Source organism: Oryctolagus cuniculus, chromosome 17 (assembly GCF_051225735.1).
Source record: "Oryctolagus cuniculus isolate XC-2025 breed Fujian yellow rabbit chromosome 17, ASM5122573v1, whole genome shotgun sequence".
Classification (NCBI taxonomy): Eukaryota; Metazoa; Chordata; class Mammalia; order Lagomorpha; family Leporidae; genus Oryctolagus; species Oryctolagus cuniculus.
The window spans coordinates 20,032,747-20,093,694 of NC_142883.1; the positions used below are offsets into that span (position 1 = coordinate 20,032,747).

Sequence of the window (60,948 nt, forward strand, 5' to 3'; positions counted from 1 at the left end):
CTCCTAGACCTAGTGCTGGTGCTGCATTTCTTCACATCAGCCTCTGTGCACATCTGTCCCTGTGTCCAGATGGCACCTTTTAAAAGTTTGGGACCCATTCTGATAACCTCAGTAATCTGATCACCTGCAAAGCACCCCCCCACCCAATTTCGGGGGTTAGGACTTCATCGTCTTTGAAGAGGATACAGCAGAACCTGAAAATCTGAAAAGATCTTATTTATGTGCTTACTGTCAAATCGTCTCCTCTAGGCTATAAAACATTAAGTCGTTCACTGATGTGGCCCCCGACCTGGAACAGCAGCTGACACGGAGCAGGTCTGCTGCATCTGCTGGAGCAGTGAGTTAAGACGTGCTGTGGATTATCCGCACTCCTCCACCGTCACGTGCTCCCCGGGTGTGCCAGCGTCCGCTCTGTGCAGCACGAGGATTAGCCGACTTCACCAGCACACTGCTAGAGCTGATATACACATATACACTCTCCCGCTCTGCTCTCATTCTGTGAAAGAGAAAACAAGGCACTGAGCGGTTGTATAACTTGGGCAAGGCCATGGGTGGTGAATGGCAAAGATCTGTTTAAAACCCAAGCAGTCTAGATTCGCAGACCCTGGACCCGCTACAAGCACCGCCTCTCTGGGAGCCCATTACCTCGCTGTGCCTTTCTGAGGCGGCAAGCGGGAAGAATGGGAGACCACCAAGAGGCCTAGGTGAGAACTCTCCGGGCGTGATTCCACTCACCTCCTCTAGAGGGAGTCTCAGGCCGCAGGATCCAAGAGGAAGGCGCTCTCTAACAAGCAGTACCAGGAGATGGATCTGGTTCCACGCACGTAAGGGGATCACATACATCCCAGACAACAGGATGGGTAGGCATTTGGTGTGGCAGTTAAGACGCTGCTCGGGACACCCCCATCCCTATCAGAGTACCCGAGTCAAGTCCTGGGGACTCTGGGCTTCCAATCCAGCTTTCCACCAGTGCACACCCTGAGAGGCGGCAGGTGACGGCTCAAGTACTTGGGTCCCTGCCACCCACATGGGAGACCTGGGTTGAGTTCTGAGTCCCTGACTTCGGCCTGGTCCAGGCCTGGCTGTTGTGAGCATTTGGGGAACAAACCAGGACGTGGAAGATCTCTCTCTGTCATTCTAAATATATAAATAAATAAGCGAACATTTCAGGGCCTGGCATTGTGGCACAGTGGGTTAAGCCACTGCTTGCTACACTCATCCCACATCGGAGTGCAAGCTTGAATCCTGGCTGCCCTCCTGATTCAGCTTCCTGCTAATGCACCCAGGGAGCAGCAGATGATGGCCGAGTGCTTGGGCCTGTACAGGAGCCCCAGAAGGAGCTGCAGCATCCTGGCACTGCTCTGGCTCAGCCCTGGCTTTTGCAGCTATTTGAGAAGGAAACGATATGTGAAAGACCTCTCTCTGTCCCTCCCACCCTCCCCTCGTCTCTCTTTCAAATAAATAAATCTTTAAAAAACATACAATATTGGGGCCGGCACTGTGGCATAGTGGGTAAAGCTGCTGCCTGCGGTGCCAGCATCCCATATGGGCACCAGTTCGAGTCCCAGCTGCTCCACTTCTGATCCAACTCTGTGCTATGGCCTGGGAAAGCAGTAGAGGATGGCCCAAGTCCTTGGGCCCCTGCACCCGTGTGGGAGACCTGGAAGAAGCTCCTGGTTCCTGGCTTTGGAGCGGCATAGCTCCAGCCATTGCAGCCAATTGGGGAATGAACCAGAGGATGGAAGACCTCTCTCTGCCTCTCCTTCTCTCTGTGTAACTCTGACTTTCAAATAAATAAATCTTTTTTTAAAAAAAAAAGATAAAATAATGGGCCAGTGTTGTGGTGCCGTGGGTTAAGCCACACCTGTGATGCCGGCATCCCCTATAGGCACCAGTTCAAGCACAGACGACTCCACTTCCAATCCAGTTCCCCTTCCCCCTCCCCATTCCCCTCCCCCTCCCCCTGAATTTACCAGAGAAAGCTTTGGAAGGTGGCTCAAGTGCTTGGGCCCCTCCCACCCACAGGGGAGACCCAGGAGGAGTTCCAGGCTCTCTGCTTCAGCCTGGCCATTGTGGCCATTTGGGGAGTGAACCAGAAAACGGAAGCTCTCTTTCTCGTTCTCTGTAACTCTGCCTTTCCCAAAACAAATCATTAAAATAAAAATGATATGATAAGTGAAAGAAGCCAGACACAAAATACTGCCTATTGTATGATTTCATTGCAATGAATGTTTGGAAAAGGCAAATTTATCGAGACAGTAAATTAGTAGAGGCCCCCTTTCGGGGCTGGAAATGAGAACTAACCATAGAGAGGTGCATGCGTGACAGAAAATGTTCTAAAAGTTATGTTGACTGCAAAACCAAAAGTCATAGAACTGCACACTTAAAAGGGGTGAATCTCCTGGTATACAGATTATACTTCAATAAAGTTGTGAAATGCCTCTGCTGGGGCCGGCGTGTGGCGCAGCGGCTTACGCCTCAGGCTGCAAGGCCGGCACCCTCACTGTCCCGACATTGGGGACTGCCCTTCAGCACACGCGGCCAGGCCGCCTGCCGTTCCCCGCTCAGCCGCTGGGGGGCCGCACACCGCAGCCCACGGACCAGGACTGGCGGCGGTTGTCGTGACGTCACGTCCGGTCACGGGCGGAAGTCCTCCGCCGGCGGACCGGGAAGTAGCTAAAGTTTGGGCGATGGCGATTCTGGAGGCCTCGTTCCGAGGCCGACCGGAGGATACGGTGCCCCCGCGATAGACCGAACCTGAGTGGCCGGCTCTAGGGCCCCGAGGTGAAGAGCGTTGGGGACTGAACTGGTACCTTACAAGGGGACCTTGGAACCGTGATGGTCCCTGTTACAGCCCCTTCCCTGACCCTGGGTTCTAACTGGCTTTGCCTGGGCTGCCCCGGAAGCAGGTCCGCCTGGTATCGTACCGCTCCTAGAGGGCTCGGAGCGGACCAGAGTTTTCCCCCGTCACCACCACCAAGGCAGGTAGTAGCCCCGGGCCGGAGGTTAGGGGTGCCGGTTCTGCCTAACGTCGCCTCGTCTCCACCGCCGCAGGGATGGAGGGGTCCAAGACGCCCAGCAGCACCATGCAGGTGAGCTTCGTGTGCCAGCGCTGCAGCCAGCCCCTCAAGCTGGACACGAGCTTCAAGATCCTGGACCGGGTCACCATCCAGGAGCTCACAGGTCAGCGAGATCCCTGCAAAGAGGGTGGCCAAGAACGTGGCAAGTGGGCAGCTTGGAAGCTGTAGGTCTTGTGGTGGCTGTCGGTGGGATCTGTCAGGCTCGCCAGGTGAACCTGGGAAGCTCGCTGCATTTCTCCCGCTCCCTGTTTGCTCGCTGCGAACGTCAAGGAATTCTGACATTGTGCTTCGCAGAGCTTTCTGTAGCAAAGCCAATTTCTATTTTTCTGCTCCTGCTGTGTGGAAGGAAGGGGATGAGCACACACACACGTGCATATGTGTGTGTGCGTGTGTGTGTTACAATAAGCAGCATTTGTTGACTGTCCAAGTGCCTTCCCCCTCCCTATACAGTCCTAGCATCATCACATCATTTTACAGATGAGAATCGAGACTCAGAGAGGTTAAGTAACTTACCCGAGGCCCCGCAGCTGAGTGGAGGAGCAGAGTTTGAGTCCCAGGAAGTGGGGTGAGGTTCAAGAAGAAGACAGAAGGGCAGCTTGAGTAAGCTTTGGGTCTGGAGTCAGCCTGTTTGAGTTTGAGTTTTTGTTTTTGTGTTTTCTTTTTTTTTTTAAGATTTTATTATATGTATTTGGAAGGCAGAGTTACACAGAGAGATATCTTCCATCCATTGGTTCACTCCACAGATGGCCCCTAGGAACGCCAGGCTGACGCCGGGAACTCCATCCCAGTTTCCCTAGTGGGTGGCAGGGGATCACTGGGGCCATTTTCTGCTGCTTTCCCAGGTGCGTCAGCAGGGAGCGGGATTGTGAGCAGAGCAGCTGGGACCCGAGCCAGCACCCATATGGGATGGCAGCATCACACTTAACTTGGTGCGTCACCCGCGGGCCCCAGCCTGCTTGAGTTTCAATTCTGGCTGTCATTTACGTGAACAACTGTATGCAAAGGGCTTGCCCTCTCTGAGCCTTGGTTTCTCGGCTTCTCTATCTGTAAAAAGTAAAGGTGCTTCATAAGGTAGTTGTCAGGGTCAGTATGACAGAACATGTAACCAGGAGGAAGCTTGCAGGCAGCGCGCAGTAAGCGTTCACTGTTTTATTGCTTGCGTCCTCTTTTTTGAGGGGCATTAACTGTTTACTACAGATTTTCAGCTTTTTATGATGGAAGATTTCCAAACACGCTTTATGCAGTCAGGAGAACAGCGGTGCTCTCTGTTGTATCCATCACCTGGCTTCAGCAATTAGCCATACCTGCCCTTCTTATGTTTTCTATTCCTGCCTCATTTCACATCCCCCTCTCAATTACGGTTATCACACTTTTTTTTTTTTTCCCTGAAGATTTATTTATTTATTTGAAAGTCAGAGTTACACAGAGAGAGGAGTGGGGGGGGGGGGGTCTTCCATCAGATGGTTCACTCCCCAATTGGCCACAATGGCTGGAGCTGTGCTGATCTGGATCCGAAGCCAGGAGCTTCCTCTGGGTCTCCCACGCGAGTGCAGGGGTCCAAGGACTTGGGCCATCTTCTACTGCTTTCCCAGGCAGAGAGCTGGATCAGAAGTGGAGCAGCCGGGTCTCGAACTGGCACCCATATCGGACACCAGTGTCATAGGTAGAAGCTGTTGTCACAGCCAGTGTCACAGGAGGTTACGCTACAATGCTGGGTCTCGAACCGGCACCCATATGGGATGCCAGCACCTCAGGGCATTAACCCGCTGCACCACAGAACCGGCCCCCACACTTTTTTTTTCTTTAAGATTTATATATTTGTTTGAAAATCAGAGTTACAGAGAGAGAGAGACCTTCCATCTGCTGGTTCACTCCCCAGATGGCTACAACAGCCAAAACAGGACCAGGCTAGGGCCAGTAGCTTCATCTAGGTCTCCCATGTGAATGCAGGGGCCCAAGCACTTGGGCCATCTTCCACTGCTTTTCCCAGGCCTTTAACAGGGAGTTTGATCAGAAGTGGAGCAGCCAGACCTCAAACCGGCACCCATATGGGATGCCAGTGTCACAGGTAGAAGCTATTGTCACAGCCAGTGTCACAGGAGGCTACACCACGATGCCAGCCCCCAACTTGTTTTAAGGTAAGTTGTCATGCACTGAAATTCACAAATCGGGGCTAGCTCTGTAGCATAGCGGGTAAAGCCACCAGCTGCAGTGCTGGCATCCCATATGGGTGATGATTGCTCCACTTCCAATCCAGCTCTCTGCTGTGGCCTGGGGAAGCAGTGGAAAATGGCCCCCAAGTCCTTGGGCCTCTGTACTTGTGTGGGAGACCCAGAAGGAGCTCCTGGCTTCAGATCGGCTCTGCTCCGGCTGTTATGGCCACTTGGGAAGTGAACCAGTGGGTGGGAGACGTCTGTCTGTGTCTCTGCCTCTCTGTAATTCTGCCTTTCATATAAAATAAAATCTTAAGAAAAGCACAAGTCTCAGTGACACTTTTCTGGTGAATGGCTGTATTCATGTAATTTGACTCATGAAGATGTAAAAAAGCTTCACTTTTCCAGGAAGTTCCCTGATGTTCTTTTCCAGGTTTCCTAGGGGGAAGGGGATATTACTTTTTTTTTTTTTTTTTTTTTGAAAGATTTATTTGAAAGGCAGAGTGACAGGGGGAGAGACAGAGAGAAAGAGATCTTCTATCTGCTGGTTCACTCCCAAAACGAATCAAATGGCTGAAGCTGGGCCAGGCCAATTCAAGGAGCCAAGAACTTCATTTGGTTTTCCCACATGGGTGCTGGGGCCCAAGCACTTGGGCCATCTTCTGCTGCTTTCCCAGGTGTGTTAGTAGGGAGCTAGATCAGAAGTGGAGCAGCCAGGACTCAAACCAGCGTTCTGATATTGGACGCCAGTGTGGAAAGAGACAGCTTAACCCTGGCATCCAGCTTAATGCTGGTCCCTGAGGTTGTTAACTTGTATAAAAAATATGTATGGATCTCCATGTACTCATTACCTGGTTTCAGCAGTTATCAACCTGTATTTATTCGTGTTTCATCTATAGCTCTATCCATTTCCCCCACCCTGAAGCACATCCCAGACATATAACAATGGTAAATATTTTTGAATGATAAGGAGTCTTTAAAATAATCATGATACCATTAACATGTCCTTATTCTGATTTTATGGGAGTTGCAGGAACAACAGCTTCTTCATTGTGTAAATAGTGCTTTAAGAAAACATTGGAGGGGGGGCGGCACTGTGGCGGAGTGGGTAAAGCTGCCACCTGTGGTGCTGGCATCCCATGTGGGCACTGGTTCAAGTCTCTGAGTCACAGCTGCTCCACTTCCAATCCAGCTCTCTTCTTATGGCCTGCAAAAATAGCAGAAGATGGCTGAAGTCCTTGGACCCCTGCACCCATGGAGACCCGGAGGAAGCTCCTGGCTCCTGGCTTTGGATCAGCCCCAGCTACGGCCATTGCAGCCATTTGGGGAGTGAACCAGCGGATGGGAGATATCTCTCTGCCTCTGTAACTCTGCCTTTCAAATAAATCTTTTTTTTTATTTTTTTAAGATTTTATTTATTTGAGAGGTAGAGTTATAGACGGTGAGAGGGAGAGATGGAGAGAAAGGTCTTCCATCTGCTGTTTCACTCCCTAAATGTCTGCAGTGGCCAGAGCTGGGCTGATCTGTGCCAGAGCCAGGAACCTCTTCTGGGTCTCCCATGCAAGTGTAGTGGCCCAAGCACATGGGCCATCTTCCACTACTTTCCCAGGCCATAAGCAGAGAACTGGATCAGAAGAACAGCCAAGACTCGACTGGCACCCATATGGGATGCTGGCACCACAGGTGAAGGATTGACCTACTGTGCCACAGTGCTAGCCCCCTAAATAAATCTTAAAAAAAAAAAAAAAAAAAGAAAGAAAGAAAGAAAGAAAGAAACCACTGGGGACCAGCATTGTGACACAGCGAGTTAAGCTGCTGCCTGCAATGTTGACCTCCCATATGGGTCCTAGTTCAAGTCCTGGCTGCTCCACTTCCAATCCAACTCTCTGCTAAAGTGCTTGGGAAAGCAACAGAGAACGGCTCAAGTACTTGGGCCCTGCCACCCACGTGGGAGACCTAGTTGGACTTCTGGGCTCCTGGTTTCGGCCTGGCCCAGCTGCCATTTGGGAAATGAACCAGCCGATGGAAGATCTCTTTCTCTCTCTGCCTCTCCCTCTCCCTGTAACTCTGCCTTTCAAATAAATGAACAAATCCTAACTTTAAAAAAAAAAATGGAGGTGAGGTAGTGACAAAGATACTTCAAATTCTTTTCTCCTACTTTCCTGAGCCTTAATAAGACTGTTTCTGACTTTGTATGTTCCTTGCCCTCAGCTCCATTACTTGCCACAGCCCAGGTCAAACCAGGAGACCCCCAGGAGGAAGAGGCTAACTCAGGAGAGGTAATAGAAGTGTCCTGTCCTGTGTAATAAACACTGCAGGTGGGAGATGGGGTGTGAACACAGGAGTGCGGGCTGGGCTGCTGCAGTGTACTTGGTGTTCTTAGAGCCCCAGGTTTTGGGGGCCGCTGGTTAACAGGAGACCTTCTGTGCGATCAGGCTGCTCTGGGTTGTCAGCACTTCACAAGTACTCCTGAGCCCGCAGGTGTCCAGTGTAAGTGTGGGAGAGGGGCTCATCTTTGTTTGAAGTAGAATTATAAACATTAAAGGCAGAGATGGGATGACGTATGTGTCCACTGCATTCCACCTGCTGTTCCAGCCGAATACCAATATCCATTCTTCTCCCTTCTCAAACGTGTCTTGGTTTGGACAGTGCATTGTGTGATTACCTAGATCAGGAGTGGGCAGCCGTTTTTCCTCCAAGGGCCATTGGATATTTATAGCATCGCTTGTGAGCCACACAGAATTACCAAATAAAGGCTAGTCTGCTCTGGAGTTAGTTATTGAATTTTGAGCCCCTCCTGCAGTTGCCTTGGCAGGGCCAGAGCAAAGATTTTTTGGGCCTTTCATGGCCCATGACCCGAACGTTCCACACGCGTGCCCTAGACAGGAAGATTGGCAGTGCGATAGAGCATGTCATTTTTAAACTATGATGATGTCAGTGGATGTTACAAGATTTTTTTAAAAAGATTTATTTTATTTATTTGAAAGACAGTTACAGAGAGAGGTAGACAGAGAGGTCTTCCATCCGTTGGTTCACTTCCCCAGATGACCACAACAGCTGGAGCTGTGCCGATCTGAAACCAGGAGCCAGGAGCTTCTTCCAGGTCTCCCACACGGGTGCAGGAACCCAAGCACTTGGGCCATCTTCTACTGCTTTCCCAGGCCATAGCAGAGAGCTGGATCAGAAGAGGAGCAGCCGGGACTAGAACCGGCGCCCATATGGGATGCTGTGCTTCAGGCCAGGGCTTTAACGCACTGTGCTACAGCGCCGGCCCCAAGATTTTTTTTTTTTTAAATACACATTTTATTTGGGAGGGGACCACAGGAAACTCCAGTAGGAAACAAGGATGTGAGATGGGAAAGGGAAGGAAGCAAAAGAAGGGGCGGGGCCAAGCCGGTGACACCTGTGGGTGCTTAGAGCACCTGTGGGCCACACCCGGTGAGATGGCTCTGAATGTTCACCTGAGATTTAACCGACTCACGGAGCTGGGGGGGCGTATCCACTCACTGCTGTCAGTCATTGGGCTGGACACCCCAGCAATCAGCCCAGGAGCCAGCAAGAGCCTTCAGCAAAGAGGCATTGGGGCTGGCAGTGGAAGTCAGTAGATGTTGTAAGTTTTTCATCACATACAAGTCGTTTGAAAATACTGAAAACATAAATGATCCACTTTGTGCTGTGGAAAACTTCATTGCAGTCTGATCTGGCTTTTCCCTTGCGCCATGATTTAGGGTAGTCTCCCCTACCCCTGACTGGAAAGTGTTAGAAAATGCCAATTTAACCATAAGTAGAATGTCACATAGTTAGGAGATGCTGTTCCCCACCAAAAAAAAAAAAAAAAAAAAATGGGATTTGGGGTTTGTCTGAACCCTGGCTCCTTCCTTAGTCATATACAGGGATTGGCCCAATGATACCCATTTCTTAAGTCTCAGTCGTTTATCAGTCTGATGGTTACCGATCGAGGGTGAAGCCAAATACTTCTGAAATGGGAACTACTCTTCCTCTGAGCTTCTGAGTCCTAATGCTCTCTTTCTTTCTTTCCCAGGAAGCATTTATTGAAACGCGCCAGGATGGTGTCTCTCGCAGATTCATCCCCCCAGCCAGGTGCCTACAACTCCTCAGCCCCCTGTTCCTGGCCAAAGGCCAGTAGAATTTTGATTGAACCCAGGAATTGAGACCTGGAGCCAGGTGATGGAGGTGAATCATCACCTACCTTTTTGGCTCTTTTGGAAAAGATCCATTCCCTTACTGGCCCCTCACCTGTGCCTCTGCCTGAGCTCCTATAGCCACTCGGCCGAGGGTAGGAACAGTCACTGTAAGGGTGAAGACTAGAAGAGTTGAGGAGGTGGGTTCTAGAAGTTTCGGAGCAGCTAATATTAGGCTTTCAGGTCCTTAGTGTTCACTGGTGCAGTAAAGGTTGCTGCCAGCATGGTCTTTGCTGCCTCTCCTTCTCTCTACTGCAGACACACATGCTGACTTTAGATGCCCCTCTCCCTCCTTAGTCATCCAGGCCAACCTTCGAGCTGAGTGTCCCTGTGGAAGACCAGCATGGCCTTCCCTTGGGAGTCAGTCGGGCTAGGAGTGGGGATGCGCCTTGAGGCCCCTCAGCTGATCTTGAGAGTCTGCACCGCAGTGGGTGGAGGAGGCCTCTCTGCCCTCTCACCTGGCCCGTGGGCGGGGTCTGTCTGCAGGATGATGTCTACAGAAAGTGCCAACAGCTTCACTCTGATCGGGGAGGCGTCTGATGGCGGCACCATGGAGAACCTCAGCCGAAGACTGAAGGCAAGTTGGCCTCACTCCAGTGTCGGCACTGGCCTGGGGCGGCTGGGCAGCTCACCCAGGCAGGCCTTACCCCGACGCTCCTGCACTTCCAGGTCACCGGGGACCTTTTTGACATCATGTCGGGCCAGACAGACGTGGATCACCCACTGTGTGAGGAATGCACGGATACTCTCTTAGACCAGCTGGACACTCAGCTCCATGTCACCGAAAATGAGTGTCAGAACTACAAGTGAGTGTCTCCAGAGCCGGGGCCCAAGAACTGAGGTCTGGACCGTAGGGCTGCCCCTGCCGTGCGACTGCTCGGCCCCACCCCAGAGGGCCCGCGCACCACTCCAGCAAATGGAGTGACGGGGCCCTGCGCTCAGTGCACTCCACTCCGTCCTTGGCAGGCGCTGTTTGGAGATCTTGGAGCAGATGAACGAGGATGACAGTGAGCAGCTGCAGAAGGAGCTGAGGGAGCTGGCCCTCGAGGAGGAAAGGCTGGTCCAGGAACTGGAAGACGTGGAAAAGAACCGCAGAACGGTGGCAGAAAGCCTGGAGAAGGTCCAGGCTGAGGCTGAGCGGCTGGATCAGGAGGAAGCTCAGTGAGTAACCTGCTCCCCGCCCCGGTTCTCCAGGCTCAGGAGAGGAAGTGGCTCCCAGCTGAGCACGCCTGATTAGTTTGGTAACTGTCATCAACTGGCATCCAGTGCCGTATCTGCTCTGCACCCTGCATTCTGTGTGTCGTGAGAGTTACGTAGGGAGAGTCAGCATGAGTAAGTGAAGAGAGATTAGCTAGAGAGTTCAGAAACCGGCGCTCTGGTCTTTGCTGTGTCCTGTAGGGAATGGGCTCTCGTCTCCATTTGGAAAATAAGCATATTAGCATGCACTTGTTCCCTACCTTTGTCAGTTTACTTTATTTCCTTGAGAGAAAGAAAGAGATCACCTGCCCAATGGTTCGCTCCCCCTGAATGCCTGCTATAGCCAGGGCAGGACCAGGCTGAAACCAGGAGCCAGGAACTCCATCTGGGTCTCCCATACATGTGACGGGGACTCAACTACCTGAACTGTCACCTGCTGCTCCCCAGGGTGCGCATTAACAGGAAGCTGGAATCAAGAACGGGGTCGGGGCTTGAACCCTGGCTCTGTGATACAGGTACAGGGTACAGGGATCCCAAGCAACATCCCAACTGCTGCACCAAGTGCCCACCCCTGCTGAGGGCTGTGGGTAACCTGAGAACCCTCCGGCCAGTGGAGGAGACAGTGTCCGCACCAAAGTCCAAGAAGTCAAAAGCAGGAAAAAGTCAGTTTCTCACAGAGTGGTATAACACACTTCACAAAGAACAATATACACAAGTTAAGTTCTAGAGATTGATTCTGCCAGTTTATGGACGAAGCCACTCCTAACCCATTCACCTCACTTCTGAAAAAGATCAGAAATGTAGGAGATGTTTTGCCCTGGTTTGGGGGAGTTCTTTCCCTCCACTGTCTGCAGATGGCAGCTCAAATTTGCGCCATTTTTATGCCTCCCAGGCTAAACAGCGTGGTGGTCTGGGAGTGGTATCTCTGCCAAGTACAGAAGCTGCTGTCACTGGGGGACTGGAGTCGGTAGTGGGAGCTTTCAGAGGTGCGATGCCCGAGAGGCTGTAACCCCCAGCTATTGGCTGCTCACAGGTATCAGAGAGAATACAGTGAATTTAAACGACAACAGCTGGAGCTGGACGACGAGTTGAAAAGTGTGGAAAACCAGATGCGTTATGCCCAGATGCAGCTGGACAAGCTGAAGAAGACCAACGTCTTCAACGCGACCTTCCATATCTGGTAATGTGGGCTGGAGTGGGAGGAGCGTCTGGGGTATTCTGTGTGTCTGACCCTTAGCTGTTGACCGCTAAGCCAGGGGCCCCCCTCCCGCCAAGGAGGCCATCTTCCCACTGGCCACATTTCTGTCATTTCCGTGATGGGCTAAGGTGTTGGATTTCTGGAGCTTAGTGACATCCACCTTTGCACGAAAAAGGAAAGAACTCTAGCTGAGCCCTCTCCTGCAACCCCAGGAGAGCCCGGACAGCTGCCCGGTACTGACTTCTTGTCCCCACGGTCGTCCTTGTATGCATCCATTTAACTGGAAGCCGTCTGTGTGGTCGGCACGGTGCTGAGTGCCGGGAGGGCAGCTGGAGCACTGTGCGGTCCCTCCCACAGCTCAGGACGTGGTGACAGGACAGGTCTGTCCCAGCGGTCGTGGCCCAGGGCAGCGAGGTCGCCCCGGCTGCTGTGGGAACTCATAAGGGCACTTCCCCCAACTCAGGGGGGCTGCACGGCAAGTTCTGCCCCGAGGAGGGTGGTATTTAAGCTGAGAGGGGAAGCAGAAGTCTGCAGAGGCGGTGTAGTTCCCACCCGAGAGGGCGTCGGAGGCACAGGAAGGGGGAAGAAGGAGTGGTGAATTCCGAGCTGGAAGGAGCTTGTGACTGAGGGTGGAGCGTAGCAGTGAGTGGCGACGCAGAACTGGAGAGGCGGCGCTTCCTGCAGGGTCCTGTCGGCTCCTCGTGGGCTGTGCGCTTGACCCAGAAGGCGTGGGAGCCCCTGAAGCCTGGCAGGCAGAGAAGTGCCGTAGTTAGATTTGTGACTGATAGCCGTACCGGCTGTGTGTGCGAAGTGCCTTGTGGGTAGGGATCGACACAGGAAAGAGGAGTAGCAGAGTTGCAGAAGTGGACAGATTCAGGCAGTTTGGGCGGTAGAAGCAGTGGAGAGTCGGGGAGAGGAAGCTGAGAGCGTTCAAGGATGACACCCAGCTTTCTTTGCCGTCTGAGCGGCACGGGGAACGGCGATGACTCAAGTTGTAAGCATGTGTTCAGAATGCCGGGTGGAGCTTGGATCTGTGCGTCCGAAGATAAGGGGAGAGATTTATGCTAGGTTTTGGGTGAGTGGGAAGTGGGGTTCTAAGTAAGCCCTGTATTTTTCCCCTGCCCTCTGCCTGCCTCTGTAGGCACAGTGGACAGTTTGGCACAATCAATAACTTCAGGCTGGGCCGCCTGCCCAGTGTTCCTGTGGAATGGAATGAGATTAATGCTGCTTGGGGCCAGACAGTGTTGCTGCTTCATGCCCTGGCCAATAAGATGGGTCTGAAATTTCAGAGGTAAGAAATTCGGCCCCTTCTTGGGGTGTGATGACTTTGATCTCATCCGTGTCTCCAGCCTCGTGCTGCTCCCCGTGGTGGCCAAGCCCTCGCTGCCAGTGGTAGGAGCTCCTCTGGGCGGAGGCTGTCTGCTCTGGTTTTCCCCTCAGCACAGGCTCTTTCCGCTGAGCACTGTCACCGGGCTGCAGGACGATGCCACGGTGTCCAGAACCTTCGCGTTCCTCAAGATAGTTTCAGTTTTTGTTTTTCATATCTGAACCAAAGCATAAATTTGTCCATGAAAGACTGCCAGACAGTCACATAATAAATGTAGTTTGTTCATTAGACCCAGTCTCTGAAACATGGGTCCCGTGGGGATGGAGAGAGAGGGTTGGCATTAATGAAAGAAGCCCTCGGGCAGACTGAAGGTTGGGAAGCACTGGGTCGTGAGCCCCGGGATGGCTTTGGGAGCGCCCTGTGTGCATCTCTGCGTGCTCTCCACCGTAGGTATCGACTGGTGCCCTATGGAAATCACTCGTATCTGGAGTCTCTGACAGACAAATCTAAGGTACTCTGGGAAGGTACAGGGTCTTATACCGTCTGACAACATGGTTTTTTTTTTTTTTTCTTTAAAGATTGATTGATTGATTGATTGATCTGAAAGAGTTACGGGTGGAGCAGGGGAATGGACAGAGAGAGCGAGCTTCCATCTGTTGGTTCACTACCCGCATGGCCACAACAGCCAGGGCTGGGCCAGGCTGAAGCCAGAAGCCTGGAGCTTCATCCAGGTCTCCCACATGGGTGGCAGGGGCCCAAACGCTTGGGCCGTCTTCTACTTTCTCAGACCATTAGCAGGGAGCTGGATTGGAAGAGGAGCAGCCGGGACACGAACTGGCACCCACATATGATACCTGCGCTGCAGGCACAGGCTTAGCCTACAGTGCCTCAGTGCTGGCCCCTGATTTTTTTTTAAAAAAAAAAGATTCATTCGTTTGAGAGGCAGAGTTACAGAGAGAGAGAGGGAGAGACAGAGAGAGAGGTCTTTCATCCACTAGTTCACTCTGATGGCCATAATGTACAAAGTTGGGCCGATCAGGAGCTAGGAGCTTCTTCCGGGTCTCCCACGTGGGTGCAGCAGCCCAAGCACTTGGGCCTCCTACATGCTTTCCCAGGCCATCAGCAGGGAGCTGGATTGGAAATGAAGCAGCTGGAACTCAAACTGGTGCCCATATGAGATGCTGACACTGCAGGCAGAAGCTTAACCTGCTGTGCCACAGTTGTGACCCCAAATGTTTGTTTGTTTGTTTGTTTTTAAAATTTATTTATTTATTGCAGAGGCAGAGAGAGAGAAAGCAAAGGTCTTTCATCCACTGGGTCACTCCCCAATTAGCTGCAACAGCTGGAGCTGAGCCGATTCAAAGCCAGGAGCCAGGAGCTTCTTCCGGGTCTTCCACATGGGTGCAGGGGCCCACGGACTTGGGCCATCTTCTACTGCTTTCCCAGGCCAGAGCAGAGAGCTGGATCAGAAATGGAACAGCCAGGACTCAAACCAATGCCCATATGGGATGCTGGCACTGCAGGCAGCGGCTTTACCCACTATGCCACGGCGCCGGCCCCCGGATGTTTGGTTTTAATATTGGCATTATTCAGTTTCTTAGATTGAAATACCTCGTGGAGAGCCAGTGTCTCATTCAGGTTTAGCTCCTTGGGGCTTGCAGAGAATTCCTACAGCTGGTTGAGAAGGATGTATGTGCTAGGCTGGGGAAGCAGTCACCGTGAAGAAGAGGGTAGTGTGTCTCCATGCAAGGTGAAACAGAGGTGTGTTGTTATTTGCCCGTGGTGGTTGGGATTGTTCAAGGTTATGGAACACGATGGAGGCTAGCCACAACAGTAGTTTCCAACGCATACAGACAGAACATGCCTTGAGAGACTGATAGGATGGGGAAGGATCTCTGGTAGCCTTTCTTTGTGCCACAAACATTAGTCAGTTCTCTCTTTTTGGACAGGAGCTGCCATTATACTGTTCTGGGGGGTTGCGGTTTTTCTGGGACAACAAGTTTGACCATGCAATGGTGGCTTTCCTGGACTGCGTGCAGCAATTTAAAGAAGAGGTTGAAAAGGGCGAGACACGTTTTTGTCTTCCGTACAGGTCAGTATCCCCCAGTGCTGAGTGAACCTGTAGTGGGACCACATTGACCAGAACGGAAGGCACAGTAAGAACTGAGGCCTAACAGTTTAAGTGGTGGGAAAGCCAAAGATGGCGCCGTCACGTGACACTGATGGGCAGGACAGAATGTGAGCACCGCGTCTCTGGGTCAGGGAATGTTGTCTTAGGTGGTTTTGTGGACTTTCTTGGCACAGAGCTCAGACCTGGTCTCCAGTTTCAGGAAGGTTTTTCCCTGCAACCCTTGGAAATATATAGGAATGCTGCTTTTGGTCACATTTTGTAGAAGCCCATGGGTGGCTGGAAACCCTAGGCCAGGAGAGTAGGGCCGAGCCGCTCCTAGCACCCTCAAATGGCATTTCTTTTCCTGCTTCTCTTTCCCCCTCCCGAGTTCGGAGATGCCAGGAAAACAGTGGGAAGTACTGTAGCCTACACTCATCCCCTGCTCCAGGCCTCTCCTCAGTTTGGGTGTGTGTCCTGTCCCTGTACTCGGTGGTGACAATAAGGCTCTTGTGACAGCCGCCTTGATTTTTGGCTTTCAAGCAAATCCAAAATACACTACGGTTCCTTGCCAAGAGTTCTTTAATAGATACAGTGACGTGAATGGTCCCATGATCATATCCTCGCCCGTCTGCCTGGAATGACTTCACTGGATCTCGGTTACTAATGAGCTCTGCTGTGTCCATCTGCAGGATGGATGTGGAGAAAGGCAAGATTGAAGACACAGGAGGCAGTGGCGGCTCCTATTCCATCAAAACCCAGTTCAATTCTGAGGAACAGTGGACAAAAGCTCTCAAGTTCATGCTGACAAACCTCAAGTGGGGTCTTGCTTGGGTATCCTCACAATTTTATAACAAATGACTTTTTCCTTAGGGGATGTTTGCCTTATAGGCTTTAAAATTTGTTTTGTTTGCAGAAAGTTTAAATTTGGGTAACATTAAACAACATATGTTTACAATACCAAAAAAGAAAATCCACAAAAGCCACTTTATTTTCAAGTATCAGATGACAGTCTCCAGAGCTACCACATGCCATGTACAGCACCGACCCTTGTCACAGTTTTGACTCTCATCCCATGCCTGCCTTCCCTCTCCCCTGAAAACAACTAATTTAATTTTGTGTTTTTTTTTTTTTTTTTAACTGAGTTGAACTGAGATTGACGTGTTCTCACTGGACTTTAGCTCTCTCGACTTCCTGCACTTAAAATACGAAATAGAAACTTCTGTCTCCACTGAGAGACACGTTGGAGGCACACAGTTGGATAACGTGGGAAATGACACCTAAGCTTTGTCTGGTCACCGTGTGATGTGCTCAGACGCTGAAACTGAACACTTCTCCCTCAGTTCTAGTCCTGAATGTCTACTCTGCTCCGTGTTAGCGATATGAAGTGGTGTTTGATACTGTTTGAGACATTATTGAGAGATTTAATTATTTGTAATAAAAGATTTGCTACAGGCTGATAACTGCTCAGAGGTGAACTGTTGGGTTTTTCTTTAAAATAGAGTGCTTTGTATTCTGGGAGAAAAGACTTCAAGTGCAGGTACATGGAAATTGAAACCTGCTTGAGATGGGTTCCTTTTCTTTCTTCCTTTAAAAAAAAAAAAAAAAAAAAAAAAAAAAAAACTTCTGAATATAGAGAGCTGTAGCACTCAATAACAAAACAATGTTAAATTAACTTTAAGATGCTCAGGTAAGGTTACTTGGATGGTCTATATTTGAGCCAGTAAATACTGAACATGTCTGATGTTTCCCTCTTAATGAAATTAGGTTAAGGAAATAGCTTGTTAAGCAAAAATAAAAATAGGCACAGAATTGGAATACAAAATAGAGTGCAAAAGAGACACTTGGAACCCTTGTGCCCTCGTGTGAAAGTACCCAGCGGCAGGGATGGCTGCGCTGACGGAGGCTGTTTGTGTGGTGGGTCAGCCTGCCTCATGTGTTGGAGGAAGCAGCAGCCCTCAGAACGCGGGCTGCCGGGTGGGGAGGAACAGGCTGCTGCCGCCCTGGCGTGCTGGCTCCCACGCTGTGAGTCAGGATTGCGTAAGAGAACTCCGCGATGCTCTCCGAGGCGATGCCAGTGATACTCTGCAGATGCCCCACAACCTTCAGAAAGAGAGACAGGTTTCTGATTACTAAGTAATCTCAACATGTGTTAGTTCACAAACACACATGGCCTGGGATGTGCTCACACATTGCTTCATTTCTCTGGACCTACAGGGAAGATTAAATCCAGATTCCCATGTTTGCCAATGGCCAAAGTAGGATCCCTGGCCCTGACACTGCTAGCTAAACGTTTCCCTCCGCTGAAGGTAAACTTTGTGAAATATCATGGGGCTGTTTGGGGGAATGTTCTTACTGGACTCGACCACAGCAGTGGGCATCGCCCTGAAGGGAACTGAATAAGCCCACTGTGGGCCTCTGTGTCTAACTGCATCACTTTCAGTCCCATCCTAGTGTTTTCCCTGCACAGCCTACGCTCACATCCTAGCCGGGGGGCTTGGCACTTGTCTTCTGCGGGCTGGTGAGGGGATGCTCTCTGGCCCTGGATCCTGCCGGTGCCGGTCCTGCGCAGTGGTGCTTACCTGGCTCCAACACTCGCGGGTTTGGATGAAAGCACTTGCTGCGATGATTCCTGCTGCCAACAGCATGAAGTCTTCCTTCACTGAAATGAACTTTTCCCTGAGTGATTAAAACCATATTAATTTTGGAGCTAGAATGAAACTTGATCTTTCAAGTCTTATGTTGGTCATCTTGGAGTGTTTTGATTTGGAGAGAAACGGCCCCTCGTGCCTGCCCTGTTCATCTGGGATGAAAACATGAGCCTCAGGTCTGACCGACTTCCTAACAGATGTAACCGTGAGGCTTTCGACCGCTCTGACTCCACAGTAATCAGACACTTTGTCCAAGCTGCAGCCCTGTGACTGGCTTTTTGTTCCCCTCAGTGACTCTGAAAGCAGTCTAAGAATCTCAGGTTATAAGCAGAACTAGGAAAGAAAAATATGTTAATTACTTGAGGTAATTTAAACCTAAGAGTAAAAGCCTTTAGGGTTTTCCCGATCGGGCTCAGTCATCTGCATCCAAACAACATCTTGGTAGTTAATGAAAACCAGGTCACCTGTGCAGGGTACCCGTGAAGCGGAGGCCTGGCGAGGCTCCTTCTGCTCCCCCCGGTTCCTGTGGTCTGTGCTCCGCCCTCTGTTCTTGGAAGGAACCACGCCTGTAGGAGTTGCCTTACCCTTGGAGCTGACTGGGCGTGGAGTTCTCGATGGCAGCCCTAAGCAGGCTGTCATAAATGGGCTCATGCAGCAGGTAGACCAGGTCGAGCAGGGTCAAGCAGGTTGGATGCAGCTGTGTGGCTGGCACCAAGCAGCCGTTGTAGCCTGCACGGAGTACGGGCAAGGGAGGAAGCATTAAGTGCATCTCTGATCACAGCCACAGGTGTCTTGTGACATAAAGCTGTTAAGCTGTTCGTGCTTCCTGGTCGCTCTGTTCTATAAAAAGTCTGTTTAGCAGGTCAGTTATGAAGGACAAAGGGAGAGGCAGAGAAACCTCCATCTACTGTGTACATACAATAAAGTATATTTGTTCTCTCTTATCTTACTCCTCTCCTCCTCTCTATGAAGTCAACTCTTTGATCCTGCAGTTGGAGCATGCCTGGCGGGTCCACATAGAAACCAGCCGCCGGGACCTCTGGGCTGCTTTCCCTGACAGTGCCAGAGGAACGCCAGAGGAACGCCTCAGGCTTCCTCCTCTTCCTCACCGGCGGGCTCTGCCCACCGCTCCCGGTCCCTGGGCTGCGGGGAAGCCTGCAGCCCTCCTTCCCTGTCGCACTTAGTGGAGTACCTAACACCTCCAGGAGCATCTCCACGTGGGCCAGGGGCGTGGGCAGGTTGATCTGGAAGTTCAGAGACTTCAGGACGTCAAGCTCTGACTCCAGCAGTTCTTCTTTAGTGTACAGATACCCCAGAGCCTGGAGGAAATTCAAGACGGTAACGTTGCTGATTATCTGGGCAAACGGAAACAAGACGGAGAGGGTGTGAGGATAAAGGTCGCAGAGCCCGGCGGAGCACACCGAGCGCCTCACCTTCCTCACCAGTCTTCTCCCAGGAATCCCCCTCTGCTCTGCCCGTGAGCTCTGCCTCCCTTAGCTGCTGCACACGCTGCTTCCAGGACCTGGGTCTCCCTCCCACGCCCCTGCCCTTTTAATGGCACTTCCTGGACTGTCCGAGGCTGACGGACGCGCGGAGCGCTTTGGCACACTATCTGCACGTGTGTCTTTTCCCATTAGGTGATAAATTCCTTGAGAGCACAGCCGTGTTTTCCCTGTCGCTGCCATGACACCATAGAAACTCGAGCTTTTGTTGAATGACAGGTCTTCCTGTACAGGTGCGGGGTAGTGATGTGGGAACATTTTATCCTTTACAAATGTAGTGGGTTGCCTTTAATGCTGATAGGTATGTTGGCAATTCAGGCACTTTATGTAAACTGTCCTTGAGTCCAAGGGGAGGAAAGGTGACCCGTGTGAATGATGGCACCTGCCCAGCAATTCTACCTTGGGAACAGAACTGCAGGCTATTTAGTAACTGCCTCTGTGTGGCTGTGTGTGCATGCAGAGGTATGCTTAGGAAGCCTAATCCTCTGGCATCGCCACAGAGGGAAGGTGCCGGGGCAGCCCAGCTGCTTACTTTGTAGTGGAAGGAGAGTTTGCTGGCCAGCTGAACGCATGACACGAGCCGGAGGACAAACTTGCTGAAAAGCTGCTCTCTGAGGACTCTCCAGGTCGGGGACTCTGTCTTCCCATTGCTGCTCAGCTGCACCGCGGCCTGCCTGCAGATCTTCTCTGCCTGCTTCACCATAAACCTGGGCGGGAGGGAGGGCGGGGTGGGCGATCCACACTCATACACAGCCAAGGGAGTCTGCACGGCAAAGCAGGCTACGTGTACTCCTCGCTGGTTTCAACTGGCCAAGCAGTCCACACTGGTAAACAAGAGGGGCAAAGCGGTGCTTCTGGGAGTCAGTCACCGCAGCCGTTCTGAGGTGCCACTCACACGGCCTGCTGCTCGAGCTTTACCTTTCTAGGATTTCGACAGCCTGGTAGCTCACGGATTTCTCCAGACACCATTGTTCAGACAGGAGAAAAACAAACTCTGCCAAAACAGGAAAGAAGAACGTAATTCACGAGGTGCAACCAAAACCGCCCTGTGAACTCTTGGCGCTGTATAAAAGCCGCGATCCGGCCGAGGGAAGAGGGTCAGGAGGTGAGGAAGATGAGACTGAAACAACCGGCCGAGCCGCTTGCTTTGCTGCCAGCAGGCAGATCAGAGGCACGAAGGGGAGGCCGAGTGGCTGCCAACGACAGGCCTACCAGGCCCCCTCCGGCCCTGCGTCCCGTGGGTCTCAGCTGCTAGAAGGCTTGGCCGGGAACACATAAACAGACCCGCTGCTCTAACTGGCCTCTGCAGCATGCTGGGAACTCCCAGTTTCAAGGGCGATTTTTGGACGGATAAAAACCTTCACCCCCTCTTCTGTGTTCAATGGAATGTTGGCAGGAACAGAAAGGTGCCTGCTGGAGCTTCGATACTCTTTATGACACTGTTTGCTTAGTAACCACCCTCCGAGAGTCCCCACTGCTTCACAAACACAGTTCACCTGACAGCTGGACACTGTCTCTCCACCACCAGCTTGTTGGGTAAACCTGCGCTGGCCGGGCCTCTCCCTTTGTGACTGTGGAGTGACATATTTTGCAGAAACAGCCCCTACATCACGGAACTCAGCCCAGTCTGGGGGGTCACTGGGAGGCGGGGAGACACCTGGGCGAGATGTCTGCCTCTGGGTCCCTTGGAAGAACAGCACTAGCTAGAATCCTCTTTAGCTTGCAGTCTCATCAGAGGGTGGGAGGAGGGCAGACGTCAGTTCTCCACAAAGGAAGCTCCTGCAGACCTAGGAACTCAGCATTGCTCAGCGGTTACACATCCACTTAGATCTTCAGAGAAAATCTGACTTTCTTAGGGAAAAGGAGTCATGTGAAAAGACCAAGTTAGGCCGGCGCCGCGGCTCACTAGGCTAATCCTCCGCCTTGTGGCGCCAGCACACCGGGTTCTAGCCCCGGTTGGGGCGCCGGATTCTGTCCCGGTTGCCCCTCTTCCAGGCCAGCCCTCTGCTGTGGCCAAGGGAGTGCAGTGGACGATGGCCCGAGTACTTGGGCCCTGCACCCACATGGGAGACCAGGAAAAGCACCTGGCTCCTGCCATGGGATCAGCGCGGTGCGCTGGCTGTGGCGGCCATTGGAGGGTGAACCAACGGCAAAAGGAAGACCTTTCTCTCTGTCTCTCTCTCACTGTCCACTCTGCCTGTCAAAAAAAAAAAAAAAAAAAAAAAAAAAAAAAAAACAAGCTAGCGCACAAGGGTTTAACCTAATCTGCGCGACACTGCACACACACGCCTGAAACCTTGTCGTCAGAGACCCCACTCTGCTAGCAGTGTCCACTCGCAGAACAGATGACTTGAGGCCATTCAGCAAAGTCCCCCAGAACACCTAACTGTGTGATCAGCCGGGCCTGCTGTCTGCTGGGCTGTGGGCTGCATTTCTTAGTTGTGTGTGTGGAGGGATGAGTGGTTTTCTCTTGGCTTCCACCTGAGTTACCTGCGCATTTGTTTCTATTTTCCATCTTAGTTTACCAGGAATATTGAGCTTGGCTTAAGTGAGATGGCTGAGGGGCACACCTCCCCCGCTCACATACTCAGGTCTTCCCAGCTTATCACAAAGCTCAGTGAATATTCCTGAATTGCTAAGTAGCACGGCCTTAGGAAGTCCTGCTGAAGCCTGAGCGGTGCTGGCCACCACCCTGCTTCAGACCCTCCTCTGGCTTCCCTCTCCCTGTCTCCCCAGCCTGCCCTTCTTTCCCTCACGGCTCTTCGTCCCACTCCAGTTCTCCAGAACACGACGTGCTGCGCAGGGAACCTCAGTGGGCCGGCTTCTCTTTATCTTCCCCAAACAAAAGTTGTTTCCTCCTGTTGTCTTTTTTTTTTTTTTTTTTTTTTTTTTGCGGGGGGGTGTCTTAGGGCACAGCCACACTTCGGTCTCCTAGGCCCAACTCTAGAACTCTTGATTCCTTCATTTCTTGAATTGACCCACAGTAGAACCTAAGACTTTGTCTCAGCGCTATTTTTAAAAAAAAATTTTTTTTGACAGGCAGAGTTAGACAGTGAGAGAGAGAGAGACAGAGAGAAAGGTCTTCGCCTTTCCATTGGTTCACCCTCCAAGTGGCCGCTGCAACCGGCACACCACGCTGATCTGAAGCCAGAAGCCAGGTGCTTCTTCCCGGTCTCCCATGGGGTGCAGGGCCCAAGGACTGGGCCATCCTTCACTGCACTCCCGGGCCACAGCAGAGAGCTGGACTGGAAGAGGGGCAACCAGGACAGAATCTGGCGCCCTAACCAGGACTAGAACCCGGTGTGCCGGCGCCACAGGTGGAGGATTAGCCTAGTGAGCCGCGGCGCCGGCTGGCACTGTTTTTGATCCACCTCTTTTGTCCTCCCCCAGACTACTGAGACGCCCCTGGCCTGCCTGGCTCCCATCTCTCTCTGGTCAGATCCATCCCTTACATCACCTCCAAAATAACCGGTACTAAGGCAAAGGCCCCAGTCGTATCATTCCCTTGTTTAAAAACCTTCCCTCGGGGCTGGCGCTGTGACCCCATGTGGGCGCCGGTTCTAGTCCTGGCTGCTCCTCTTCCTATCCAGCTCTCTGCTATGGCCTGGGAAAGCAGTTGAAGATGGCCCAAGTCCTAGGGCCTGTGCACTCGCATGGGAGACCCGGAAGAAGCTCCTGGCTCCTGGTTTCAGATCGGCGCAGTTCCAGTCGTTGCGGCCAATTGGGGAGTGAACCAGGGGATGGAAGACCTCTCTCTCTGCCTCTCCTCCCTCTGTGTAACTCTGACTCTCAAGCAAAAAATAAATAAATCTTAAAAACAAACAAACAAAAAACACAACTTTCCTGGCTTCTCGTTTCCCTACTGCCCCAGGCAGAAACGCCTCCCCTGGCGTTCAGACTGCCCTGTGGAACGTCGTCAGCCGCCTCTGGTCTCAGCTCAACACGGTTCCCACACCTCCGGCCAACGTGGGCTCCACTACCCGCAGGCACCCAAGCTTCAGTCAGGCAGAGGCAATGCCCCCTCTTCCACCTCCGCCCACCAGTCTACCCCAAACGCCATGCCTGAACCACTCCTTGTTTGTCCTACCCAGCACGCCTTTCAGTCCCCACAAAAGCCAATTTTCTCTGTCACTTATCTAGTCATACCTGTACCTGGTCATTTGCTTAACCGTCACCCAAGGCTTGCACCTAGGTGGAGGGCAAAGGACCCTAGCGCTATTTCACCTCCCTAGACCAGCCTCTAACGGGGAAGAAAGCGAGGGCAGGGCGCTCCGGATCCTGGAGGTGCTAACAGGAAATCATTTGAATACACAGAATCCCAAGGTCGGTCGTCAAACAGAGATGCCCCAGTCTCCCCTAAACCCGCTAAACCCGGCTCCCAGCCCTGCGGCCACACCCACGATCCGTGTCTCCCTGAAGCTGCCCATCCGGCCCGCTGCCTCCTGCACTGCTCGCTCGTTCTGCTGGGCCAGGTGAAGCAGGGAGTCTTCAATCGTCTCTGTGGCAACAGCCCCAAACTGAAAGTCACTGACGGGGGTCACCCTTGGCCTCGCAGCTCCGTCCATATTCAGAAGCCTTTTGGGCCACCAGGACTGTTCATTGGACCCAGAAACCGGCCCCCTTTGCTTCTTTCCAGAATCTTCCATCACAACCCAGGTCCCTTGTTCTCCTCTCTAGTCTGAGGAAAACCGAGTTCCCTACATAGCCTCGCGCCTGCCACTGCTTTTACGCGACCCAACGGCCACGGTCCCCTCAGCCAATCAGAAAGCAGACCGCTTCCCGCCTCCTCCACCCTTCCGGTGTTGCCAAGCCGCGGCTCTACTCGGAAAAGAGCTCGCGAACCACAACTCCCAGCGTCCCCTGCGGCGGCCAAGGACTACTATTCCCAGCGAGCCTCGCGCCCAGGGACTCCGAAGGGCGGAGCGGCAACATGGCGGCGTCTGGAGCCGGTGACCCTCGCGATGCTAAGAGTGAAAAGGCCCCGTTCGCGCAGCGCATCGACCCGACTCGGGATAAACTGTCTCCCGCGCAGCTACATTTCATGCGGCAGGTGCAGCTAGCCCAGTGGCAGAAGACGCTGCCGCAGCGTCGGACCCGGAACATCGTGACTGGCCTGGGCATCGGGGCCCTGGTGTTAGCTATTTGTATCCATCCTGGATGTTGACTCAGGGAGACAGCAGGGGAAGGGGCACAGAAGCGAGTAGGAGGATGGCCCAGCGTCTGGTGTTTGGGTGAAATGCAGTTAGCACCCTGACCTTGTCATTGCTAGGGTGCTTTTAATGGGGTGTGTTAATAACGGAATTGGGGTCAGGTCTAGGCTGGGAGACTGGAATCACTGGTTGGGCGGATGGGAGAACGGGTGGCAGGGCAAGTCTAGAAACAGGGAATGCGCGTGTTCCAAGTGGTTTCCTGAACCCTCCTCCCAGACGGTTACACCTTCTACTCCGTGTCCCAGGAGCGCTTCCTCGATGAGCTGGAAGACGAGGCCAGAGCCGCCCGCGCGCGTGCTCAGGCAAGGGCGGCAGGACCCTGACCCGGCCGGGCCTCGCGCCTCTGCAGCCTGCTGGAGCCCCTCCACGTCACACCGTCACCCCGTCGACCTGCTCACAGCATCGCTGGCCTGCTTAGAGTCCTTGGACCATGACTGAGCCCAAGAAGCCGGAGGCTTGGGGGGGGGGGGTGGCCACTGCGGGGGGCCACTGCTCGCCTCCCACCGTGTACAGTGGCTGAGCCTTCTTGTAATTGGTTTCCTTGTTTGAGAGGTGTGTGACCTTGGCTTTTCTCGGACTTTCTGACTTGGTGGCTTAGCCCCTTGGCCTCCTAGGGGCCCAGCTGCTTCGCGGGTGGGTGTGGCAGCTCTGTGCAGCCTAATGTGGGAAAGGTGGGGTCAGGTTAACCATAATAAACTGAATCATCTCTCCCGGAGCCCATCGAGTGTGTGGGGGATGAGAGGTGCTGGAAGCTGCCCAGGCCGTGGCTGGGCAGTGGCAGTGCCCCAGGGAGCTGTAAATGTTTAACTACAGTTACTTTTTCTGTGAGATCTTTCTACCTGATTCCAGGGAGCGATCACTAGGCTGTTGGAGACTGAACCAGGACCTGAGGGGTCAGTCTTCCGTCCCCTGCCCACGAGAACACACTTTAGCGTCACTGCCTTTTGCCACCCCGAGAGAGGGGTGGATGAGGGGTAGGGGACAGCAGCCTCCATTCTTTTTAACTTTTCGCGGGTACCTGCGTGTCCAGGTAGGATCTGGAGAGGATGTCCACTCAGGCGGGTCACTGACCTTGCTGCGTCCTCTGCCCTGGTGACAGGAAGCCACAAAGCCAGGCAGCTGGCACCCCTGCCTCCCACTGGGAGAGGCCCTTCTGAATCCTCCCCTGGCCTCACCCCACAAGGCTTTGTCCGCCAGCTCCTAAGGCACGGAGAGTCGCAGTCCTTGTTTCCAGCGCTTTTATTGGCTGCTGCTGACTGTGGTGTGCGCACGCCTCTAGTACGCTCCCAGCTGGGAGCGGGCCCTCTACAAGCGGCTGGGCTGGGGTGGGCTTGCTTAGTGGTTGACCCTTGGCTGGGGAGGGAGGGTGGGCTGCAGCAGTGGCACCCCACACACAGCCAGCAGTCTCCCCATGCTTGGCTCTTCGCTGTAATGGAGCTGCCTCCTCCATGCCCCCTGGCCTTCTACCCCCTCAGCGCTGGGGTCTTCCTTGCTGAGTTGTGTTGATCAGAAAAGCATCAGATTCTGAGAGCACAAGCCCCATGGTGGGCCCTGGAGTGGGGGGACACCTGGCTTCACTGAATTCACTGGAGGGAAAAGAGAGGCCGCTGAGGAGACCTCAGGCTGGGAGGGGCGACGCCGCAGCCAGGCACTGTGCCCTGGGCTCCCTCCCTCGGGCCCGCCCTCACCAGCCTGCCACTGCCAACATCGACAGCCCCGGCGAATGTCACCCCCTTGCTTGCCCGCTGCTCCTGGGAGCCGGTGCTGCTGCCACTCAGAGAGTTCCTCCGCAAGATGCCTGAGGGCAGGGCGGGGGAGGGAGAGCACTGCGTGAGGGAGGGGGCTAGTCCCCCCAACCAGGGGCAGACCCCCAGGGCCTGAACGAAGAGCGAGCCGCAGGGAAGGAGTCTCAGGAGAAAGGTGGAAGCTGGGCGGCCGCCGTCTCACCAGGGCCCAGGGGCTCGGAGCGCTGCAGGCTGTTGCGGCGGGAGGTGGGGAAGCTGCCCTTGGACAGGCGGCGCTGGCGGCTGGACAGCATGGCGGCCGGAGCCACGATGCCCGGCGGGGGCTGCTTCCCGAGCCGGCTGTACAAGTCCTCAATCTCCTTTTTCTGTACCGTCTGTAGTGCCTCCACCTCGGCCAAGTGCCTGAGGACGCAGCAAGGGGGCATGAGAGGGCTGGCCACACCCTGCTTGCCCAAGGTCGCGCCTCCATCCTCCCGGGAGAGACTCACTTCTGCCGGAGACTCTGCAGCTCGGCCCAGAACTCCTCGTCCTCCCCGCTGCTCTCCGAGTCCTCGCTGCTCGGACACAGGCTGCTGTAGGAGCAGTTCATCCACACCGGGCTGGCGTAGCTCAGGGCTGGGGGGCTACCACCCTCCTCAGCTCCAGCCCCCAGGCCCTCGGTGGCGCGGTCGCTCTCTGCCAGCGCCTCCCTGGTCTCTGGCCCGCCTGCAGCGCTGTCCTCCGTGTCGGAGCTCTCTGAGGTCAGCTGGGGGGTCGGAAGCTGCAGAGGACTGGAGAGAGCTGGGGGTGTGGGTTGCGGCTCAGCTGGTTCTTTGGAGGAAGTCACTTGGAAGCGCCCGACAAGCTGGGGTTTTGCCTCTGCGGGTAGACAGGGCGGGAGGGAGGGAGAGCAGTCAGTGGCGACACAGAGTGGGGTGGGGATGATGGGCAGGGGCAAGTCCGTGGTTGGCGAGGTCTCACCTTCCGAGATGGGCGCCAGTCTCGCTTCACCCAGGAGTGGCCGAGCAGGATTTGGGCAGGCCTGAACAGTGCGGGGCCGTGAGGAAGGAAGCGGTCCAGAATGGAGCCTCCCTCACCCGCCCCCGTGTCCCTACTCACCTCACTCTCTGCCTCTGCCTCTGCAGGGCCCTCCTGGCCATGAGGAGCAGGGGGGAGAGAAGGAGGGGCAGAGGGCAGACTAGGTAAGGGACACGGCAGGGCAGAGGGAGACTGGGACAGGAGGCTGGGTGAGGGGGACAGCAGAGACTGGGCCACAGTCATCACAGCCAGGGAGAAGGCACTTGCCAAGGAGAGGAGGGGGGCGGCAGTAGGGGGGGCCAGGGGAGGCGGGGAGGGGCTGGGAGGGAAGGAATCAGGATTAGAAGTGACTTGGGAGCCACTGGGAGAGAATGGGAGTGGAGCATCAGGTGGGAGGGAGCTCTGGGGAAGTGGGGAGGATGGGGTGGGAAACAGGGGCGCACTGGAGGAAAACGGGAGTGGAGAGCCAGGGGGCTGTGGAACGGGGCTCAGGGAGACCTGAGAGGCGATGGGGGAGAACAGGGAGAGGCCGGGCTGGCAGAGGGCAGAAGTAATGGGGAAGACGGGACCTGGGAAAATGGGGGTGCCAGGAGACAAGGGGGTGCCAGGAGACAAGGGGGTGTCAGGGGCTGGGAAGGTGGAGAAGGCTGCCCAGCTCCTCTGCTCCGGGGAGGTGCCACTTGGGGGCTCTGCGGAGGAGGAGGGCGTGTTGAGATTCCAGTTAGTTCCCAGGCCCCGCGCCCTTCCCAGGAGCACCCCAAGGGCTGGGCTGAGCAGGGACAGAACCCAGAACCTACCACTGCAAGGGTCTGGGAGGGGGCCCGGGAGGGCAGGCAGTGGCACTGGCTCTTCCTGAGGAGAGAAGGGGCCCTGGTCACAGCGGGAAGAGCAGACTTAGGCGAAGGTTTCAGATCGGGGCTGTTAGGCTGGGGATGCCAAAGTGTGTGCTGCGATGTTCATGGTAAAGGAGCGTGACTACAGCTTTCTCTGAGTTCAGGGGGGAAAAGGGTATATTATAAAGAACTGGGAGAGGAAGAGGAAGATAATGTGGCAAAACCCCAACAACTGGCACATCTGGGTAAAGGGTTATCTAGGAGTTCTTAGTACGATTCTTGCAACTTCTCTCTGCAAGTCTGAAGTTATTTCAAAATAACAAGTTAAAAGTATGCATTCAACACATTTTTCTAGAACAAGAGTCGATGACTTTCATCATGTTCTCAAGTGGGGAAACAGCCAGTGTTTTAAGGAACCAAAGGAATTGGATCCAGGGGAGACTGTTGAGGGCAGAGTGGTGAACCCTGGAGCAGAGTCCATTCCTCCTGCAGACGTCCACGGGGGCCTGACCTGGGGGCCCAGGGCATCGTCAGCAGCCTCCACAGGGCCGGTGTCTCTCTTCAGCAAGGTCTCCACTCTCTGGATAATCTCCCGAATCCGGCTCAGGAATCCATCTCGCTCCGAGGGCAGAATGAACTCGTTATACACCTGACAAGGTCAACGGGAGGAGGAGGGCGACCTCAGTTACCTGACTCATCCCTCTCTCCCTCCTCCTGGTCTTTAGAGGCCACCCCTTCAAACCACTGCTTCTGCCAATCACCAACGTGAGGAGTGCCTACTGTGGGCCAGGTACTGTGGGGTATGGAGAGGAGCCAACGTCGACAGGATGCACGCACTCACAACTAACCGCTTCACATCCACGGCCACGTTCAACTCCAACCACAAGTGCGTGGGGGCCACACTCATGTCGCCATTTTGGGGGTCAGCCAACCAGCGCTCCAAGAGGTTAAGTTGCATCTTCCCAAGGTCACAGAATTTGAATCCCAGCCCACCAAACCAGAGCCTGAGTTCCTCCCACTATTGCCCCATATGCTTTTGTACATGGTTCCTGCTCTCATAGGATTCATGACCCACAAAGTTAAGTCAAAGCAGGGCACGAACTGGTAAGTGCCACTTTCACATCCACAGACACCACTGCGCACCGGCTCTGTCCATGCATCACGCCAGGCACTGTGAGACCCAGGGAAGCACGAGACCACCTGCAGCCTTAATGAAATCCAAAATCTACTTCAGGAGACACTGGGTGGGCCCACGACAGGGAAGACCCTTATGAGCAAAGCAGAGACAGAAATGCTATTCCAGGGCTGGTGTCGTGGTACAGCAGGTAAAGCTGCGGCCTGGGATGCCAATATCCCACATGGGCACCAGCGGGAATCCCGGCTGCTCCATTTACAATGCAACTCCCTGCTAATGTGCCTGGGAAGGCTCTTGAGTCATCCTCTACTGCTTTCCCAGGCCACAGCAGAGCACTGGATTGGAAGAGGAGCAGCCGGGACTCGAACCGGTGCCCATATGGGATGCCAGCACCTGAGGTGGAGGCTTAGCCCACTACATCACAGCGCCGGGCCCATTTCCCCTACAATTTAAAAAAATGCTATCCCAAAGATGGAACAGTTCATAGAACCTTGGGTGTGGGGAGAAGCTGGGACAGTCTCACAGAATAAGTCTTCAGAGTTGACCTTGAAGCATGAGTAAGAAAAGCAACATTTTCTGGAGCACCCGTCCTGTGTGGGCACTTGCCATCTATCTCCGTCAGAACATCTTGGCAGAGCAAAATGCATCGCCTGCGCCTACTGATGAGCAACTGACATTCACACAGGCTAGACGCTGAAATCTGAACTCAGGTCTTCCACGAAAGCCCAGCCTGCCCCTGCCCCAGCCTGTCCGTCAGGAGGAGGAGAAAGAAGAATGTAGGCAGAGAGAACAGTGTGCTGCTGGAAACACGAAAGGCACAGCACAGCCTTCAAACAGCAAGAAGGCAAGTGTAACAGAGTGCTGTGGAGTGGAGAGGCCATGGTTCACAATGTGCACCTTACTCTAGAACCACAGGCAACCACTAGACATTCTGCAGAGGGGTGGGCATTTGCTGTAGTTAAGATACCACTGGGGGCGGGGGGGCGGCACTGTGGCACAGTGGGTTAAAGTCCTGGCCTACAGCGCCAGCATCCCATATGGGCGCTGGTTCTAGTCCTGGCTGTTCCACTTCTGATCCAGCTCTCTGCTATGGCCTGGGAAAGCAGTAAAAGATGGCCCAAGTCCTTGGGGTCCTGCCTTCATGTGGGAGACCTGGAAGTAGCTGCTGGCTTCGGATTGGCTCAGCTCTGGCCGTTGCATCCATCTGGGGAGTAAACCAGTGGATGGAAGATCTCTTTGTATATCTCTGCCTCTCTGTGTAATTCTTTCAAATAAATAAAATAAATCTTAAAAAAAAAAAAAAAAAAAAAAAAAACGAAACAGATACCACTTGGGACACTTGCATCCCATACCAGAGTGCCAGGTTCGAGTTCCAGCTCCACTCCCAACTCCAGCTTCTCGGTAATGCACACCCTGGGCGGTAGCAGCTGATGGCTCAAGTGGTTGGGTCCCTACTACCCATATAAGAGTTCATGGTTCCTGGTTTAGGCCTGGCCCAGTCCCAGCTATTTCAGTTGAGGAGTGAACCAGTAGATAGGAGAGCACTGTCTTTTTTTCTCTCTCGGCCTTTCAAATAAGTAAATAATTTAAAAAATGTATTTAGTCCAGTTACTCATGGTGTTTAAGAAAGATTTGCAGTGAAAATCAGCAAGATCAGATCCAAGTCTCAGGGGACTTCTGCTGTCAAGGAGTGGAAGGCGGACTGGCAGGAAGAGAAAAGAGAGGAATGGACCCTGGGCTGGAGGGGAGGCTGCCTGGGCCGGATGGAGTCGGAGTGGTCTGGGGGTCCAGCAGAACCAGTTCTCAGGGTGAGACCCCTGAGCAGGCAGAGGCAGAGGCGAGAAGATTCCGAGGATCATTCAGAAGCCAGTGAGGCCAGAGGGGAGCCTGCAAGGACGGTGACTCGAGGGCCGGTGCTAGGCCGTGCGTGCCAGGCAGCACGGAGAGGATGCTTTAGGGAGCGTTCCTGGAGCCTGACATTTCTCCTGTTCCCGCCCCTTCACTCCCCTGGGGCTGGAAGCCACCGCCCCCACTCGGCGGAAGCTGGCCTCCCACAAAAGCCTTCTCGAAACCAGTGCCGCTGTGGTCCTGCCTCGGGCTTCCTCCCATGCCACCTCCTTGAAACTCCCTTCTCATTCGGTTTCTACCCACACCAACATCCGCTGCCTCTCTCCTCCATCCCTGGGTCCTTCCAGGGCCTTCCTCCCCAGCCCCGACTCAGAACAGGCGGCATCTGCGGAGAGACATCCTCAGGCCTCCGCGGCTTCGCGGGGCCATCTCCCTTCACTCTCAGCTCGGTACTGACAACTCCTGCTTCCACCTCTCCAGCCCTGCCTGACCTACACCCATCCCAGCACCTTGGAGGACCTTGTGCTGGCCAAGACCCTAAAGAAGCCCCTCATCTCCAACTTCCCCTGTCCTTGGGCAGCCTACTCCCCTTAGCACCTCCAAGTGACAAGCTGCCCTTGACACCCCCTCTCCCTATCACATCAACTCAGCAAATATTTATTGAGCACCTACTAGGCGCACTGCACCACCTCAACAGGTTACTGGGTTACAGAACAATGGGCTTTCCTGAAACAACCCTCAGAGCCATTCCTCCTCCCCTGCCCCGTCATCTACCGTCACCTTCATCCATATCAGATTGCTTATGTCTGGTACCCGGTTGAGTCCTCTGCCCCCAACCCCTACCCACATCCAGGGCAAAATGGTCGTCACAAAGCCTGCTCTCACTGTGTCCCACTTTAACTCCCGTGATCGTGGATAAGCTGGGCCCCTCCGCCGGCCCCACCCTCACCTTCCGTGGCTCTCCTTGGGATCCCTACTCCCCTCTGATGGTGGGGTTCTCATGAGGTCCTCCCAGCCCCGTACCCCAGGTCACTCACGACTTGGAACGCCTCTGCCTACAGTGTGCCTGCAGCCAGCCATGCCTTTTCTACCTTCACTGTCTTCCTTCCCTTTCTGCCCAGCCTGGCTAAGTCCCACCTCTTCCCGTGGCTGCCCACGGCCCATCCTTGACCCAGAGCCACGGTATCTCCCACCTAGCACCCACTTCCACGCGCAGCACTTGTGTGCCATGTTAGTGTCAAATTGTTCCAGCAACTTCCAAGGAGCCAAACCTCAGAAATCTCCCACACGGAGATTGAGGGGTCTCTGGGGTCACCGCTGGGAGTGCCGGCCAGTGCTTCAAGAACCCCTGCCACGGGGCCAGCATTGTAGCTAAGTTGCTGCTTGGGATGCCGGTTTCTCATATCAGAGTACAGGTTCAAGTCCTGGCTAGTCCACTTCCCATCCAGCTTCCTATTAATGCACCCGGGGAAGACAGCTGACAATGCCCTACTTGGGCCCCTGCCACTCATGTGGGAGACCAGAACGGAGTTCCTGGCTCCTGGTTTCTGCCTGGCCCAGCCCTGGGCAGCGAACCAGCAGATGGAAGATCTCTCTCTCTCTCTCTTATTCTACCTTTCAAATAAATAAACCAATATTTTTCTTTTTGAAGAAATCACCATTCTACTTGCTAGTTGCCCTCACAGAAAAAATTAATTAATAAGCAAGACAAAACCCTGCTGTGGGATCCGAGGCGGTGGTGGCAGCGGACAGGAAGGAAGCTCCTGCCCCAGGTCCACTCTGTCCTCATCTTGCTCCCCCTCACCATGGCAGCTGCGATCTCTTCCGGGCTGTCCCCATCCAGATCAAACCGGAAGGTCACCATCTTGCTGTTGTGGGTCTGCAGCTGGCACTCGACCACTCTGTCATTCTGGTCGGAGACCTTCAGGGTCAGCAGAGGGAGGCGGTCAAGCCCTCCGCCCTCACCTGCCTCCGCCAACCCAGCGCCACTTCCAGGCACTCCACCCTCCAAGTCCGGTAGTAGAAATGGTAGTAGAATGGCTGCCCCGTGGGTGCCAGGCACACTGCCAGCCCCCTTTCTGGCTGATCTCCACTCCGCTGGGCGGCCCCTCCCGGCCCCGTGGGTTACTCTCCATCTCCCGTGCCGCTTCCTTACACTGGTGACGCGCAGCCGGGATCGGGGTCTGCGCCGGAGGTTCCTCCCCGGAGGCCTTCTCACCCGTCCCGTCCCTTCTCCCACATCACTCAGGCCTGATGCCGCATCTGATGCGTAGCTGGGGGAGAGACAGGAGATGGAAGGAGCATCAGGTGGGCCCTGGGACCTCAGAACCCCGGATGTTCCACCTGGCACCCAGCTCATACCAGAACATACCTGTCCCCAGGTGAAAAGTCACTGCCAGGGCCAGAACATGGGATGGACACAGCGAATGCCTGAAATAGGATAAAAGGTTCACAAGGTCAAGGGCAGATAACTGTTGGGGTCCAGGGAGGTGGTATCAAAGGTGCTTGGGGAGACACTAGGGAGACAGAATGGGAGCAGGTGAGGACTAGGGTGGTAGATTTCTAGGGACACAGGGCTGGGTTTCACAATGAAGGGATAGGTCCTAGGTTTGGGATGGCTGCGAGCCCCTCCCATGACCCCCCCTCACCGAGGGCAGGCAGAGCCGGGTCTCAGCAGGGCTGGAGGGCACCCCCCCAGGGGGCTGCAGGGCAGGATCTGAGGCATCCAGGAAGCCAGAGGAGCTGAGGTAGCCATCAGTCTCGCAATCCGCTGGTGGGGGATGGAGGGGTCAAAAAATATCAAAAGGAGTGGTGGGAAAGGAGGGGCTGACCGAGCAGGGAGGCAGCCGTGGGCTGGAGGCGGAAGGAACGTAAGGGACAGTGCTGCAGGGTGGGACTGCCGGGTGGGGGAGGGCCAAGGCCCAGGGTTCCACGACCCCAGCTCAGGCAGGACTTACAGGTGGTGGATGAGTAGCTGGCGTGGCGGAAGAGGAAGGGCTGGTGCTGGTCTGCCTCTGGCTCCTCGGGCTCAGGGGGGAAGGCGCTGGGAGCCCCAGGAGCCATGGGAACCGTTGCTGGCGGAGGTCCGGGCTCGGGCGGGAGGGCCTGCAACTCTCGAGCTTTGCGCAGCTTCTCACGCTTTCGCTGGATGGCAGCAACCCGTTCACGCACAGCCCGGGCCACTGGTTGGTAATCAGCCTCACAGACCAAGCCCAGCGCCACCTGGAGCGGGGAGGGTGAGGAACACAGGTTAGGACGCCCCGCTCCCGCTTCTGGAGGCCTCCAGGATATGGGAGGGAAGGAACCACTTACTGATTACCCACTGTGTCTGCTAACTGGCAGCTGCTAACATTACCATCACCCTGGGGTGGGGGAGATGAGTAAAGGTGACTAGCTCATGGTTGCAGAGGAAGTCAGCGGTTCTAACGGGGCGAGGGGGCGTTTAGCAACACCTAGGGACACTTGTGGTTGTTGGGACTGGAGGGCAGGTGCTTCTGTTCTGCTGAGTAGAAGCCAACCTCCTGCCACGCACAGGACAGCTCCAAAGCAAAGGGCCAAGGTCAAGAATCTCTTGTAAGTGATGGATCAGGATTTGATCTCAGGTCCGCGTGGGCCACACTATAGAGACTGGCTCTTCCGCCACGTTTCCAACATGCTCTCAGGCTCTTGACTCCCCACACATGGTCTCACTCTGCAGCGGTCACTTCTCTGTCGAAAACCCCGTAGCTCCCCCCATGCATCCCCGCTCAGACCTCCTAATCCAGCTTGCAAGTCTCTGCCTTCACACCCGTGTCTGTTCCCTTCCACCAGCTTCCACTCACCACCTCCTCTTCCATGTCAAGCACAAGCTTTGCTGCGTAAGTAAAGGGAGCTGGCAAGGGGATCTGACTTAATCTGAACCACTTGAGTTTAAATCTAGCGCCTTCCTTGGGAAGTAGGAGAAGATATGCAAACTTGGCCCATTATTGTTGCACAGCCGGTTAAGCTGCCACCTGCAGAGCCCGAATCCCATATGGATGCTGGTTCGAGTCCCGGCTACTCCACTTCTGATCCAGCTCCCTGCTAATGCACCTCAGAAAGCAGTGGAAAATGTCTACAGTGTTTTAGCCCCTGCACCCACTTGGGAGACCCAGATGGCTCCTGGCTCCTGGCCCAGCTCCAACTGTTGCAGCCATTTGGGGACTAAACCAATAGATCTTTGTCTCTCTAACTCTGCTTTTCAAATAAATACATCTTCAAAAGAGGGACAGGCAGTGCAGCCAACACTTCCGATCCAGCTCTCTGCTGTGGCCTGGGAAAGCTGTAGAGGATGGCCCAAGTGCTTGGGCTCCTGCACCTGCTTGGGAGACCAGGAGGAAGCTCTTGGCTCCTGGCTTCGGATCGGCGCAGCCCCGGCTGTTGTGGCCATCTGGGGAGTGAACCAGTGGATGGAAGACCTCTCTCTCTGCCGCTGCCTCTCTGTAACTCTGCCTTTCAAATAAATAAATAAATCTTAAAAAAAAAATACACAGCCTCTCTAAGCTTTGTTTCTTCATCAATAAATTGGGCTCACATGACCCTGCATTGACAGAACAGAACAGCGGCGGTTAAGAAACATCTAATACAAGTGCAAGTGCTTTGAGCCCCGTTTGGATGTGGGCTGATAATGAGCTCCTACCATGCACCAAGCACTGTAGAGACGGGAAAATCAGAAAGCTCAGTCTCTGCCCTGGAGTTCATAGCCCGGTACAGGTGAAAGACAGGAATGCACCCAGGCGCAAAACAAACCAACCCGCTGAAGCGGGAAGAGGCATTTGCATTTCACTTGGGAGAGGGAAGTTCTCCCAGGAATCGAAGGTTCTGAGCATGGAATATGGAAAAACAAGAGAAGCGGGGAAAGCAACACAGCGGAAGGGAGACGTTCCGCGGGAGCTCAGACAGGGGGAGGCTGAAAGAAAACAAACAAAACCCGGGAGGCTGGAGCGCCTGGCGGGAGCGGCGGAGACACCTGCTGCCCGTGCTGGGAGGGGCGGGTCAGCCGCCCCTCCTCCGCCTCAGGGAGGGGCTACACAGTCCGGGCTGGGCGCGGGCGCCCCTCCCTGCCCACCTCACTTATGTTTAGGCTGTTTTCACGCAGGGAAAAGGCAACGACGGTGAGCTGGGTGGGGCAGGAAAGTGGGAGGGGGCCCTGTCCACGCCCAGCAGCAGAACAACTCGCCCTCTGCTCACCATCTCCTGGGCCACCTCCTCGGCCGCATCCCGGCCCAGCTGGAACAGGAACTCGATGGCCTGGTTGTCCCGCGGGCGCCCCCCACGCCGCACGTCTTCCATGCGCAGCCAGAGCTTGAGGCCCGGCTTTTCGCCGTCGTCCTCCTCCGCCAGCTCCACGTGCACGCCGCGCTCTTCGCGGAAGAAGGCGTGAGCTAGGAGGTCCTGGATGGTGAACCTGGCGGCGGGGCGGCCGTGAGCAAAGCCCGCAGCCGCCCGCGCTCCCGCCGCCCCCGGCGCCGGCCCGCCGCCCCACCTCTCGTTCTTGTCCGTGCGGATGCAGCCTTCGATGATCTCCTTCACCTCGGGCATCTTGACCTTGTAGAAGCTGTTCGGCTTCGTGCCCTTGGGGACAGGGGTGCGTGAGGCCCTCCGCCCTCCGCCCCGCCCGCCCCGCAGCCTCGGGCGGCCGCGTGAGGTCGCCCAAGCGTGGCGAAAGCTACAGCTGGGTTTGATTTCCAGTCCCAGCTCCTCGCGGGCTGACAGCGTGACCTTGTCCAAGCGTCCTGCGCACTGTGTTTTCTCGTTTCTAAAAACGCAGGGCAGAACATTTGTCCGCTCCTCTGCAGGGCAGCTGGAGGTGTGGGATGGGAGAACGGACGCAAAGCCGGGCGTAATCGCTCGCGCGTGCCACACGCGCCTATTATCATCCTACACAGTCGGGGCTGGGGGCGGGCGCCCCTCCCTTCCCACCTCACTTGTGTTTAGGCAGTTTTCACGGAGGGAAAAGGCACCCACGGTGAGCTCCATGGGAGGGGGCCCTGGAACTCCTTCTCCCCCCCCCCAACCACGCCCCTCTCACCGAAGTGACCTTGCGGTAGATCTGCGCGGCGTTCTGGCACTCGGAGTACGGGTACTCGGAGGTGGCCATCTCCAGCATGCACATGCCGAATGCGTACACGTCCACGGCCTCATCGTACTTCTCCTCGTACATCTCCGGGGCCATGAATTCTGGGGTCCCTGGAGGATTCACAGCCGGAATTAGGCTGCTGAGCCCCACGCCCCTTCCGGGCCCGCTCACCTCCTGGGCGCACCGTAGGCCAGGCAGCACCGCGGTGCGGTGACCCATTGCTCACAATGTGTGTGTATGCGGGTGGGGTGTGGCGAGGGGATGCCATTGGTCTCCCAGCTTTCCTATGGGCCCCTAGTTCCGTGGATCACCAAGGGCCCTGCTCGGGGAGGGGGTCCCCAGGTTCTTTTCTGACAACGGGTCGGGGGAGGCAGGAATGGCAAGGACCCTCCTGGACTGACGCACCGATGACGCTCTTCGCAAAGGAGGCGCGCTTGAGCGTGGCCAGACCCAGGTCCCCGATCTTAACGGAGCCCGTCGGGCCGGTGATAAAGACGTTGTCGCACTTGAGATCCCGGTGCAGGATGGGGGGCACCCGGGAGTGTAGGAAATGAAGCCCCCGCAGGATCTGCCGGCTCCAGCGCTGGAGGACTCGCGGCTTCATCTCGCGGAACCGCCTCAGGTACCTGCGAGAAGGCGCAGAGCGGGGGGATCGCTGTGGCAGGGAGGGGAGCGCCCCCTCGCCCCGCCCCCTCGCCGGCCAGCTCCTAGCCCAGGTCGGCGCAGGGCCCCGGGGGAAGCTGCAAGCGGGTGTGGTGGATGGACACGAGCTCACAGAACGGGTCTGGCAGTAAAGTCGCAGATAGGGTCACGGCCAAGGCGCCGTGCGAGCGGCCAGAAGGGATGACGAACTGCCCCGAGAGCGTGGGGGCGGGCTTCGCAGAGGAAGTAACTTTTGTGTTGCCTCTTGGAGGAGGAGGAGCAGAAGTTCAAGGGTGAAGAGTGGAGGGGATGGAGGCTTTCCAGGCGGAGGAGATCCTGCCCCACGACACAGAGACAGCTGGACCCTAGGATTCTGTGAGCAAGTTAGCTAATGTGGATTTTACTCCCTGGACTGTGGGAATCCTAGAAGGGGGTTTCAGGGGGCAGCCAAGAGGTCGGACTTGCCGCTAGGAAAAATACCCTCCAGGCTACAGGATGATGGGGCAGCGTGGAGGGGCAGCGCTGGGGGAGGGGTCAGTCTTTAAGGGGCTGGGGCAGGGCTCTAGACCAACGCCCGTGGCCGCAAGGTGAGGGCAGGCGTTAAGAAGGGACTCTGAGGAAGACGGGTGAGGTCGGGGGGCAGGGGGCCGGGGAGGGGTAGCCTTGACTGGACTCTTGGTGGACGTTGCCATTCACGCAGGCAGGCACACAGGTTGGGGGAGGGGAGAATGCGAGCCTGTTTTGCCCCTGGAGGTGGAGCACGAGGGGCCTGAAGTTTGGGAACAGTAGGCACACACCCCGGCCCTCCCGCCCCCCCCCCCCCCAGGCGCAGAGCTCACGTCTTGAGCGTGCCCGAGGTCATGAGTTCGGTGACCAGCACGATGCAGACCTGGCCCCTCAGCACTGACTTCCATGAGTCGTAGAAGCGGACGATGTTAGGGTGCTGCAGCCCCTTGAGCATCTCCACCTCCTCCGAGAAGCGCTGCCGCTCGGCCCGGGACAGTTTCCGAGTCTGTGGGAGGGGGAGATGGGGGTCACGGCGGGCCTTGTGGAGGGGAGATCAGGGCTCCGGGGGCAGAGTTGGGGAAGCGGTGAGGACAGGAGCCCACGGATGGGGTCAGGTTGGTGGAATTGCTCACCCAGCAGGGTGCAGACCCCGAATTCCCAGTTGGTCTCCTTGGGCTGCTCTAAGGACACGCCTAACCTGGGCCTGGGGCAGCCCTCCTGGACCCCCCGCTGGACACAAGCGTCTTTATGCCGCCTGCTGAGCTCAATAGCGCCTTTGTGGCTGCCCAGGCAGGCAGTGGGGCGGGAGGGGGCGCCCAGGGGCTGGCAGCAGGCAGGCAGCAGGCGGACCGCGGGCAGGGAGTTGGGGCCGGCAAGGGGGTTGGCCTCAGAAACTGGGAGCTGCTAGATCCAGACAGAAGGCAGGAAGGCTAGTGGGGCGGGGGGTATATAGAGAAAAGATCCAGGCCTGGGTGCCAGAAGACTGCTCCCACCAGGGCCATACCCCCCTCCCCGTTCCCCAACTTGGTCCTCTCCCCTTGCCTGGCTCGCAGCCTGGGGTGTGGCACTGGCAGGCACACAGGGCTCATGGGCCGTGGTAGAGAGACCCTCCCCCAGGTTGTCCCCCACTCTGAATCAGGAGCTTCAAGCCCTTAGGCAGAGTGGAAGCAATGGGGTGAAAGTCCTTCCAACCAGCATCCTCCTCAAGCCATGGCTCAACGCCTTCGGGGCTGGGAAGGGAGAGCCCAGGTAGGCCGAGGGATGAGGACTGGATTCAGGCCAGGGCTGGCATTTCCTGTCCGGGGCCCTCCCGCCCAGCTCCCCAGAAGCTGTGAAGCGCAGAAGTCTGACTGCTCCGGGAGCCTGGGAGGACCCCTTTATGCCACAATGGCCCTAAACTTCCTGGAGGTGGAAAAGGACCATGGCCCAGTGTGCAAAGAGGCGGGCCAGTCCACAACTGAAGTCTCAGAAGGCAGAACAGGAGAGGAAGAGACAGGCAGCACTCAGGGCACCTTGCTGACAAGCCAGGACCAGGGCCCCTAGATCTGAACCGGCTCCCCTACTCTGTTCCCCATCCTATTTTCTGCCTTCAGGGGTCTAGTATGCAGCCTTTAAAGTGAGAATGTCTGTGCCCGTGGAGGAGCCACCCTCCTACACCACCACCTGCCTCAGTTTCTCCTGCTGCAGCCTAGAGGCAGATCCTCAGGGCCAGGACAAGGGGGCCTGGGCATTGGAGTGGAAAAATACATCCTTCCCTGGATGTTGTCCTCCCGCGCTCCCATCCCATGAGCTCCAAAGGGGTCCCATCCCGAGGTGCCACCGAGGGGGCGCCCAGCCGCACCTGCAGCTCACACCAGGCCACCTCCACCGTGGTGTCGGTGTCTAGCCCACGATACACCGTCTTGAAGGAGCCACGTCCGATCTCGATGTCAAACTTGAGGTATCGGCCGTCCGGGGACGTTGCCACAGCCTGGGTCTCTGTGTCCTCTTTTTCCTCCTGCTCTCGCTGCCGCTCGCGGGCCGCGGCATCGAGGACCCTCGGCTTCTCCCCGGACCCTGAGCCTCCTGCGGATCCCGTGAGCTCGGGGCGAGCGGAGTCTGCAGCCTTCACAAGGGTTTCCCCGGCCCACGTGCCCTCGGGGAGTTCTAGAGAGCTGGGTGTTGGGCTCCTCGCCGGCCCAGGACCAGCGGAGTCCGGAGGATCGGGGGGATCCGGAGCGGGCGGGGCTGGCTGGGACCAAGAGCTCAGCAGCCCCAAGTCGACGGAGCTGCGGCGGCTGACACGAGAAGAGCGCGGCCGGGGCTCAGCCTTCCCGGAGAAGCGGCGCGTTCGGCGAGGAGGGGGTCCGAGGCGGGGCGGCCCCGCGGTGGCGAGAGGCGGCAGGGACCGCAGGGCCAGGTCGGCCTCGGTCTGGGACATGGACACCGCGGTCTCCGTGGTCCGGGGTGCCAGCATGGGGAAGGGCCGGCCGCCGCAGGGCCGAAAGCCAGACGGCCGGAGCGGAGGAGGCCTGACCAGCAGACTGGCTGGGAGCGCAGCGCTCGGGCGTAGCGGCTGGGGCCCCTTGCCCCGCGTTCCGCCTCCCTTGCAGCCCCGCCCTGGCCCCGCCTCCGGTCGAGCCCCCGCCCTTACCCCCCGGGGCCGCCCCCTCCCAGCGGCGTGGATCCCGGCGTGCAGCCCCTCACCTCCGCCGCCGCCCCGCCCCCGGCCGCTCCCCTCCGCTCGGCGCCCCGCCTCCGTCTCTGTCGGAGGAGCGCGGAGTGTCCTCACGCATTAAGAGTGCGCAAACCTGTTTGAACTGGGACCGGGAAGGGGGGTGGGGGGGGGGTGGCGAGGACACTGGGACAGGGAGCGGAAACGTGACCACGGCTCCCGGGCCCTAGTGGCGGAGTGGCTAGCAGGAGGCTACCACCCGCCTGCACACGCCAGATAAGGCAGCACCACTCGGTCCTAATCATCCAGAGTAGCCCCAGGCCGAACAGAGGTCAGCGGAAAGGTATGGTTTTCTCCGACTCCTTCGTCCCTCCGGTCTGCGCGGGGATGGGTGTGTGCGCTGCAGGGCTAGTCCCTCCCCCAAACCAAAACCGAGCTACCCATCTCCACCATCCCACTTGGCCGCAGCCTGGCCCTGGGCAGAGTGGCTGTTTTTGCTGTGGGCTCTCCTTCCTCCCTCTTCTGTTTGCCAAAGTCTCCAATAAACCGAAGTCCGCATCCGGTTTACCCCCACCCCCAGCTCCCCCTAGCCACAACTACCCCACCCAGACCAGCCAGGTGGAGGGAGGGGCTTCGGAGTAGTTCAGGACTTTCACATGGGACGGCGAGGGAGCCCTAAATGAGTCCAATTCCGAGAGAAAGCGGTCTGTCCCCAAGCTGTGCTCCGTCAGCACTCCACCACGCGGCCCACCCAGCAGATGTGAACCCGCGTGCGGCCCAGGCGTTTTCCTTTGCAAGGGTCACAGGTCTCTCCTGGCTCCCAGGCCTGGGTTCACGCACCTCTCTCCCAGCAATCACTTGAAAGGCAGGCAGTGGGAGCTGAGATTTTAATATCATAAATCAGTGTCAGGCCCTGCCTCTCACTGCCAGGCCTGTTGCTGGGCCTCCTCTCTTCCTGTTGCCTGGAAGGCTGCCTGCAGCCAGGGCTTCCCGTGTCCCCTTGGAAGGATCCGGCACCAGCCTGAGGAGGGAGGCGGCAGCAGCTGGGAGTGGGAGGGGAGGAGACAGAGGCTTGAGCAGGTGCGCGCACTTGCATGGACTCAGGTGTGTGAACACATGTCAAGTGCTCGGGTGACAGACCCTGGCTGGGGGCAGTCTAGGGTGCGATAGGAGGCAGGGCAAGCAGAAGCAAATCTTTTCTTGCTGGCACCTCAGCTCATCCTACCAGGGACAGACGTACAGGGTACATGAGGAACCCATTCCTAGGTCCCAGCATTCGAGACTGGAGCCCTGTGGAATCTGGTGGAGTCCTGATCCAGTCTGTGGGGATTCTGGGTCTGTCTCCTTGTGAGAGCCCTGGACAGGTGGGAGTCAGGTGTGTGCTAGAAGAACTTGACACCTCGGCCGTCGCTGATGGTGATGAGCTCAGCTTTGTGCTCCTGCTGTAAGGCCTGCAGAGCCCGCAGTAGGGTCGCCTCATCCAGCCCATGGAACTCTGGGGAGGAGAGACCAGCAGTCAGGGACACAGCTCTTCTGGGGGACTGAGGAGAGCAGTCGAGCTGGAAGCTGAGACCTCTTGGAGCCATGTCATACCTATTCCTTCCCCAAGGGTACTTCAAAAGGCTCACGGAAAGTGGAATTAGAAGTATGAATCGGGGCAGGTGTTTGGTGCAGCAGTCCAGATACCACTCGGGATGCCCATATCAGAGTGCAGAGGCTGAAGTCCCAGCTCCATTCCCGATTCCAGCTTCCTGCTCACGTGAACCCTGGGAGGCAGCAGTGATGGCTCAAGCAGTTAGGTCCCTGCCACCCACACGGGAGACCTGGATGGAGCTCTCAGCTCCTGGCTTCAGCCTGGCCCAGTCTTGGCCATTACAGGCATTTGTGGGGTAAACCAGTGGATGAGCAAGTCTCTCTCTCTGCCTCACAAATAAATAGAAACATTTTTTAAAGATTTATTTGAAAGGCAGTTATAGAGAGGACACAGAGACAGAGACAGAGACAGAGCGAGCTTCCATCCACTGGTTCATTCCCCAAATTGCCACATTGGCCAGGGCTGGGCCAGACTGAAGCCAAGAGCCAGGAGCTTCTTCTGGGTCTCCAACGTGGTACAGGGGCCCAAGTACTTGGGCCATCCTCTGCTGCTTTCCCAGGAACATCAACAAACAAGAAACAAAAACAGCTAGGACTTGAACCGGTGCTCCAGTATGGGGTGCCTGTGTCACAAGTGGAGGCTTAACCTGCTCTACCATAACACTGGCCCCCAAACACAAACTTTTTAAAAGTATGAGTTAATTTTGGTGCCAAACAAATTGAAATCCATGCTTAGTTGCTTCCTAATATGCATTTCCGATGTTTTATGGAAAAAATATGCACCAAATTAAACTCATCCTTTTTACCCCATTTTCCACAAACTTATCCTTCCAAAGTATATGGCGCTCATACACTTTCACAGCTGCCACCCGCACTTCCGGGTGCACTCTTCCACACTCTTCCCCCGAGGAGAGGGATGGGAGAAAGCCGAGGTCAGCATGAAATGGCTTTATGCTTAGTTTCCTCTCTCTGGGCCTCCTTCCCCTACCATGTAGTGTCTGCTGCACAAGAGTGACACCATCTGCTCTGGGCCACAAAGAAGGGCCCCTGACAACCAGGCCTGAGGAGCTCAGGGCCCTCGTGCCCAGACACAGTTAGGAGGGCCTGTCCTAACACAGAGGTGCAGCCAGCACTCTGGCCAGGAGACTGGTAAAGTCTAGCATCGCTATCTGCCCTTCGCTAGTTCAAAGGCACAGGGCTGGGAGCCAAGGGCCAGCCAAGTATCTGGAGATATGGTAAGATACTGCAGGGAGATGTGAGAGGCAGCAGGCAAGCCCTGACAAGCAACAGGCAAGCTGCGGGGGACCCGCTCAAGTCAGGGAGCTTGCCTGCCGAGGGAGCCTCCAGCTCTGCCCAGCCTGAGTGGTGGGCTGGGCGAGGCTGCAGCGCTGAAGTCATAGTGATGGTGGGAGCAGCAAGCAGAGGCCTGCAGGACAGGAGGAAACAGCAAGAGCAGGGAACTGTGCCGGGGTAGCTGGGGCCTGGCAGGCCCGGCAGAAAGGTGAGTGCCCCCATCCCCCTCCAGGCAAGACTGAAACTTTGGGTGATCCTGGGATCAGAGTAAGGAGTCGAGAGAAAAGAGCTGAGAAGGGGTTTACACTGCATAAAAATCAAAGGGTATCCAAATCCTCGCCTGGCCAAGGACCAAAGTGTTTAAATGGGTTGGGGGTGGAGCTGGGGGTGTTGGCCCAGTCCCTTCAGCTGACACCTGCAGATCTTGAGCCCTCTGTGAGAATAAAGGGTGAGAGAGCCTGAGTCAGCAAGGGATGGGATTTCAGGCTTAATCTCCTGTGCAGGTTCCTCACCTGCCATCGACAGCACTGACTCTTACCTTTGCGTGGGTCACACCTGCCCCTGAAAATCTTGCCATGCAGACTGCACCCCCAGAAAAGTGCACCCACACCCACACAAACCAAATGTGGGCTTTCTGCATGTGAATTCTGGTGGTTTATGGAATCCTCAGACCTGAGTTAAGGGCTTTCATATTAATAACTCAGAGAAATGGGAAAGACCAGAGAGAGGACTCAGGCAGAGGAGCATTAGGGGAAGGCATTACCCTCATCCTCTGTGTCTTCCCCATTGGTCAGTTCATACAGGGTGAACACGGAGTTGTTCTGGCCACTCCTGGAAACCTGTGGACACAGAAAATGAGGGCTGAGTAAGGATCGAGAATCTTCCACTCTTTGATCCAAGAACGGTGCCTACTGCCAAACCTGGGTTCGCTTCACCTCTGTTAGCGGCCTGAAAAGCACAAACCCTACAGGTGCTATATTTGTATGTGTACACACACACCAGGAACCACGAAACCACAGGCTTCACGCGCCCGAGCAGTGACCTCTCCTGGCTGCTCTCCTGCTCAGGAATGGGTGGTGTGTGCGGTATATTTAGGCTGTTGATGCTTTCCCCCCTCTTTGCTCCCTTGGGAATGTTTGTGGCTGGTGGGGACTAGGAATCTGAGGGAGGGAGTCTTCTGTCCCCACACCCACACAGTTCACAATGCCTCATTCACACTGTGGATAGCTCTACAAGGGTGCAGTGGGGGCGGGGCCCAGGTTTGTTTTGTTTTGTTTCGCTCCCCCTTCCTTTCCCCATTTATCTCCTGTGGCCAGAGGCTCCAGCCAACAACAGCATCCATGGTTGCCAGCCTGCCTTCTGCAAACATGCCCTCGCGTAGCCTCCGGCCTCCCACAAGCACAGAGAGGTCTGTGCAGCCAGGGAAACTGAGTCACTGAAGGGCTGGCTGGGAGGCCTGCACCTCCTCTTCCTGCCCCTCCCCACTTGGTTCAGGCTCCATCCAGGAACACCAGGCACAGGTACAACTGTCGCCCGCCATGGGCACGGGTTAGCACTCAGCAGCAGGATGGCCTCACCCACTGATAGATGAGTTTCCCCCATTCTTCTGGCCTCCGCCACATGATCAGGAAGCTAGACTTGTTCTTATCCAACCACTCGAGGTTCCCTGGAAAACAGATACTCATGAAAACATCGTGCCCTAAAAAGGGACAAAGAGGCAGGTACCAAGGTGGGAGTGAGTGGAAGAGACTCAGCTTTCAGAGAGAGAGAGTTGATTTTTATTTTACTAAAACACTCATCTCTTTTCCCCACCTGTCTTCAGGTTTTGGGCAGAGGCAGAGCGATTTCAATTTTGTATACAAATGGGGAGCCAGCACCCAGAAACTGGGCTGTCTCCCATATACCTCATTCTGGGCTTTAAGCCAGGGAGAGGGAAAAGTTGTTAAAAGGCAAAGTCTTGTGCTAACCTTTCCTCAGGAAAACCCAAGTAGGGAGAAGAATCAGGAATCCAGGAAGCCAGACCCACCTTTTTTCCTCAGTTCCTCTAATACGATCTGGATTGATTCCATAGGGAGCTTCCCTGGGAGAAGGTTAAGGGAGTGGCATACACACGCACTGGGTGGGATAAAAATCCCAAGTCGATTCTACACTGAGAACCACCTGCCGTCTGCTCCCTTTCACACGTGTATGGGAGCAACTTCTGAATGAGACACGCATGAGGTAAAGGAAAACTCTTCCTGTTAAAAGGAGTTTTAGGGGCACGTGTTTGGTGCAGCAGTTAAGACACTGATTAAAACACTGCATATCCTATATCGAGCTCCGAATTCCAGCTTCCTGCTAATGTGCACCCAGCAGATCACAGCTCTAGAACTTGGGGTCCCTGCTACCCACATGGGAATTCCTGTATCCCTGTCTCAGCTGATGAAGGCCTCCGTACAGCAAAACAGTGGGCGGAAAAATTTGGCTCTGCCTTTCAAATAAACAAATATTTAGGAAGAAAAAAAAAAGAGGTTTAGGAAATGAAAGGTACTACCATTCCTCATCCTCTGTCCCCGTCCCTCCTTAGCCTTTCTCCACAGATGGTTTAAGGATGACTCAGACAGCAGGAAGAAATGACCCTGGCTTCCTGGGAGGAGGGGGAAGATGGAGAAAATCATTAAAGGTAGTGCTGGGGTTTCAGCTGCACACAGAAGAGGGAGGCGCCAATAGCCAAAGGGCCCAGGGCAGAGAGCCTAAGACCTGAGCACTCACCGCAGCCTAGAACCAGAGGGTCTGGTACTGCCTATGGGGGCAACACGGGCGTCTGCCACGCCTATCTTTCCTAAGTCCAGCTTGGGTGGAAACCTGCCCACCGTGGGTTAGGGCCAGGGGCCGGGGTGGGGTGACGTCCGGGCGTGTGGGACAGGTGCGAGTGCGTGCGGGGGCCGTGGGAGAGCCTGACGGAGGATACGCTGAAGCTTGACGTTGTTGAAGAGCGGGCTCTCCTGCGCTTCCATCACCGTCATGCTGGACTGTTTGTGCAGGCGGCAGAAGGACAAGACCAGCGAGCACCACGCGGCCAGCTGCTTCTGCCGCGTGTCCACGTTCGGCTGTAACCTAGGTGAAGGAGCCAGGCGCAGAATTAGAAGGCGGGAGGCAACACCTGCCCAGAGGCGCGTCTTGGGGGAGGGGGAAGTGAGGGTATTGTTGGGAGCCGGGTCTTTTCTCCCCCTCCCTTGGTGAGTCATCAGGGCTGAACCCAGGCCCGGGGATGGGAGGGAGGTACAGCGGGGCTTCTCGGGGTCTGAGCCTCACGTAAAGAAGGGCGGGAAGCGATACTGCCACGGCCACTCGAAACTCATCGCCATCGCAGTAGCCCAGGAAACCCGGAATCTCCCGGCAAGGTACTTCCGGTCTCCACTTGGGTCCGTCCGGGCAGAAAGCACAGCACAAATGTTCCGGATGCCTCTCAGGACACAGGTGCCCGGCGGGGAGGAGCCCTTATCGTCAGCCAATCTCGTACGGCGGCAACGCCTCACCTTTTAGAACCGTAGAAGCTTTGCCGCCCGAGGACGACCGTGAACTCACCAAAACAACGCAGTTTGTTAGCAGAACTGCAAGTAGAACCCAGGTCTCCAGCCCCCAGCCTACACTTGTTTCCACTGAACTAGGCTTCTTATAACAGTAAACCTTCGTGGCAACTGCCCTTTAATTTCAACACCTCGCAGTTCCTGGGTCTCCTCAAGTCCCGCGTCCTTTGCACTACTCCTCAGTCTCTGGCGCCAGCTTCGTAGCTTGTGTCACACGGGCGGCTCTCCGTCGCCGACTCAAGGCTGCCATCGCGCCCCCAGCCATCGCTCCCCTCTTCTGCATCCTGGCCTCTGTGTCCTCACGCCCCAGGGCCTCTGCAGGTCGTCTTTGACTCCTTTCCCCGACGAGACCACTCAGTTCTGTATCCAGGCTTGTCTACATACTGGTCAGTTCCCACGCAGAATTATTCCCCCAGGTACCCTCTCCTTTTTGTTGTTCTTGTTTTTCTCACCACTGGCTAGGGGGATAGTGCTGGGAAAAAAATCACCAGGACTGGTTCAATGACCGCGGAGTCCCCGACTAATCTCACTGCTGGACTCTCAGGGCAGCCTGGCCACCCTGTCTTTGACATCCTGTCACCCTCAACGTAACTATTCAAACTTTCCCACAGTCCCCAAGCCACTCCACCTCTCTCTCTCTACTTTCTATAGAGTACCTTTCCTTCCTCTTTTATTAGTTGAGGCCATGCATGTGAGCTCTTTAATATTTCTCCACTTTCACCATTATGTCATCCCTCAAAAAATCCTCTCCACTTTTACATCTTCCTTTTGGACCCCCATCCACTGGTTGATTCCAGAAATGTCTGCAACATCTGGGGGTGGGCCAGGCTGAAGCAAGGAGCTAGGAACGTAACCCATCTCGCACATGGGTGGTGGGAGCCGTCACCTGCCAGTGTCTGAGTATCTTCTCCTGGGATTTCTCTTCTTCCCGTTCTTCCTTTCCCCTGACAAACATGATCAGGCCTTCCCCATGTGAAAATCTGTACAGCCCTTGAGCCTGCCACATCAATTTCCCATCTAATCTCTAACCTCTCCCTCCACAAGTCCATTCTTCATATCACAGCCCTGACCCACAGAGCAACCAACAAATATTCATTGAATGACTGAGTGAACCATTCAGTTGAAAATGCTTTCTCAAAAGCCCCATTTCATTTGCCTCCCTGGTACCCCTTTATGCTTATTCTGCCATTACTGCTCTGATCATTATCTTTTCCTCCTATTTTTCTGATTCTTTTCTTTAAAAGTTCTTTTTAAATTTAAGATTTATTTTATTATTATTATTTAAATATTTATTTATTGCTGGCACCACAGCTCAATAAGCTAATCCTCCCCCTGCGGCGCCGGCACACCAGGTTCTAGTCCCGGTTGGGGCACCAGATTCTTTCCCGGATGCCCCTCTTCCAGGCCAGCTCTCTGCTGTGGCCAGGGAGTGCAGTGGAGGATGGCCCAAGTGCTTGGGTCCTGCACCCCATGGGAGACCAGGAGGAAGCACCTGGCTCCTGCCTTCGGATCAGCGCAGTGTGCCAGCCACAGTGCGCCAGCCGCGGCGGCCATTGGAGGGTGAACCAACGGCAAAGGAAGACCTTTCTCTCTGTCTCTCTCTCTCACTGTCCACTCTGCCTGTCAAAAAAAAAAAAAAAAGATTTATTTATTTATTTGGAAGGCAGAGTTACAGAGAGAGAGAGAGAGATTGATCGATTCCATCTCCTGGTTCACTTCCCAAATGTCTGCAATGACTGGGTTGGGCCAGGCCGAAGCCAGGAGCTAGGAGCTTCTTCCAGGTCTCCCACATGGGTGCAGGGGCCCAAGGACTTGGGCCATCCTCTGCTGCTTTCCCAGGCCATTAGCAGGGAACTGGATCAGAAATGGAGCAGCCAGGACTTGAACTGGTGCCCACATGGATTGTCGTCACTGCAGGCCATAGCTTTAACCAGCTGCTCCACTGTGCTGGCCCCTAAAATTTAGTTTATTTACTCAAAAGGCAAGTGACAAAGAGAGAGAGGAAGAGACACAGAGAGAGAGAGACCTGAGGATTCACCCCCACATGGCTACAATGGCCTAGAGCTGGGCCAGGCTATAGTCATGAGGCTGGAATTCCATTCATGTTTCCCATGTGGGTGGCATGGACCCAAGCACTTGCGCCATCTTCTTCTACCTTTCCAGGCACACTAGCAGGGAGCTGCATCAGCAGCAGAGCAGCCGGGACTCACAGTGGTGCTTTGACATGGGGGCCAGCATCACAAGTGCAGCACAGACCTCTGAGCCACAACACGGGCCCCAAGTGTACTTCCACTTTATTTGAAATGCAGAGACAGTGACACATAGAGAAAGCTCTGTCTGCTGGCTCACTTCCCAATTACCCGCAACAGCCAAGGCTGGGCCAGGATGATGCCAGGAGCCTGCAACTCCACCTGGGTCTCCCATGTGGGTTGCAAGGAACCAACTACTTGAGCTATCTTCCGCTGCCTCCCTGGATGTGCACTGGCAGGAAACTGGACCAGAAGCCACGCATCCAGGGCTTGAACCAGGCTCTCCAGTGTGGGATGCAGGTGTCCCAAGCAGAGACTTAAGCCCCTGTGCCAAAGGCTCACCCTCTTTTTTTTTTCTTTCTTTCTTTCTTTCTTTTCTTTTCTTTCTTTCTTTCTTTCTTTCTTTCTTTCTTTCTTTCTTTCTTTCTTTCTTTCTTTCTTTCTTTCTTTCTTTCTTTCTTTCTTTCTTTCTTTCTTTCTTTCTTTCTTTCTTTCTTTCTTTCTTTCTTTCTTTCTTTCTTTCTTTCTTTCTTTCTTTCTTTCTTTCTTTCTTTCTTTCTTTCTTTCTTTCTTTCTTTCTTTCTTTCTTTCTTTCTTTCTTCATGTGGGTGTTTCCTGAATTTAACCTCAGTCTTCTTTTCTTTTTTTAAAAAAATTATTTTCATTTACTTACTTGAGAGGCAGGGAAATAGGAGACACACAGAACTCCCATCACTGAGTCAGTCGTCAGACACTTTCAGCTGGAATCTGGGGGTGCGGTTCAGGTCTCTCCCTTGGGTGCCACCACTGCCTCCCAGAGCAGGTCTGCGTTTGTAGGAGGCTGAGATCAGCTGCCAGAGTTGGGAATCAAGGCCAGATTCTCAAACATGAGAAATCTTCACTGCTAGGCGAACTGCCTGTTCCCAGCTGCATTCTTTTTGTTTTAAAGAATTATATTATTTATTTGAAAGAGTTACAGAGAGAGAGGGAGAGAGAGGTCTTCCATTCCACTGGTTCACTCCCCAAATGACTACAGTGGCCAGAGCTGAGCTGATCCGAAGCCAGGAGCCAGGAGCCTCCTCTGGGTCTCCTATGCAGGTGGCCCAAGGAGTTGGGCCATCTTCCACTGCTTTCCCAAGGCCATAGCAGACAGCTGGATTGGAAGAGGAGCAGCCAAGACTTGAACCGGTGCCCATATGGGATGCTGGCACTGCAGGCTGGGGCTTTAACCCACTGCGCCACAGTGCTGGCCGCAGCATTCTTTCAATTCATGTTGCATTTATGTGCAAAAGACTCCTAAATCTGTGTTTTCAGATCCATCTTCTTTCCATTTCCACCACCCCCATTTCTTTTTATTTGCAGCAGGGAGGGTGATAATCTTCCATACATCCACTGGCTCACTCTCCCATGTGAGTGACAGAGTTCCAAGTACTTGAGCCATCACCTGCTGCCCCCAGCGTACACAATAGTGAGGGGGGGCTGGATTGGAGGTGAAGCTGGTACTCGATTCCACTCTGATATGGGATGCAGGTGTTCCAAGTGGCAATTTAACCACTGTGCTAAACATCCACCTACCTCCCTTTTTATGGAAACATTTTATTTATTTAATTTATTTTTTTAATTTTATTTTTGATAGGCAGAGTGGACAGTGAGAGAGAGAGACAGAGAGAAAGGTCTTCCTTTGCCGTTGGTTCACCCTCCAATGGCCGCCGCGGCCGGCGCACCGCACTGATCCGATGGCAGGAGCCAGGTGCTTCTCCTGGTCTCCCATGGGGTGCAGGACCCAAGCACTTGGGCCATCCTCCACTGCACTCCCGGGCCACAGCAGAGAGCTGGCCTGGAAGAGGGGCAACGGGGACATAATCTGGCGCCCCGACCCGGTGTGCCGGCGCTGCAAGGTGGAGGATTAGCCTAGTGAGCCGTGGCGCCAGCCCCTAGCTCCCTTTTTAAAAAAAGATTGAATTTACTTGAAAGTCTGCGTAATAAAGCAAGAGGGAGAGACAGAGAGAAAGAAATCCTGCATTTCTAGTTCACTCCCCCAATGACCACAATGGCTGGGGCTGGGTCAGGCTGAAGGCAGGAGCCTGGAAATCTATCTGGGTCTCCATCCAGGTCTCCCACATGGGTGGGAAGGACCCAAGCACTTGGGCCATCCTTCACTGCTTTCCCAGTTGCATTAGCAAGGAGCTGGATTGGAAACAGAGCATCCGGGACTCGAACCGGTGCTCCAGTATTGAGTGCTAGTGTTGCAGGTGGTGGCAGCTTAACCTGCTGCACCACAATGTGGGCCCACACTCATCCCTTTTTATTTTTTATTTATTCGGGGGGCAGGGAGACGCAGAGCCCATTTCCACCTCTGTGTGCTTGTTTCATTGTCACCTCCCATTATGTATCTTTGTCTCAGGCCGATTCCTCCTCCTAAGAGCCCGAGCCCTTTGCTATTATTACGGCTACACTGTCTTAATAACCTAGGTTCAAAGTCTCCTTCCCCCAACCTCCCCTCTTCTTCAGCCCCTTGTGTCCAAGCCCTGCTGATTCGCTCCTCCGTTTCAGTCCTAGTCCTTGCTTTAAGCTTCTTCCCCCCCTCCCCACTCCTCCCTTGGTCCATGGCCTCATTTTCTCAAGCCTGGAATACGGCAGCAATTTCACCTTCCTCTCTGCTACCTCCCCTTGGGGAACGTGGTCCTGCTAAGGCCTCGTCACCTGCTGACTCTGCAGTCCCCCTCCTGTGATCTTCTCAGCCAGATGTGACCCCTCCTTCTTTTGCGCTTAGGTAGGACTTGGTTTGTATCCCTTGCTTGTCTCTCATCACAGTCTTCATTGTCTCTTAAAAAAAAAAAAAGGATTTATCTATTTGAAAAGCGGAATGACAGAAAGGGAGGGAGAGACAGAAAGATTTTCAAATGGTCAGGGATGAGCTTGGCACTCCATCGGCATCTCCCGAGTGGTTGGGATACAAGCAGTTGGGCCATCTTCTGCTGCCTTCCCTGCACAATGGAAGCAGAGCACAGACAGCGGCTTAATCCATGACACCACAACCCAGGTCCCTCCACTGTCAACTTCCCAACTGCATGAAAGCCACTGAGGGGGGCCGGCACTGTGGCGTAGCGGGTAAAACCACCACCTGCAGTGCCAGCATCCCATATGGGCGCCGGTTCGAGACGCTGCAGCCAGTGGGGGAGTGAACCAGCGGATGGAAGACCTCTGCCTCTCCTTCTCTGTGTAACTCTTTCAAATAAATAAATAAATCTTAAAAAGAAAGCCAGAAACTAGTCTGTATTTAATCTATCTTTACAGCACAGTATACCATACAATTAGACCCCTGTCTTATACAAATAGACACCTGATGTGTGTTAGTGACGGGCACAAAGGCAAACGTGTCAAGAAGGGGACAGCCAGGGTGGGTGTTGTGGGGCGGCAGGTGAAGCGGCCACTAGGGATTCCCACACCCATACAGCAATGCCAGTACTCCATTTCCTGTCCAGATTCCCCCGATGTGCTCCTGGGGAGGCAGCAGAAGACAGCCCGAGTACTTGGGCCCCTGCCACCCACGTGGGAGACCTGGATGGAGTTCCTGGCTCCTGGCCTCGACCTGCCCCAGCTTTGGCTGTTATGGGCATTTGGGGAATGAACCAGTGGATGAACAATCTCCCTCCTGCCCATCACTCTGACTTTCAAGTAGATTCAAGTGAATAATTTTTTTTTTTTAAGAAAAGGACAGCTGTCTGGAGACTGATCCATTCATGGAAATACAGTAAAAATTCTGTCAGTGAAAACTGAAAATATCCTTAGCAATCCCAGAAAGAGATGTGTCTGGTGAGGCAGACACTCGTAGATAGACATGCCCCGGGAAATGGACACGCACGTACTCAAGGACACAGATATCTCAGCAAGGAGGCACATCCCAGAGACGGGGGATGCCACAAAGAATCAGCGATACTAAGGAGCAATTCTCCATGGAGAATGAAGCTGTTGCAGATGCTGTTGGTGGCCTGACAGGTGCGTCCCAGGGAGGGCTGGAGGTGAAGGTTCCCCCGAGAACCTGGTGTGCATGTGCAGAAGCCGGGAGTTGCAGAGAGGTCAGAGGGTTGATTGGGATGTCTCAGAGGCCCACACACAGGGTGGGGGAGAACCAGAGGATGCTATGGAGAGAACAAATAGTTCTCTGACCCAGGGCCCGGCGGCCTCAGCCCTGAGCTGCTTCCAGGTCACACACATCTTTTGAGTCTTGGCTTTAGTGGACACCAGGGGGCAGTGTGTGGCCACCATGTAGGCCACACCCCATCCAGGACAATGTAGGATGAGGGCCAGGGACCTAGTGGGAAGGGGTGGACCCTGTCGAGGACGTCCCCACTGCCTCTGCCCTCCGTTCTGAGGTCTCAGCGATAGATTCCTGGTGCTTAGGTCCGGGTTCCTCTTCCCAAGCCTTCAGAATAAACAGGCATGCAGGGACGAGTCAGGACCGCCCGGGGTGGGGGGCTGCCTCCCTGGCTGCAGGAGTCATGGCAGATTTCTCCCTTGCCCCTCCTCCTGCATCGCCCCCCGCTGCCGTGCAGACCGGAAGGGAGTCTTTTCCTGCTTGTTTCCTGGTGCTGGGTTTGGAGCGAGGCAGGAAAGGCCTTGCCCTGGGAGGAAGGAGTATGGGGCAGGGCGTTCATCCAGGGTGGGGGCGGGATGGGGGGGTGAACAGAGCCATGAAGCCCTCCGACTTGCCCAGCTCTGCGGCCTGCTGTGGGGGTGGCAGAGGCTCCGGGAAGCGAACAGGCCCCGCTAGGATGGGAAGGGGGACATTGTACCCAAAAGAAGTTTTTATTTAGATTCAGAACTTGTGCCATGGCCCCACCCGACTTCCATCTCCATCTACCGGGGACCTGCAGGGGCTGGGACCGAGGGAAGAGGGTGGGGAGGGGGGGAGAGGGCGAGAGCTGGCAGGGCATGGGGAAGGCTGTGCCACCCTAGCCCTGGGCCTCGCTGTCTTTACTCCTCCACACCACCAGCGTGACGAGGAAGGGGATGAGGCAGATGGGAGCTATGATCATGGCCAACAGCACGTCCTCCGGGGGGTCGGAGAAGGTGGGCTGCACCAGGGAGCAGTTGGCGAAGTGGATCTGGTGAGTCTCGAAGATGATCCTCTCTGCCCAGGGGTTGGGGAAGCCCAGGCCGAACTCCTCGGCGTTCTGCTCCAAGCAGTCTCGCAGCTCGCTGTAAGGCCTGGGGTCAGGGAGGGCTTGCGTGAAGGAGAGGCAGGCCCACCCAGCAGCAAAGTCCAACCCCCCACCCCCGCGCGCCTGGGCCGCCCTCCAGGAGGGCCCCTACCTGCTAATCACGGCCCAATCGCACCAATCCTTTTCGATAGAGTCCATGTAAACCTTATAGTCGTTCCAACAAAGTAGGACGTTTGTCTCGTAGTTCTCCTCCCCCGTCCTCCCTGTGGGGACAGACGCTGCTCAGTGACCATGGCCTGCCACCCCTCTGACCCCCACACACCCTCTGGCCCAGGGACTGTCTAGGTGGAACCCACGACCCTTGTTTTCAGACGTGGGAACCCCTCTGCCAGTTCCCCTCGCAGAGCGGCCTGCCTGAGCAATCTGGTGCCTTCCATCTGGGCAGCACTTCTCATCGAAGCCTGACAACCTCCACGTGCACCTTTTCCTGGGCTCTTCCCACCCACCTGTGACGGGGGCCCAGCCGGCAGCAGAGTGGGGCAGCAGGGGGCTGGGGGGTGCCTGTGGGAAAGGCACTGACCTGGCTCTCCTCCCGGCCCTAGGCCTCCCTCCCACAGCCCCTGGGCACCCACCTTCTGGCTCCAAGCTGCCCGGGGTGGGAAGAGTCTGGGCCAGGGACTCCTGGGGTTTAAGGACAGCTGTGGGAAGAAGCGGGAGAGGAGGGTGGAGAGGTGGCGAAGCAGGCAGTGGCGCCTGCGGGGGAGGGGCATGTAGGCTGCGACCCCTGGAGATCCAGGCGCCGGTTTAAGAGAAAGAGGAGCCGTCTGTGCACCCGAGGGATGCCCCCGCGGGATGCCTCCGCGCCTGGAAAGGAGGGGTGGCACGAGCTCCTGCCCACGCACAACCAGGCCCAGGCGCGCGTACGCACACCCCCCTCACCAGCCCAGCCCTCCAGGACTGTGTCCGCGGGCCCCTGCCCTCACCCCGGCTTTCCCCGAGCAAGGAGCAGAGTTCGTGCTGTGGCCGCCCCGAGGTGGGGCCGGGGACCGTCCGCAGGACGCACTGCTCACCCCGCAGAGCCCGCGTCCGCCTCGGCCGTCCAGCCCCCTCCCCTCCCTAGCCTTCCGCGCCTCCCGCGGGGCCCCGGGGCGCCGCGCTCACCGCCCAGCAGCAAGAGGAGGAGGCGGAGCGCCGCGGGCCGCCCGGCGCGGGTCGCAGGGAGTCGCGGGCCGCCAGCTGCGCGCTCCGCGCGGAGCGAGGCCATCGCGCGGCGAGGCGAGGAGGGGCGGCGGCGTTGAGCCGGGCCCGGGCGGGGGCGCCTATATCCCCGGCCCGAGCCGCAGGAAGCCGCGCCGCTTCCTCGGAGGGGCTGGGACGGCTGCGGCCACGTGGGGGGCGGAGGCGACGCCCGGGGCCCGCGGGCTGCAGGGGGAGTCGCTGCCGCACCCGCGCCGGGAGCCCGCGGCTCCCTCCTCCTCGCCCGTGTTGGCCCACGCTCCCTCCCGCTCACCCCGCGGGGCTGGACAGCTCCCCTCGTAACCCCACGCCCGAGATCCGGTGCTCGGGCTCAGCTGCGAGGCGCCGGGGACTCGCCGGGGTCTACTGGCAGGGGCTCCTGGGCCCTGGTCTCCTGCTCTCTTCGGGGGCAGGCGGTGGGGTCGACTGGGAAGAGGGAGGGTCTGGGAGCTGCAAGGGCCTCGCGGAGCCGCCTTGGGACTGGGACTGGGGCTGCTGTGGGCCGTGGGGGAAGGGGCACCTGGAGCTAAGCCCTGCAGCTCAGAGTTCCTCTGCCCTGGAAACTCCCACCCGCTGATGTCAGCCCGTCCGCCAGACCGGGGAGGAGACAGGGCCAGGGGAGTGCACGCGAGAGGGGAAATCCAAGTCTGGTGCCTTCCTTGGAAGCATTTGCTGGGTCCTAGATCCCCAAATCTGACGGTGGGGGCGGGGGCGAGTACCTCCCCAGAAAGAAGGTGCCCGCAGCCCTCCAGACCCAGGTCGTAGGGAAGAGGGGAGACGTTCAGAACTTCCCGTGGGTGATGTCATGTACCGAGCGTGTCCATTCTTATCACCATCGTACAGGGAAAGAACCCAGGACTTGAATCCAGAGGCTCTGGGGTCCTTATTCTGTCTTCCTACTCCCCAGCTATATGGCCTCGAAGGACACATTTCGCTCTGTGGTCTCCTGTGAGAAATGGGGGCAGTCCTTTCCTCCGCTGTGGTGTGGACAGATGTGTGTCCTTGGTGCCCGGCCTAAGGCCACTGCTGGTCCACAGCAAGGCTGCGCCTGGACCCCAGGAGCCCTCACTGCTGCCACATCACAGCCGCCCCTGTGTCCTGGAACCGGACTTCATTAGCCTGCGGCAGCCGACGAGCTCAGGAGCTGGTTTGGCCATGAGGTTCCACTCCCAGACGCACAGCTGTCGGCACCAAACTTTTCTAATTACTCCCAGACGCTGACCCTTGGAACCAGTGGCTGCTGTTGTCCCAGTTTACTGATTCCTGCCCACCACAATTTCTCTTTCATGATCCCTCTTAAAATCCTCATTTCGGGATCCCAGGCTTTGGGGATCATGGCCATAGATAATCTAAAGTTTTCTTTTACAGCTAGAATTAAGACGCTAAGTTAGCAGGGCTGGCGCCGGCATCCCATATGGGCGCCAGGTTCTAGTCCCATCTGCTCCTCTTCCAGTCCGGCTCTCTGCTGTGGCCCAGGAGTGCAGTGGAGGATGACCCAAGTACTTGGGCCCCTGCACCCGCATAGGAAACCAGGAGGAAGCACCTGGCTCCTGGCTTTGGATTGGCACAGTGCCGGCCTCAGTGGCCATTTGGGGGGTGAACTGTCTCTCACTGTCTATAACTCTGCCTGTCTAATTAAAAAAAAAAAAAAAAAAGCTAAGTTAGCAAGGGACACAATGGGACAGAGGAGGTGGCCCAAAGCACTCCCGGCAAGAGTCATTTTTGCAATGGTGCAGCCTCGATGTCACTCCCAGGCTGGCACCAAATCTGTCCCTTTTGTCCTATCTGGGGTCACCCTTTCCCAGAAGGAAGCAGGGGACTTCTGGGTGATAAGACAAGAGGAGGCAGCAAGGAGGGGCAGAAAGCAAAACAAGCCATTTCTGCAGGGCGGGGTCAGGAGCCCACAGCCCCACTGTGGGTTAGGACTGAGCGTGGGGTCCTGATGAAAGATGGCTGAAGCGCATACTGGGCTTTAAGCAGGGCAGTGATGGTGTCCTGGATGGCAGGATTTGGAAGGCAGCTCCTGCCTCTGTCTTGCCGTGTAGCCTTGGCAGCCGGCTTTGACTCTCCGGAGCTGATCATTCTCACATGGAGACTGACCTTAGAGTCAGACAGGGAACTGTAGGTAACCTGGTTGGCAGTGTTGCTGTCCGCAGGGCTGGGGTTCGGTCTGATCATGATGAGTTCCAAGGGAGACTCGTTCCTGGGTTTGGAAACCCAAACCCTCCAGCTGGAGAAGCTGGGCATCTTCTCTTGATTTTCCTCGTTGCACCTTTCGTGCCACTTGGGTGTGAGGATGTTTTTATCGACCCCCGAGGGCACCCTGGTAACTCAAGGTTGGCTTTGGGGGTCGTTGGGGTTGATTCCTTCTGGGGAAGTCCTCTGTTTGCCACAGGGGCCCCTTCCCTTCCCTTCCTAGGTTCATGTCTGCATTTGCTATAAAAATACACTTTTTCTATGTACGAGTTGCAAAATATTTTTTAAAGATTTATTCATTTATTTGGAAGAGTTACACAGAGAGAGGAGAGGCAGATACAGAGAGAGGTCTTCCATCCGATGGTTCATTCCCCAATTGGCCACAACGGCTGGAGCTGCGCCAATCCGAAGCCAGGAGCCAGGAGCTTCTTCTGGATCTCCCACGCATGTGTAGGGGCCCAAGCACTTGGGCCATCTCCTACTGCTATCCCAGGCCATAGCAGACAGCTGGATTGGAAGTGGAGCAGCTGGGACTGGAACCAATGCCCATTGCACCACAGCGCTGGCCCCACAAAATATTTAAAACTTAAAACTTTATACCCTCCTAGCACTGTGAGTTAATCCTCCCTCTGCAGAGCCAGCATCCTTTATGGGTGCTAGTTCAAATCCTGGCTGCTCCATTTCTGATCCAGCTCTCTGCTATGGCCTGGGAAAGCGGTAGAACATGGCCCCAGTGCTTGGGCCTCTGCACCCATGTGGGAGACCCAGAAGAAGCTTCTGGCTCCTGGCTTTGGATCAGCACAGCTCTGGCCATTGCAGTCATTTGGGTGTGAGCCAGCAGATAGAAGACTTTCTCTCTCTCTCTCTGTCTCTCTGTCTCTGTCTCTCTCTGTAACTACCTCTCAAATAAATAAAAATCTTTAAAAAAATTTAAAAAAACCCTTTATGCCCTCACTCTTGCCTCATGTCCTCATATATTTTGGATTTAAAAATAGAGATTTAGGGGCCAATGTTGTGGCACAGCAGGTGAAGCAGCCACTTGCAATGCCAGCAGCCCATATCAGAGAACTGGTTCCCATCCCAGCTGCTCTGCTTCCAATCCAGCTCCCTACTAATGTGCCTGGGAAAGCCGTGGAGGATGGCCCTTTTATTCGTTGACTTTTTTCAAATTTATTATGTCTGGAATATCTTTCCATGATACTACATACAGATATTTCTCCTTCCTTTTAACTGTAGCATAGTACAGACTTTTGACTTTTTCCCCATTATGTCCATTTTAGTCTAGTATTTTTTTTTAATTTAAATTTATTTGAGGGGGCCAGCACTGTGGTGTACCGGGTAAAGACGCTGCCTGTAGAGAGGGAGGTCTTCCTTCTGCTGGTTCACTCCCCAGTTGGCCGAAATTGGCTGGAGCTGCGCTGATCCGAAGCCAGGAGCCAGGAGCTTCTTCCAGGTCTCCCATGTGGATGCAGGGGCCCAAGGACTTGGGCCATCTTCTACTGCTTTCCCAGGCCAGAGCAGCCAGGACTCTGGCACGCATATGGGATGCTGGCACTGTAGGGGGTGGCTTTACCTGCTATGCCACAGCGCAGGCCTCTGGAGTCTGGAGTCTAGTTTTTAGGTGCTCACACACTCTCTTATTCCTCCATCCCCACCCCCACCCCCACCACTCAGGACTTGGAAAGACAGGAACCTGGTCCCAGTCCAGCTGGGAATTGTCCTGAGATTTCCGGCCCCCATGTGGATTGATTCTTCCTGAGCAGGAATCCTGCTGCTGTGTACATTACAGGCTGAGGGCCATCCTGCCTGGATCCTTTAGAAAGAGGGCCGTTTCTAATCTTCTGTCACACACACATGCACACGCACACACACACACACGCACACCCAGAGCAGCACCAGAGGGAGTAAAAGCACTGGGGGCCTCCTGCACCGTGGAATTCTGTGTGGAGTATCCTGCACTTAGTTCACACATGCTGGCCTCTTCCCCAGCAGTCTGCAAAATACAAACAGAGCACAGAGAAGATGCGGGGGAGAGTCAGGGCCAGCAGAGCCAGCAGCGCCGGCTGGGAAGGGCTGAGCCTTCCAAGACACGGAGCAGACAGCTTTCAGACAGGAGGAAGAGCCAGGGGAGCTGCAGCCACAGAGCCGGCTGCTCGGGCCAGGGACACGACTGCTCCATCTGTGCCCAGCCTCCTCATCTGCAGCGAGATGGCACCCCTGGCAGGGGAGCCGAGGAAAGAACAGTTATTGGAGAAAACCTTGCCTCCTGAGTCGATAGAAAGCAGAGAAAATGGTCGAGCCATGTTGATCAGCAACTGCTGGGCACCTGACAACTGCTCCCACTGACTGAACATTTCCCACGTGCTGCATCGTGTTCTCCACACATGCACTTATTCTTAAAGCCCCATTACCACCACATCAGAATTGTCTTCGCCACACGTGGAATGGAGAAGTGGGAGCAGAGTTTAAGGTCCCAGAGCAGAATCAGGACTTGAACTCAGGATAGCTCAGAGCTGAGGTTCCTGTCTTAACCATTTTGACCTATCCGCCCTATCTCACTCCAC

General features: G+C 55.4%; 6 protein-coding genes across 14 annotated transcripts; 2 read left to right on the forward strand and 4 right to left on the reverse strand.

The window, feature by feature from the left end:
- The first annotated feature begins 2,674 nt into the window (after positions 1 to 2,674).
- Positions 2,675 to 16,734, forward strand: BECN1 (beclin 1). 2 transcript variants are annotated; one of them, XM_070060661.2, is made up of 12 exons: positions 2,675 to 2,809; positions 3,055 to 3,183; positions 7,445 to 7,512; positions 9,276 to 9,334; positions 9,922 to 10,012; positions 10,105 to 10,241; positions 10,402 to 10,596; positions 11,666 to 11,812; positions 12,972 to 13,121; positions 13,608 to 13,668; positions 15,107 to 15,249; positions 15,957 to 16,734. In XM_070060661.2, exons 2-12 carry the CDS (start codon positions 3,057 to 3,059, stop codon positions 16,123 to 16,125), a joined length of 1,347 nt encoding a protein of 448 aa, XP_069916762.1. In that variant the 5' UTR covers positions 2,675 to 2,809; positions 3,055 to 3,056; the 3' UTR covers positions 16,126 to 16,734. The 2 variants fall into 2 exon arrangements, with proteins under 2 accessions (XP_069916762.1, XP_069916761.1); XM_070060660.2 differs by having other exon boundaries at positions 2,675 to 2,784.
- On the reverse strand, positions 16,379 to 24,191 carry CNTD1 (cyclin N-terminal domain containing 1). 2 transcript variants are annotated; one of them, XM_008271527.5, is made up of 7 exons: positions 23,814 to 24,191; positions 20,336 to 20,411; positions 19,950 to 20,124; positions 19,108 to 19,234; positions 18,500 to 18,644; positions 17,847 to 17,943; positions 16,379 to 17,367 (listed from the first exon to the last, which is right to left on the reverse strand). In XM_008271527.5, exons 1-7 carry the CDS (start codon positions 24,061 to 24,063, stop codon positions 17,197 to 17,199), a joined length of 1,041 nt encoding a protein of 346 aa, XP_008269749.3. In that variant the 5' UTR covers positions 24,064 to 24,191; the 3' UTR covers positions 16,379 to 17,196. The 2 variants fall into 2 exon arrangements, with proteins under 2 accessions (XP_008269749.3, XP_008269748.3); XM_008271526.5 differs by having other exon boundaries at positions 19,108 to 19,270.
- A 130-nt stretch (positions 24,192 to 24,321) lies between these two features.
- COA3 (cytochrome c oxidase assembly factor 3) lies at positions 24,322 to 25,342 on the forward strand. The gene is made up of 2 exons (XM_002719408.6): positions 24,322 to 24,561; positions 24,844 to 25,342. Exons 1-2 carry the CDS (start codon positions 24,348 to 24,350, stop codon positions 24,948 to 24,950), a joined length of 321 nt encoding a protein of 106 aa, XP_002719454.1. The 5' UTR covers positions 24,322 to 24,347; the 3' UTR covers positions 24,951 to 25,342.
- A 509-nt stretch (positions 25,343 to 25,851) lies between these two features.
- On the reverse strand, positions 25,852 to 41,043 carry WNK4 (WNK lysine deficient protein kinase 4). Of its 7 annotated transcripts, XM_008271524.5 has the most exons (19): positions 40,292 to 41,043; positions 38,784 to 38,956; positions 37,708 to 37,928; positions 37,255 to 37,412; positions 36,709 to 36,797; positions 36,414 to 36,630; positions 34,163 to 34,427; positions 33,854 to 33,975; positions 33,577 to 33,635; positions 33,361 to 33,478; positions 33,010 to 33,126; positions 28,734 to 28,871; positions 28,187 to 28,241; positions 27,471 to 28,078; positions 27,333 to 27,393; positions 26,861 to 27,230; positions 26,575 to 26,774; positions 26,316 to 26,425; positions 25,852 to 26,213 (listed from the first exon to the last, which is right to left on the reverse strand). In XM_008271524.5, the coding sequence occupies exons 1-19, from the start codon at positions 40,904 to 40,906 to the stop codon at positions 26,211 to 26,213; spliced, it is 3,699 nt and encodes a 1,232-aa protein (XP_008269746.4). In that variant the 5' UTR covers positions 40,907 to 41,043; the 3' UTR covers positions 25,852 to 26,210. The 7 variants fall into 7 exon arrangements, 6 of the variants coding, with proteins under 6 accessions (XP_008269746.4, XP_008269745.4, XP_089173877.1 ...); XM_008271523.5 differs by having other exon boundaries at positions 25,852 to 26,425; XM_089317751.1 differs by lacking the exons at positions 33,854 to 33,975; positions 37,255 to 37,412; positions 37,708 to 37,928; positions 38,784 to 38,956; positions 40,292 to 41,043 and having other exon boundaries at positions 25,852 to 26,425.
- Positions 41,044 to 41,977: 934 nt separating this feature from the next.
- On the reverse strand, positions 41,978 to 47,363 carry VPS25 (vacuolar protein sorting 25 homolog). The gene is made up of 6 exons (XM_008271522.5): positions 47,285 to 47,363; positions 46,941 to 47,086; positions 46,017 to 46,070; positions 45,568 to 45,656; positions 44,754 to 44,829; positions 41,978 to 42,599 (listed from the first exon to the last, which is right to left on the reverse strand). Exons 1-6 carry the CDS (start codon positions 47,335 to 47,337, stop codon positions 42,487 to 42,489), a joined length of 531 nt encoding a protein of 176 aa, XP_008269744.1. The 5' UTR covers positions 47,338 to 47,363; the 3' UTR covers positions 41,978 to 42,486.
- A 7,217-nt stretch (positions 47,364 to 54,580) lies between these two features.
- RAMP2 (receptor activity modifying protein 2) lies at positions 54,581 to 56,346 on the reverse strand. Its single transcript, XM_051825013.3, has 4 exons — positions 56,114 to 56,346; positions 55,585 to 55,650; positions 55,104 to 55,215; positions 54,581 to 54,998 (listed from the first exon to the last, which is right to left on the reverse strand). Exons 1-4 carry the CDS (start codon positions 56,214 to 56,216, stop codon positions 54,743 to 54,745), a joined length of 537 nt encoding a protein of 178 aa, XP_051680973.1. The 5' UTR covers positions 56,217 to 56,346; the 3' UTR covers positions 54,581 to 54,742.
- Positions 56,347 to 60,948: the final 4,602 nt, after the last annotated feature.

Coding starts and splice junctions, on each gene's coding strand:
- VPS25 (XM_008271522.5), bottom strand. CDS start 47,337: ATGGCGATGAGTTTCGAGTGGCCGTGGCAGTATCGCTTCCCGCCCTTC. Junction 47,087..47,284: donor CGCTTCCCGCCCTTCTTTAC/GTGAGGCTCAGA, acceptor TCCTTCACCTAG/GTTACAGCCGAACGTGGACA. Junction 42,600..44,753: donor GGAAGACACAGAGGATGAGG/GTAATGCCTTCC, acceptor TCTCCTCCCCAG/AGTTCCATGGGCTGGATGAG.
- COA3 (XM_002719408.6), top strand. CDS start 24,348: ATGGCGGCGTCTGGAGCCGGTGACCCTCGCGATGCTAAGAGTGAAAAG. Junction 24,562..24,843: donor GGCCCTGGTGTTAGCTATTT/GTATCCATCCTG, acceptor CCCTCCTCCCAG/ACGGTTACACCTTCTACTCC.
- WNK4 (XM_008271523.5), bottom strand. CDS start 40,906: ATGCTGGCACCCCGGACCACGGAGACCGCGGTGTCCATGTCCCAGACC. Junction 34,428..36,413: donor AGGAGGTGGCCCAGGAGATG/GTGAGCAGAGGG, acceptor TCCCCGCTCCAG/GTGGCGCTGGGCTTGGTCTG. Junction 27,394..27,470: donor AGGCAGAGGCAGAGAGTGAG/GTGAGTAGGGAC, acceptor CGCACTGTTCAG/GCCTGCCCAAATCCTGCTCG.
- BECN1 (XM_070060661.2), top strand. CDS start 3,057: ATGGAGGGGTCCAAGACGCCCAGCAGCACCATGCAGGTGAGCTTCGTG. Junction 10,597..11,665: donor CTGGATCAGGAGGAAGCTCA/GTGAGTAACCTG, acceptor GGCTGCTCACAG/GTATCAGAGAGAATACAGTG. Junction 11,813..12,971: donor AACGCGACCTTCCATATCTG/GTAATGTGGGCT, acceptor CTGCCTCTGTAG/GCACAGTGGACAGTTTGGCA.
- RAMP2 (XM_051825013.3), bottom strand. CDS start 56,216: ATGGCCTCGCTCCGCGCGGAGCGCGCAGCTGGCGGCCCGCGACTCCCT. Junction 55,651..56,113: donor CCTCCTCTTGCTGCTGGGCG/GTGAGCGCGGCG, acceptor TTCTTCCCACAG/CTGTCCTTAAACCCCAGGAG. Junction 55,216..55,584: donor GGGCAGCTTGGAGCCAGAAG/GTGGGTGCCCAG, acceptor CTGTCCCCACAG/GGAGGACGGGGGAGGAGAAC.
- CNTD1 (XM_008271526.5), bottom strand. CDS start 24,063: ATGGAAGATTCTGGAAAGAAGCAAAGGGGGCCGGTTTCTGGGTCCAAT. Junction 20,125..20,335: donor GCTGTCGAAATCCTAGAAAG/GTAAAGCTCGAG, acceptor CCTCCCGCCCAG/GTTTATGGTGAAGCAGGCAG. Junction 19,271..19,949: donor AACTCTCCTTCCACTACAAA/GTAAGCAGCTGG, acceptor CCGTTTGCCCAG/ATAATCAGCAACGTTACCGT.